Source organism: Sitophilus oryzae, unplaced genomic scaffold (genome assembly GCF_002938485.1).
Source record: "Sitophilus oryzae breed Bouriz unplaced genomic scaffold, Soryzae_2.0 scaffold_1903_pilon_pilon, whole genome shotgun sequence".
NCBI classification, from domain to species: Eukaryota; Metazoa; Arthropoda; class Insecta; order Coleoptera; family Curculionidae; genus Sitophilus; species Sitophilus oryzae.
Genome location: NW_022146617.1, coordinates 303,894 through 363,102, shown reverse-complemented (window position 1 = coordinate 363,102; position 59,209 = coordinate 303,894). Strand labels below are relative to the sequence as shown.

At 34.7% G+C, this 59,209-nt stretch overlaps 1 protein-coding gene across 1 annotated transcript; it reads right to left on the bottom strand.

Moving 5' to 3' along the window:
• Positions 1-38,630: 38,630 nt before the first annotated feature.
• Positions 38,631-44,577, bottom strand: LOC115883464. Its single transcript, XM_030901827.1, has 3 exons — positions 44,556-44,577; positions 39,134-39,497; positions 38,631-39,081 (listed from the first exon to the last, which is right to left on the bottom strand). The coding sequence occupies exons 1-3, from the start codon at positions 44,575-44,577 to the stop codon at positions 38,631-38,633; spliced, it is 837 nt and encodes a 278-aa protein (XP_030757687.1).
• Positions 44,578-59,209: the final 14,632 nt, after the last annotated feature.

The following is a 59,209-nucleotide window of genomic DNA, read 5'->3' as shown; positions in this document are numbered from 1 at the left end:
ACGATTTGTGCATTTATTAACAGGCTAGGACAAGACATGAGAAACATTAGATGATGATATCTTTTTTTTAGGGTTCCTTGATTAAAAAGTAGTGTTTTTAACACAGCCATAGCACTCTAGATTGAAATTTAAAATACGATTTTGTGTAAGCGAAAATGTCAAAAGTTGACATATGATATGTCATTCTATTCAGAGTGTCATTTTCTATCGAATAAAGTGAAAATATACCAAGCCATTTAAAAATCAAAAGTTGTACTCATTTCCGGTAAAACAGCAAGTGACCAAATACAATTGAATACGTCAATTAATCCTAATTTATGTCATATACTAACATACCAAATCTCACTATTTTTTCAAATAAAAAAACGATGCGGTTGCCATTTTGAAATGCGATTTCTTGTTCATCTCTAAATGGATTTATCATAGCGGCAAAAAACGTGGAAGGTCCAATAGACCCAGAAAAATGTGAATGATAACTGCCATAAATTTAACCTTCGAAAGATAACGTGCGGAGCATGACTCCGCGCGTTCAGAATTTTCCCGATATTTGACGAATTCTACCGACTTTGACGTACTGCGCCTGAGTAGCTGTTGCATTTGACGTTACGAAAATACTGTCAAATAGTGAGGTTAGAAGACTGCTTAGTTCTCGAATATTGGTCATTTGCGGAGTGACACATCGCAGGTTATCCTTATTGCAACATTTTTGAGGTGAGTATCTTCTTTTTTATTTGTGTTTGCTTAATTACTGAGCACAATTATGCATTTCTAGAGTGCGCTATGGACTGTGCAAGAGAACAGGAATATCTTCAAAGACTCTTTGACGAGGTAGATACCGATGTCGAGCCCGATGACGACGATGCAAGTTTGACCAGTGACAATGAAGAAATCCAAAATTACGACACCGATGATGACCTAACAATTGAGACCATTGATGATTTGAATATTCTGCTGATAAACGAACAAACGGGACAACATGGGGACAACAGCTTGCTGCGCTTTATACGGAGAAAGATGAAAAGACAAACTGGCGTAAGCAGCCTGGAAACATAGTAAGGACTCGTGCAGAAAACATTATCAAATGCCTTCCTGGTGTAAAAGGAAATGCAAGAGGAAAAAAAAAGTGCGATGGAGATTTAGAGCCTTTTTTTCTAAAAGTGGCATGAGCCACTTTGATCCCTCTAATCTATCAGCAAGGCGAACCGATATTATTGAATTGATTTATATTAAAAATATGATTTATAAACATGAAGCAATGATATAATTACTAAAAAAGCCGTAGTAATATTTTATTTTGCCAGTATTTTTGTCAAATTTCGAGAGAAAACAAATGTGGAGTCTTACTTCGCACGTTATCTTTTATGTCACATTTCGGCACGTTATCTCTCAAAGGTTTTAAAAATTATTAAATAACGCCAATGGAATATCAAATAAATGAAGTTATGCATCATATTATAACATTGTTAGAAGCTTTAATGATAGACATAGAAAATTTATAATTGGCCTTAATAAAAAAGATAGAAAAACTAAAGTATACAAATATTATTTCCTGCAGTTATTAAACAAAATTTTAATTTGGCTAAAAAAGAATATTAAACCGCATCCGTAACACTCGATCTATTACCGATAGCCGGCTACCTACCTCGCTAGCTCGCTCATTTCCATCTTCATTAGAAGAAGTCCTGGTGCACGTATTAAGTCGGCGGCGCGGTCCTTCGAGCCGACTTTGTCGGCATCCTCTTTGATCTCGCGCCGGCTAATTGTCACATCGTAAACATGAATTGGACTCTGCGCTCGGCGGCCGCCCGATCCGATGTCGGGTGGTTTTTATGGGCCGTAACGTCTCGCGGTCTCGGGCCCGTTTTAGTGGTGGATGGTCGGAGGGGGTGGTCCTGAGGGTCATCGTGCCCCGAGCAATAAAAATTCGGATACCTAATAGAAATCTAATTGGCAGTGTCCTGATAATTGGGATGCTCTGTTCTGGAATGTGGTTTGGTCGTATAGTTGTCGTGTTTAAGACAGAAAAAATGTGACTACTGAAAGGACGTTGAAATTATATAATACAAATTGTAATATTATTTTTGTCGTTGTATGTACAAAAAAGCTAAATCTTTTTTCGTTGCAGGTATTAGTTTGGAGATAGTTAGGCAAGGGCTAGGCCTAATGTTCGGATGAAATTTTTGCTTTTGTGGGCCAGACAAAGTCTTTGGCTGGCCAGCCCTTTAGTGGACTAAGCCTATCAGAGGCGAAGTTCGAACTTTGCCTGTGAGATTAGATTTGTTAAAGTCTTGCTTCAAATTCTCAGTCGAACTATTCTGAAGCAACCAAAAGAGGTATTAAAACATTATGTCCTATAGCAATCGCTATATGCAGTGACCAAGAATCTCCGAATTCTGAACTAAGTAATATTAAACCAGACTTGCTTCAGAATGGTTATTCTGCAAAATCCCTAGACAGTATTATATCCAATTGCAAGTCAATCTTGACTCAGAGGTGCACCAGCCTGCGGAGGGCGTTCTCTTTCCCTTGACGATTCCATATGAAAAAAGAAACATCGGAGAAGATCAGGCGAATAAGCACGTAAGCAGTGTAAAATTAAAACTGTTTTTATATCTCGAACTACTCTAAGAAGTGTCCTAACAAAAACAAAATCAGAATTATAAAACCAAGAAAAAGAGTGCATCTACCAGGTAATTTGCGAGTGCGGTGAGTCGTATATTGGAGAGTCAAACGTCCTCTATATGTACGACTTGACGAAGATAAAAAACATACACAAAGAGGTGAAGCAGTGAAGTCGGGCACTGCTGATCATGTGTGGTTCAAATTTAACGAGGTTATATTCATTTCTAACAATAATAAAATCTTCAGCAATCCAAATATGGAAATTTCAACAATATGACAACCACTCATAAAACGCTCCAATGCGGGTATTCTTAGTGAAGAACCTCATGCTCGACTGCACCCAACTAATTCACGAGTGAATGTAATATATAAGCTCTCAGTGAAGAAAAAAGATCTCTCAGTCGAAATGGATATGACTTTCACCCAAAAGATTGGCGCTATTCAATAGGGCCAAGAACAACGTTTCTTTGCCCAAAGCATTAACTATCTTTTCATAAGCTTTAAAAAATTACTTTATAGAAGAATAGAAGAATCTATTTGTTATAAGTATTTCCCTCTTGGCCCAAAATGAATACGCAAAGAAGTTCTTGCTACAAGAACAATAGTCTCTTTGATTCATGCAAAAATTCTTGATTGAAAAGGGACATTGCTTGATTAAATATACATTTTTCTTAAACCAATAGCGAATACAATTGACTAAACTAAAATTTATTTTGATCTAAGAGAAGTCTATACATCATATACAGGCATATTACGAGGTATATTATTTTCTGATAAATTTAGGTTTTCCTGGTCCCTAGGAGTAAAGTGATATTATTTTCCTCGATAGTAGTTATTTCTGCTTCTTCACTCCTTGGTATTTTTTGGGGTGGTTCATCACTCTACAAATTACAAAAAAATGTTACATCACGATTAATCAAAGTAAAGCAAATAAATCATTAAAATTATAAGCTTTGGTCACATTTTGAATTTATTAATACGACGACTTGAAATTCTAAAATGTTTGTAATTATTTGCATAAAAAAATTTATACCTATATTCTTATTCTATCTTTAGTCACGTATGCATTATCTAAGGTGATTAGGTAAATGTCTCTTACCTTCAGATATAGCAAATAAATGCTCTAATTTCCATTTTCTCAGAAACTCCTTTAAAGAATCCATATATCCTAAAATTTGTCCATAAAAAATGACAAATGCATGTTAATAACGATCACTAATTTGTTATACGATATGTGTTTAAAAAGCAAATTATGCAAAATTCTAAGTAGAAAATTCCAAGCAACAAAACCCGTGCGTACTATGATGTACGACTGATCGGACTGCCGACTAATTGTATATACCGTCCTTTGTCATCGTCTTTGCGTGTTGTTATCTATTTTTCATCAAAAGAGTATTTAGCATTTGGAAAAATAACCATGACAACCATTTCTTGAATCAAGTACTTCCTAGCGTATTTTTCTTATTATCTTAAAACAAAGTAACTTGCACTTGGTTGAATGAAAATAGATTCAAGAGAAGTTTTTGAATTTTTCAAGAGAACCAGTTTTCTTGAGTTAAGAGAGTTTTTCTTCAGGCAAAATATTTTCTTTTACGCTAAAATAAATTCTCTTGCCACTAAATTTTTTTTTTCAAGAACGATGACGACTTTAGTTCAAGTCTATCTTTTTTATCAGTGTGCTGCGGAAAAAGTAATTATACATTCATTGGCACGCGAAACGGGCACCTTAAAATGTTTATTTTATTTTAAAGTTATATATTCTGTTCTAATGTACCGATTTTGATTATTGCTTAAGCAATTTTTACCTAAATTATTTGGCTTTTTAGCATATCTTCCTAATGTAAAAATGAAAGTTACCATCTATCAATTATACAAGGGAAAACAAAATGTTGATTATATCATTTTGGTGAAAGTTTGAAACACCCTGCGGAGTATGTTAACAAGGCAACGAGTTTTTAACAAGCAAAAATGTTACCATCTAGGTACGTCTTTTCTAGATAGTTTGTTTTTTAATTCATCTCAATAGCTTACTTTTTTGGAGATATTCCTTTTATATAGCAGATATGGTTTTAAAGCCAAAAGTTGATGGCTCTACCACGGTTAATTAAAGTAGTGATAGCCGAAACTTCATAACTTAAAACCATCTCAACTAGAGTAAACGCCAATAAACAATAATAATATGACTTTTCAATGACAGTGGCATTACAAAAACAATAAACACTATTTTATAAGTGTCTTGATGAGGACCCAAAATCAATGCTAAAATTGCTGTAAATCGTTACTGTCTTATTCTAAAGCGAATATCTCCATAAAAATAAAGATTTGAAATGGATCAAAAAACAAACTATTAAGAAAAGACGTATATACCTAGATGTTAACATGATTTTCAAATTTTTTGCTATGTTAACATATTCCACAGGGTGTTTCAAACTTTCACCAAAATATCAACATTTTGTTTTTCCTCGTATAATTGAGAGATGGAAACTTTAATTTTTAATTTGGAAAAAAATACTAAAAAGTCAAATAATTTAGTTTTTTTTCCATAACAAGGGGCCGTCCTCTGCCGGAAACACTGCGACCTGTGAGGCCTATTGTGTTTGTCCCCCTTCTATATCTGCACCCATTCTCCTATCCCTGTGCCCTGCACTAGCTTATGCAGGTCCTTGATTGGATGGGAGCATAGTTCCTCCGGTTCTAACCTAGCTTTCCCAAATAAAAAGTGTCGCTTGCGATCCAGAGCCTCGCAATGACATATTATGTGCTCTGCTGTTTCAGGATCTTTATCGCAGAGTCTGCAGCAAAGACTTCCTTGATACATTTTGAGCTTGTTCAGATAACACTTGACAGTCATGTGTCCTGTCAAGAGGCCTGTTGTAATCCGCACTTTATTCCTGCTAAGCATTAGCAGTTCTTTTGTGGTTTTAGAGCTAGGTCCTTGGATAAAAGCCTTGCTGTGCCTGTGCCCCTGTCTGTTTCTCGAATGGACATTGTGCTTTTCCCTGATCCAGAGTTTTAGTGCACTATGGGCCATACATTTGGGTATTCCCAGTACTGGCTCTGGACCAAGATAGGATACCGATGATCCCTGCCTAGCTAGCTCATCGGCTTTTTCGTTGCCTTGGATGCCGCTGTGGCCCGGCACCCAGAATAATTTAATTCTGTTTCTTCGTGCCAGAGCTCCCACTTCACCCAGGCATTCCCAGACGAGTCTTGAACCTTTGGGTTCATAAGCGCCCCAAGTGCCGCCTAATTGTCTGAGCATATATTGATGAGTTTACCTGAATAAGCTCTTCTATTGTTTTCTCTTGCACATTGTAGAATGGCGAAGATTTCTGTCTGGAATACGGTTGAGTGTTTACCCATGGAAAAGGATAAGCTTGCCCTTGGTCTTTCCCCAAATACTCCAGCTCCTGTTCCTTCAGCGGTCTTTGACCCGTTTGTATACCAGGTTAGTCAATCCTGAAGGAATGTTATATCTGTCCACATTCCTCGATCCATTTTGTTCACCTCAAATGGTTTGTGGTAGTGATAAAGAGGGGTCATTTGGTCCGATCTCGTTTGGAGTAAAAATCCTCCGATAGAATCTCCCATCTCCAAGTGTCCTGTTTCTGTCCTATTTCCCGGAGACAAGACACTTTGTTGTCGATAGAGTCCCATTCTTGCCTCCGCCTGGATCACTATGTGAAGAGGCGGAAGGTCCAGCAGCGCCTCCATGCAGTGGGCGTTGATTTCATTGCCCCTGCTCAGACGTTGATTTCATTGCCCCTGCTCAGACAAGCAAGTCTTTGCACCTTAAGGCTGAGCATTTTTGTTTGTTGCATTACCGCCACCATACCAAGGATGCATATGTTACTGAAGGCCTCACCACTCCAGTGTACAACAAGTGCACCATCTGTGGTATGAGGCCCCAGATTTTTCCATGAAGTCGTCTGACTACCGCTAGTGTAGTCACCGCCCTCCTTGTGACATTTTCCAAATGTCGGTTCCAGGTCAGTTTGGTATCCAGCATGATTCCTAGATACTTGACCTCCCCCGAGAGAGGAATTAGAGGTTCAAAATTCTTCGTTTGGTGAAGGGGATTATTACGGTCTTTGTAGGACTAATATTTAGTCCTTCCCGTGTCACCCATGATTCCACAATCTTCAGGGCCCTTTGCATTCGCTCCCTTACTGTTGTGTTAAACTTACCTCTGACTAATGCGACCAAATCGTCTGCGTATCCCAGAGTGCTGAAACCAGCCCTGTTGAGACTATCAAGCAGTCTGTCCAGAACGAGATTCCACAGCAGCGGGGAGATTCCTCCACCCTGCGGGCATCCTCCCGCCACCCGGACTGCAACAGTCTCATTTAGTAGGGTGGTATATGCCACTCGACTTTTGAGCATGCAGTCTATCCACCTGCAGCAGCTCTCCTCTAATCCGAGGTTCCTTGTAGCTCTCGTCAGTTACTGAAATGAGGTGTTATCAAACGCCCCTTCTATGTCGAGGAATGCCCCTAAAAGCACTTCTCTTGTTTCGAACGTCGACTCCACTTTGCTTACTAGCTGATGGAGTGCCGATTCGATTGATCGTCCTGCTGTGTAGGCATGCTGGTTTTGGTGAAATGGTCTTTTTCCCATTACTTCATCCCTAACATACCTGTCCATTAGTTTCTCAAGAGCCTTTATACAAACGACATAAGACTGATGGGCCTAAAGGCCTTCGCCGTAGAAAAGTCCAGCCCATTCTTGCCCATTAATAAAAGCTACCCTGGTCAGCCTCCAAATTATCGGTATATATCCTAAGGCCAGACTAGCTCTTAGTAGTGTGCAAAGTTTGTTCGTCAGTAGGTCTGGTGCTTGCTGGAGCATTATTGGACAAATACCGTCCGGTCCCGGTGATTTGTATGGCTCAAATGAGCTTATAGCCCATTTTATCTTTGATTGGTCAATCACCCTTTTCGAAACCTACCAGTCTTCCCTTGAGGCTCTTCTCGTGAAGTTCTCAAGTCAAGTCAAATAATTTAGTTACAAATTGCTTAAAAAATCATCAAAATCAGCCCACTACAACAAAATATATTAAACTTTAAAATATACCATATTTTATAGCACCCGCCGCGCCGGCTTTCGTGTCGTTGAGTAGAGTTGTTGAAGAATTTAATAAAAAACAATGTAATTTTCCTGTTTCAAGAATCGCTAAAGGAATTGTTATTGAATTTTTTTTGGAGACTGGTGGGCAAAGGTGAATGAATTTAATATGATTTTGTTGCGTTTTATTTTATTAATTAAATTATTATTTATGCAATTTTTTGTTAAAAACATAGTTTGACAATAATTTTTTCTCGCTTATCTTTTCATAGACTTATCTTTTCTCATAACTCATAATTATAGTGTAACATATGTTTCAAATCATTGTCAGCACATTAAAGACTAAATTAAAGAAACAGATACCCAAAACGCCACCCACAAAAACATAATAAACTTGTATTAATAACAGCTTTATAGTTTCTACCACTTCCTCTCCCACCCGAATGCCCTTTTCCCTACTCATCTACCCCCTTCAATTTATATTCCATTATTAACCACATGCGGTTTTCATTTCCGCAACCAATCGGACCGCCAAAAGGAGCCGCTCCACACGCGTCATTTACACTTTCAAAACCCCCGTTTACATGTATATACATACACGAAAAAAGAGGCAGGACCGGCTCACATTTCAATATAAACAGATAGTGCGTTATATATACTGGTAATTTTATCATTAGAAAAATATAACAAACTCCAGTACCGCCACAATTCTGGTATTAGAAACTATCTAAACCATTAGCGCAGACGTTTCTTTGACATTTCTTCTTCTTTTAGTGCTATACTGTATACAGGGCGTACCGACCCTTCTTCTTCTTCTTCTTTACGTGCCTGCCGTCTCGTTCGTGGAGGTTGGCGATCATATTGGCAAAATCATAAAGATTCTCTGATGTTTCTCAACCAAGATAGTTTCTTCTTGCCGAGACCTCTTTTTCCTTCAATTTTATCCTAACTATTAATTGTAAGACGTGGTATTTTTCATTTCTCAATATGTTTTTCTTATTTTTATTATATTGAGCAATTTTCTTTCTCTGCCTTCAAATGTCCCTTCACATGTACTTTATCGCTTCGTTTTTTTGACGATTATACTTTTTGACATTTCTTCTTCTCGTGCCGTCTCCATTAATGAAGGTTGGCGACCACTTTCTTAGAGACTTATTGTGTCTCTAGCAGCATGAAACAGCATTTCCATGCCTGTCCATTCTTCTATTCCTTTTCTTCCATCTCCTATCGACATTTACATTTGTTTCATTTAAATTTTGGTTTATTAGTTATAGCACCATGAAATTGCGCGTTGAATCTTTTTGTTGATTTGGTTGTAAGTAATTTGATAATCTTAGATAGATAATACTTATATACAAAAAAATAAGGAAGATTTCGAAGTGGTTATTCTGGATTCCCTCATGTATTCTTTAAAAGGGGTAAATCAGAAACATATTAAATTTTAAATAATAAATTCAACTATTCTACAGCTGAGTGTAATACTGAACTGGACGCGCGTTTCGCTAATCATATTCGCTAATCATTACCATTGATTTGAATTGAGTCAATTGAATTATCACCAATCTTTAGATGATTAAAAACTAAACTAATATCTACAAATTGAGCGTTTATATAGGCGCTCAGTTGGCACCGATTAAGCGTGACAAAACTAGCCAAGCGAATCAAAACCACCCGAGCGTTATAATTGATTACAGAGACTAAAGTAATAGGAAGTGAAGACTATGATATACACAGTCTTTACTTGATTTCTGCATCACATCCTCCTCTCTAGAAGGAATGTAAGCTCGAAGTGAAGTCTTCTACCAAAAACGATAACAGAATCTAAAGGAAGCTTTCCCATATACGAATAAGGTCCAAAATAGCAAACCTATGTGCTGTTAAAAGATGTGGTTGTTAGACACGAGTACATACTGTGTGTCATTTACTTTCCAGCTTCAGAACTGAATCTGCATTAATACATATTACTTTTGGTCTTTTTAGTTCAATCATCATCATCGTTAAGAAAAGTGCTGTCTGCCAGTATCATCCATTCTCATCAAGTGTCAAATCTGTTGTGAGTAGTGCACTGAGTTTCTGATTTCGTCATTTCTCTGGATAAAGATCCAGTTTGGAATTTCTAAACTGTATATTTACTTGGTCCATTATGGAATTATTCCTCATATTTTATTGATATATTTTCTTCAGTCTTAATTTTCTTATCAAGTATACAGGTGTAATAAAGTTTATGGGCAGCCCCATTTCAATCAAATCCATTTTGCTGTATGTCATTACGAAGTAGAAAATATCCCTTTTGCATCGTTACAAATACACTGAAAAAATTACTTAAACACTTCTGGAGCTGCACTTTTATTTTTTCTATTTTGTTTTGTCCTGTGGATGAAAAGCAATCCAAATTGACAGCAGCATATAAGCCCCATTATATCCGTTGGATATTCTTTCCCAAATGGTATATATAATCTTATCCAGCAGTAAACCTAATTGAAAATAATGTTGGCAGTTGTAACTCAGAGTTGTCTACCGTAAATTGACCACAGTATATCAGCATTCACGAAGAATACATTCCATGATTGATCACAGACGTATGACAGACCTTATCATATCGCTTTCTTTCTTACATCTCCTGCAGAGCGGTGTCACTTAGCTTCATTTTGTAGTATTCATTGAGTTGCTAATGAATACACAAGTTAGAATTAATATTACATAAAAGGTCTTGAATATCGTCGAAAATTCTACAAAATAGCCTTAAGTTATTTATACTGCAACGCTGCTTCTACCATACTTCTTGAAGTTTTGTTCGGTGAGTATTTGGTTTTCTCAGTCATTGCTACCGACATAATTTAAACTAGCTGCCTCCTTAGTCAATTTATTAGCATTTTTGTTGCAACTGCATTGTGCGTGTTATCTAACATAGCATAAGGTAACCTAGGGAGGCCTTTATGAGTTCTCAGATCCGGTATTTATTTCACACCTTTGTATAGGGACTACCTGCTGTCTTTAAGTATTGGTATTTAATCCCTCATCTATATATTTCTCTGAGTGTATTTGCAATATCTGCCAATACTGTCTGAAGGAACTCCTCCTTCGTATGACTCTATAAGAGTATGGTGGCATTATGATATCGCATTTATTGTCGGTCTCCATATTGTTCTGTCTTGCGCAGTAGTACTGGCGCCGTGCAGACTATGACCTATCCTCATTTGGTCCACCCAACGGATTGGAGATCTCCCTCTAGGATGCTTCCCGTTCACTTTTCCTTCCACAATTAGTTTTTCTAGACCATTGGTGTTTTTGGATATGTGGCCAAAGTATCATTAATATTCAGTTGTTTGAGAATTGAAATGTTTGTACGGTGAGCTATGAACGGTATTCGCAACATCCGTCTATAACACCACATTTCAAAAGCATCGATTTTACGTCTCATTGCCAATTTCAGTGCCCAGGTCTATGAGGCAATGGGAGAAATTATGGTTCTTAGTAGTCTGAGTTTGTTGCTAATTGAAATGGCTGAATCTTACCATATTTTATTGAGTTTGGTCATGGAATTACGTGATATACACAATCTTCTCTTCATTTCTGCATCACATCCTTCTTTGTTTGATATCAAGGAGCAGATATCCAGGCAATATAGGCAGGCAATGGGAAACCACTTGATTACCTTCCCACGAGAACATTATGAACAGTCTGAAGGATACTGGCTTGTGTATCTGATGCCCATTTATTTTGATTTTTCAAGTTCTGTTAAAATTCCCTTCCATTTTCTGATTTCCCTCAATCTTGGAATATATTCATTAAATCTTAAATTGCAGTAAAATAAAACTCTAATTCACTACAGTATACCAAAACATTTTACTTTTGCACTGAAAGCGCGTTTCTCTAATCATGTCAATTTTAATCATCTGCTGATGTTGCTAACATTGTTAGCGAAGCTCACGTCCAGTGCAAGAGTAAAAGTGTTTTGGTGTATTGCAGCGGAGATGGCGCAGCATCTAAACTGATCCCATATGATGACATTGAATCTCTATGCGACCATCAGTAGATGGAAAATTAAAAAGATCGAAACGTTTGAAACGGAATAGGTACTATCCATAGAAAAGATCTTCACCCACTTCATAAAAATATCATTTTTTTAAAAGTTCACAGGCCGGCCCTTGCGCAAACGGCAATTCACACACACACGCACCAGGCATATACACAGTGCCTCGCATTTATCAATGGTATCTGCGGCCTCCGCCGAGCAGAAACTCTGCATTAATACATATTACTTTTGGTCTTTTTAGTTCAATCATCATCATCGTTAAGAAAAGTGCTGTCTGCCAGTATCATCCATTCTCATCAAGTGTCAAATCTGTTGTGAGTAGTGCACTGAGTTTCTGATTTCGTCATTTCTCTGGATAAAGATCCAGTTTGGAATTTCTAAACTGTGTATTTACTCGGTCCATTATCGAATTATTCCTCATATTTTATTGATATATTTTCTTCGGTCTTAATTTTCTTATCAAGTATACATGTGTAATAAAGTTTATGGGCAGCCCCATTTCAATCAAATCAATTTTGCTGTATGTCATTAGGAAGTAGGAAATATCCCTTTGGCATCGTTACAAATACACTGAAAAAAATACTTAAACACTTCTGGAGCTGCACTTTTGTTCTTTCTATTTTGTTTTGTCCTGTGGATGAAAAGCAATCCAAATTGACAGCAGCATATAAGCCCCATTATACCCGTTGGATATTCTTTCCCAAATGGTATATATAATCTTATCCAAGAGTAAACCTAATGTTGGCAGTTGTAACTCAGAGTTGTCCATAGTAAATTGACCACAGTACATCAGCATTCACGAAGAATACCTTCCTTGATTGATCACAGACGTATGACAGACCTTATCATATCGCTTTCTTTCTTACGTCTCCTGCAGAGCGGTGTCACCTACCTCATTTTGTAGTATTCATTGAGTTGCTAATGAATACACAAGTTAGAATTAATATTACATAAAAGGTCTTGAATATCGTCAAAAATTCTACAAAATATCCTTAAGCTATTTATACTGCAACGCTGCTTCTACCATACTTCTTGAAGTTTTGTTGGTGAGTATTTGGTTTTCTCAGTCATTGCTACCGACATAATTTAAACTAGCTGCCTCTTTAGTCAATTTATTAGCATTTTTGTTGCAACTGTATTGTGCGTGTTATCTAACATAGCATAAGGTAACCTAGGGAGGCCTTTATGAGTTCTCAGATCCGGTATTTATTTCACACCTTTGTAAGGGACTACCTGCTGTCTTTAAGTATTGGTATTTAATCCCTCATCTATATATTTCTCTGAGTGTATTTGCAATGTATATCAATACTGTTTGAAGGAACTCCTCCTTCCTATGACTCTATAAGAGTATGGTGGCATTATGATATCGCATTTATTGTGGGTCTCCATATTGTTCTGTCTTGCGCAGCAGTACTGGCCTCGTGCAGACTATGACCTATTATAGTCCTCATTTGGTCGACCCAACGGTTTGGAGATCTCCCTCTAGGATGTTTCCCGTTCACTTTTCCCTCCACAATTTGTTTTTCTAGGCCATTGGTGTTCTTGGATATGTGGCCAAAGTATCATTAATATGATTGAGTTATTGATATCGACAGTCTAGATTCGATATTCAGTTGTTCGAGAATTGAAATGTTTGTACGGTGAGCTATGTACGGTATTTGCAGCATCCGTCTATAACACCACATTTCAAAAGCATCGATTTTACGTCGCATTGCCAATTTCAGTGTCCAGGTCTATGAGGCAATGGGAAAAATTATGGTTCTTAGTAGTCTAAGTTTGTTGCTAATTGAAATGGCTGAATCTTACCATATTTTATTGAGTTTGGTCATGGAATTACGTGATATACACAATCTTCTCTTCATTTCTGCATCACATCCTTCTTTGTTTGATATCAAGGAGCAAATATCCAGGTAATATAGGCAGGCAATGGGAAACCACCTGATTACCTTCCCACGAGAACATTATGAACAGTCTGAAGGATACTGGCTTGTGTATCTGATGTCCATTTATTTTGATTTTTCAAGTTTTGTTAAATTTCCCTTCCATTTTCTGATTTCCCTCAATCTTGGAATATATTCATTAAATCTTAAATTGCAGCAAAATAAAACTCTAATTCACTACAGTATACCAAAACATTTTACTTTTGCACTGGAAGCGCGTGTCTCGAATTATGTCAATTTTAATCATCTGTTGATGTTGCTAACATTGTTAGCGAAACTCGCGTCCAGTGCAAGTGTAAAAGTGTTTTGGTGTATTGCAGCGGAGATGGCGCAGCATCTAAACTGATCTCATATGATGACATTGAATCTCTATGCGACCATCAGTAAAATGAAAATTACCATAAAGATCGACAACGTCTGAAACGGAATAGGTACTATCCATAGAAAAGATCTTCACCCACTTCATAAAAATATCATTTTTTAAAATGTTCACAGCCGGCCCTGCGCAAACGGCAATTCACACACACACGCACCAGGCATATACACAGTGCCTCGCATTTATCAATGGTATCTGCGGCCTCCGCCGAGCAGAAACAATCGACGGTCGATTTCAAAGACGCCGCCGACACGATCTGGGTGTTCCAATAAATGAAGGTATCGCCCACCGCGCGAAACCCTCTTACGGACCGGGCCGTGGTGGCGAGAGAGACGGAGCGACGCGGAGTCGGAACAGAGCGAGAGAACGTAATTATATAGGACGCTAACAAGTAGGGTTTTTTCGCCGTGTAATGGACACCATTATCGAAATAGAGGCCCTCGGAGGTGTTTCCGATGGTGGGTATTTGGTTTTAGAGGTGTGCGGGGTTTGGGTTTTTGAAGCGGTGCGAGTCTTACAAATTTTTGTTATTAAGAAATTTTAGTTGGAAATATCGCATGATGTAGATGTTGGTTGTATGGGATGGGGAAAGTTAATCACCGTGATTTGATAGAGCTATTGTGGCCCCCTTTCTTGAGTTATAACTGATCATACAGTCGCAAGGTTTTGACAAAAGGCAGTATATGATACGGATTTACAGAGGTTATTTCTCCATCTCCAATATCAGTCATATGAAACTTGATGGCACGAATGGTTGTTTTCTCGGCGCACGCATCAGTTGATGAGGTTTGGTTTTCACTTATTAAACAACTATAATTTTTGTTTTTGTTGTTGCATTCGCCGTTGTTTCTTAGTTTCAATCTACTGAGATATTCATTGAGGATACAGTGTCCTATTAAAAACCCCGTGAAAATCCGAAGATTGTTCTTACGTAAATCAAGAGAAATCTTTGACTTTTCTCGGTCATAAGTCATTAGAAATTACATTTCAGGTTACGGATGGTTCTTTAGTTCTGCTTTAAGTTGGTTTCCACTTGGGAAACAGAACGGTTCTGGCCCAGTTAGTGGAGTGTTTGCTCCTTTTCGAGCTAGATCGTCTGCTTTTTCATTGCCTTCTATTCCTTGATGGCCAGGTACGCAGAGTAGGAGGGCTTTATTTTCTTTACCTGGTTTGTTCCAATATAATATAATAATAATCTGAGGTCAAATTACGGCTTACTGAGTTAAATACTTGTTTCATCTGACACGACTGTCACTTCTAATTACTTTTTTAAGTAGTTTTACAGCTTTTGCTATACACTGAAAACATTAATTTGTGAATTTAATAACAATATTCATGGTTATTTCTTGCCACAAATTATTGTAGTAAATTTACCATCTGTTCTTTAGTTTTACAACTCGTTTGTAAAATCGCTGTATGACTAATTTGTGGCATATATGTAAATATGTTATAATATATCTTTATAAGTGTTTATAATTATAATATTTATTATAAAGGTGCTCGGTGGCGTAGAGGTACAGGCTCTCGTCTACCTATCTGAAGGTAGTGGGTTCGATTCCCCAACCCGGCATTTCATCAGCCGACTATTTTTATTCAAATAAAAATAGTGTGGGTACCTAGGTCGACTCAGCCTTAAATTAGTACTTGGGATTCACAATCCTGAGGTAATAATAGGCGGTTGCAGCGTAGTGCTAGCCATATTACCTTCCTTGTATACCGAACGGCTTTAGTATGGCAAGATGTACCTTGCTACTCCCAAGGCGTTAAACGCTATATACGGGAGCTATTATTATTATTATTATTATAAAGGTTAATAAAAAGTCACAAAACGGAACTTATGTATGTAAGATACACATTTTCATCTCTTTTTGTCTAGAAGAACCTTACTGGCATTCTGAGCCTAGCCAAAATAGGAACAAAGTTGCCATTAGATACAAAATAAAAAAAACAGACAAGAATAAAAAAATATATATCTAATCAAAACAGTAAACTTACCAACTTAGGGACTATGGATGTTATAGAGTCCTCTACTCCGGTCCTCTATTTAATTTGTCCTCCTATTAAGTCTGAAAGAATAAATAATACTTGAGATATGTTGATATAGAGAGACCATGGAACAATTATGTTTACATAAAAAATCGCTAAAATTAGAGTGCAAATAATTTTAATAAATGGAGATTGTGTTTTCTAAGAGGGCTGGCTTTATATTTACAGAAACTACATATAAACATAATTAATATAATATACTTACCCTTAAATTATAAAATACTAATCACCCACGCTCTGAGACTTTCTCCTGAAATGTTCTTCATCTTCCTAACTACGTTTTCAATCGATTATTTAATGCGCATGAGCTTTATAAGAAGTCACTATGTTATGGTAAATTTACACAAGTTTTGTGAATATGTCTAGACATATGCAATTTTACTACAAGTTTGTATTTCTGATTTAAAATTAATTTTTAAACTAACAAAACTCATTATGAAAATAATATCGTTTTGTAATAACCCTTTAATATTAAAAAACTGTTTTGCAAAATTACATTTTTTGTAAAACTATGCAAAAGTATCTTTTTCTACGACTAGCCTGGAAAATGCAGTTTGACACACGGAAAACTCGATCTGAAATTGGCGTTTTGCAAACTGTTGTGTGCAAAGGATTTAGTGCACAACATGTGCCAATTTTAACATTTTTAACCTCCAATGTTTAGCTGAAACGTCAAACGCAACGCAGCCGTCAGAAAAGTGTCATCATTACATCGCAAATTATTTCACAAAACTGGCAAAAACTGAGTGAGTCTGCTGCTAATTTGTAGTTGTAGAAAAAATAGCGTTAAAATCTCGTTCGAAAACTTCTTTGTACACTCGACTTGACTTGTGGCTCTTGCCTGCGGCTCATGTCAACAAACTGTCGAATTCGTGTGCAAAACGTCGTTTTCGAAACTCGTTGTTTAATATACTATAATTTTAAAAGTTTTTTATTAACAATACTCTAATATATCAATATTTTGTGTGTAAAATTACTTAAATTTTTTTCAGTGTAGATCGCAGATTCAATTGCTGCGAGTGGAATTATCAGCCAGCTTTATTAATATTATTAAAAATGTTCGTGTACCTAGGACTATTTAGTCTTCAACCTCCAATTACTTATTTGGTACTTAGAATACTAAATTCTGAATAAACAATAAGGGTACTCTGTAAAATTTCTTTCCAGCAGTACATAATCAGAACAGCCAAGCTAGTTTGAATGTAACAATCACACTTCTATGATGTAATTCTGATGAATCACACTATGATTAAAATGTTCGTATACCACAAAGAACTCGATATAGTTTTCATTAAAGAAAAATCCAACGCTTTACTTTGAAATATGAAGATCTTCATCTTTACCCTAAATCTAAATTTCTTTAATTCTTCAAGCACTCAAATATTTTGGTTTAGCTTATAATATGCCCTGATTGATACAGCCATTCAGCTTCAAAAGAAGGGAAACGGAAATCATGTTAAATTCCAAATAAAGGAGAACAGAAAATACACTTCTCAACATAGCTTAACTACTCAACAAGTGCACTCAGATTTCATAAAACATATGGTACAATTAAAACGTACCCACAACATCTTATTTGTGAGTAGAGATGTGAAACACAAGTTATATACAGAGTGAGTTATAAATAAGTGCAAACATTTTCAGAGATAGTAGATCTCGATTAAAAAAACATATTTTCTCTTTACCGGTTTTTAAATAAGCATAAAAAAAAAGTTATTTTACTTTGAAAATTTAAAAACAATATGATTTTTTGGTTAAATTTTGAGAACCACTGGATCTTTTCTGGGTTTTCTTTCTTGAAAAGTTAATCTTTGTTGACATATTATCAAGAAATTATGTTTTTTAACTAAAATCAAAAAAAACATTCAAAATTTCTTTTAAAAAAATTTCGCGAAAAAACCTCATAAACTTGTTTCTTGGGTCGAAATATACTAAAAAATTATTAGCACTTATTTAAGGCTCACCCTGTATAATACAAGCTGGAAAAGGACATTTTATGTGCAGAAATATGTTGGTACAAAGGTGGATTTTATATGAAGGGATACTAGAGTGGGAATTTATTGAAACAAACCATTAATTGGTTTTTCTCAAAAACCTTAGAAAATATAACAAAATTTTGAATCTTCAATTTTGAATATAGTACTAAACGCTCTATTTACAAAAAATTGTATTCTTTGTTCTTATTAAGCGAAGACAAAATCATTATATTTTTAGTAGGTAGTAGTTAACCAACAATAAATTTGCCTTTTTAACATGATGTATATGTATGCACCACAAAGCAATTACTAACTCTATATAGTTGACATTGGTCTCTCTAATTAGCTCGTAGGCGAATTGAAACAATACGTTACTCAACAAAAAAAGTAAAATAGACTTGGATAGGGATGTGAAACTATCGATATTTTTGTCTTAAAAAATTATATACAGAGAGAGACAGTCTCTTTCTCTCTATCTTGATGGTTCCATATTTGTTTTGATGTCTGGAACTTACCAGTACGGTGTATCGTATATTAGAGAGACAAGATGTCCTCTATAGTTAACGCTAATATTACATATTTTCGAGGGACATTACTTTAATATCATCCTTGCAAGTAGATATGCTCTTTTTCCATCAAAGCGTTGCTGACATTACAACGATTAGATATAGTTTAGCACAATATTTTACCTTGCAACAAATCAATTATCTAACTGTCATGTAAAATATAATGCAGGTTTGTACCGAAAGCAGCAGATTTTTTTCAATAATACGCTATCGTTGAAATACCTGATCTCCGTTCGCGCAACGCTTGTTCTACGACTATACTATACTAGTGGTGCTTTTTTGGATGGAGTGGTAGAATCACGAATCATGTTTGCCGGTATTGTGTAATGGCAGGATGTCCTTCAAAAATACATTTTACTATTCTTTTTGGTGGGTTTGTTGTGTTGTTTTGATGATTGAAATGGAAAATCACAATCTTTTGAACGGTAGAATCAATGAATGCTTCATTAGAATCGTGGGATATGTCATATCTAATCCGTTTTTAAAGGTAAGTAGAATTTTGCATAAAGTTTACAGAATATACCTATGCATAATAAGAGTATTTATTCCGTAAACTCTATACCTATACATATATTTAGTTATTTGTAATATTTATTAAATCAGTATCTCTTTTCTCGCATTGCAAATTGCTGTTTTGCCAAGACTTGCACCACCCAGCGGTCGAACAAGAGTGGGCAAAACACAAAAAAAAAACTTTGAACTAGGGATTGTAGTACTCGAAACTGTGATATTTTTTATGGTTATTAAGTACCTAGGTGACCTTAGGCAAAGTTTAGTTTAATAAGAAGGAAGAAGAAAATATAAAGTCAATTATTATTATATCAAATATAACACTATATTTAAAGAATAATAAAAATGTATGAAATGAAATATAGCGATATATTAAATTAAATGTGAAAGTAAAATCTCGCCAAGAACAATAAAAAACTTAATTTCAAGACATAGTTAAATTGCTTCAAACAAGGTTAAGTTCATTCAATATCATAATAATATGTGCAACAAAAATACACTCCCATTGAACTCAAATTAGTGTTATCGTCAAATGATGTATTGGAAACCAACTAATTCCTATAGTTGCAGACAGTGAGAGTGTATATTCCCTAAGCAATAACATGATACACGTTGATTCAAAAATAGCAAAATAAAACACTCAATCACCACAATACACCAAAACACTTTTACTTTTATACTGGACGCGCGTTTCGTTAACCATGTTAGCATCATCAGCAGATAATTATAAACTCAATCGACTAAATTCAAAAATAGTTATGGTCGAGGAATGGGGAAAGTAGTCTATCTTTAGCGTAATGATATTATCTTTGTAGATACTATAGATATCTTTTTCATAATCAATCATTAAGTATATATTTTTTATTGATCTCGCCATTTCTGTAATACAATTATAAGGGTGCATGAAGCATCTCTGGTACCCATTCTTTTCCAAAAACTAATTTCTCCTTTTTAAGAAATCTAATAACTAGGAGACTAAACCCTCATATAAATATTTGCAAATGGCGTTTCGTCGTTACTTCATCAAATTAACAAAATCTTCGTCCGTCAGTCCCGTCAGCTTTAATCATGTCCTCCGCCAGCGTCATCCTGCCTTCTTGTAAAATATTGTTATTACCTATTGAATTTTTTTATACTTTAACATGTGTATTTCTTCCGACATTTACTCCTTAAAATACGTAAATCAATTATCGATATAATTTGGGAAACATCCCTACCTACACATAATTAGTAGGTTGTCGCTGTGTGCCAATAGCATACGAGCACCGGCGTGGGCAGATAGCAATTTAAATTAGAATAATTTTATTGCCGGGGCCGTACCCGTGTAGCCGCTAGAAAGGTAGGATACGGGCGAAATCACGAGTGCCTAGTACCACCACCATATTTGAAATCTTAATTAAGCATGGTTAGTTGTACGAAGGTTTAATGGCTTCTAAATAACAGATATTACATATAGCCTACACTGATCGGCGCTGTCCTACTTCGCGTTATTGTCGTAACTGTTTATTAAGCCTCTTCACGACGTGTTAAGTTATTGTAAGGAGAACAGAACACGAAGATTATATTAATGCATATATTTCACTCTTCTTTCAACGCTATTAAACTAATATTATAATAATATCCTATCCTTAGCCATTCTTGTAGGGTGAATATACCAGTGATCGGACAGTTAAGCTGAGTTTAAATTGATTCTTCATTGGTGGCACAAAAATTAAATTTTTTGAAATAGATAGTGTGGTTATTGGACTTCACGTTAAATATAACAGTTTTTTCCATCTACCAATGATTTTAATTATTTTCTTCAGAGATAACAGCGCTGTTTAGCCTACTAAACCTCAGTAGTCTTAGTGTTTAATGAGAAAAAAAAACGAAATTTATGGAGTGGCCAGATAGGGATTTTGAGAAGGGAAGATGTCTACAGATAGATTCTGAGAGAGGGAAACGATACAAGTTTGAGAAAGTCGATACATTCACATATCTAGGAGCCGTATTTCTAAGGAAACCCAATGTAACTCAAGAAATTGCGGCAAGAATAATGACAGGAAAAGATATGTTAGCGCACTACAGAAAATTATTAAGAGTAAGAACATTTCTAGAAGTTGCAAAATCAGAATGTACCAAACAATGATACGATCAATAGTGTTGTATGCATGTGAAACGTGGGCGTTCAATGGAACGGAAAGTTCGACGCTAGAGATTTGGGAAAGAAAAATACTGAGGAAGATTTTTGGAGGAAAGAAGATATACAACATATGGACTAGAAGAACAAATGAAGAATTAAGGCAACTATATCGAGCACCGAGTATAACGGAAGTAGCAAGAGCACAAAGACTGAGATGGCTGGGACATATTATATATTTTTTATATAAATGGGACAAATTAAACGGTCCAGCATCAGGGCCTGAAGGCATCGCTTGAACATTTTTCGTCCGATATACCCCGGGTCTGACGGCCTATCTTCAACGTACCGGGTCTGACTCCGTCGATTTAATAAATATATATATATAATTAATTTTAAAGCCAATTTAATCTTGAACATTATATACCGTTTGTCGTTGTATGTTATCTATATGAAAAAAATGATCTTTAAACCATACCAACGCGGTTCATAACACCATGCTTCCATTAGTAAACAGCGTTTTCAAATTTTCTTCTTCTAGATACAATTTTTTCAACTTTATTAAGTAACATCTGTTTTTTATTGGAAATCCGCAAACGGCTAAGTTTTCAATCCAGGTAACAATTTTTTTTTCAATTTCTCTGGCTAAAACAAGTGCTGGTTCCATTTGTTTGCAAACGTCACTTATTTGTCTTTAATACGGTCATGTACTGTTGATTTGGAATCCTGCACTGACTGCATGTTTTACGCGATTTTCTCTCTTTTTGGACAGTTTTGACTGTTTTTTTCCTTATTGTATTGACGAAAACTCCCTTTTACTTTAGGCTTCATGCTTGAAAATAACGAAAATCTCATGAAAAATCAGTCTGAACTCTGCAATATGACGTCGAAAAGGGGCTACAGTCCGACCTCCCAAATATATTAACTTTAGCGTTGACCGGTGATCGAAAAACTTTTATTTCCTTTGATTTGCGTTTGTGTTGAGTTTTTGCTCTCCGACCACTAAACACTTCCAACAACTCATGTTTCATTTTATTTCAAACGAAAAAGACAGTAGATATTTCACATCAATTATCAATAAAAAGACTAAAACAAAATAGTTATTTTTCCAGTAGTCGGACACTCGTTCGACACTGGACTTAAAACAAAATTATATGCGAGTTTATCGGACACCTAAATTTAACATTAAAATATTAAAAAGTATCCTTTTTTGTTATTTGAAATAAAAGTTTAGGTTATATACATATAATACTAAATATAATAATAATATAATATACACGTGACTTTCTGTAAAGCTGATGCGCATTAAATAATCGATTGAAAACTTAGGTAGGAGGAAAGACAAAGAACATTTCCGGAGAAAGTATCAGAGCGTGGGTGATTAGTGTTTTTATAAGTTAAGGGTAAGTATATTATATTAATTATGTTTAATTGTAGTTTCTGTAAATATAAAGCCAGCCCTCTTAGAAAACACAATCTCCATTTATTATAATTATTTGCATTTTAATTTTAGCGATTTTTTTTTATGTAAACATAATTGTTCCATGATCTCTCTATATCAACATATCTCAAGTATTATTTATTCTTTCAGACTGTATTTCGGAGGACAAATTTAATAGAGGACCGGAGTAGAGGACCCTCTGCAACCTAACATCCATAGTCTCTAAGTTGGTAAGTTGACTGTTTTGATTAGATACCTTTTTGCATGCTTTTTTATTTTGTATCTAATGGTAATTTTGTTCCTATTTTAGTTAGGCTCAGAATTCCAGTAAGGTTCTTCTAGACAAGAAGAGATGACAATGAGTATCTTACATTACAAGTTCTGTTTTGTGACTTTTTATTAACCTAATTATAATTATAAACACGTGTTTTATTAAATTTATTAATATTTACTAACGCTTTGTGAATTTACAAAAGTAATTGTAAATTCACTATAATAAAATGTTTTAATTTGTTGTTACTCTATAGTAATAGTACAAGAAGTGATTTTAAAAGATAAATTTACAATGAAAAGTAAATTTATTATGAGATACATTTTTTACATAAATTCACAAAGAATATTGGTGGTTGTAATAGTATATTATTCAACGAGCATATAATACTTGGATGATTTATGATAATATATAAACATATATGATAATACATAAACTTCATCCGCGTGAATGACAGCCATTATATGCGAGTAGAATACTATACTTTATCCAGAACTATCAAAAAAATTTAGATAATATTAATATAGGTTTTTATTTTTAATGTCAAAAAATGTAAATGTAATATTGAACGAGTATAACAAGTAAGTAAAATGGAAACAAAACATTGAAATTTTCTTAGGTAGCTAACTAATTTATATATAAATAAATTCAGGGTCAGAACATCCTACGACGTTGTCCGATGCCCAACTTCCACCCTGTGCGATTCTCCCATTGATCTTCGGTCAGATTTTTCTCGCTCATCGACCTTCTTATTCCTTCCATCCATGTTTTCTTGGGACGTCCTCTCTTTCGTTTACCAGGTGGTATCCAATGAATGACTTGTTTTGGAATTCTTTCATTGTGCATTCTCTGAACGTGGCCGTACCATATAATTGTTTTTGTTCTATATCTCTATTCCCATCTGTTGTCCAATGTCTTCATTTCTGATCTTATCCCTCCGTGTAATTCTCATTGCTCTTCTAATCGCGTCCATTTCTGTTGTCTCTAATTTCCTTTTATTCCTTTCAGTGAGTCGCCATGTTTCACATCCATAGAGTAATATGCTTTTAACTAGTGTCTCGTATATATTATATTTCCTGTTTTTTGTAATTTCAGTACTCCATAGAATGCCATTTATGCATCTGATAACTCTTCGTGCCTCTATTACTCTGTTGTTTATTTCTCTATCGTCCGTTCCATCTCCTGTAAATATCGATCCCAGGTACCTGTAATCTTCACATGCCCTAATTTCCGTATTATTGTCCAAAATAAGATTTTCTGTATTGGATCCAATTGGAAGGTGTTTTGTTTTTTCTGTATTTACTGTGAGACCCCATTTAGCGTATTCTTCAATTATTTTCTGCACCATATATTCCATGTCATCTTTGTCGTTTGCAATTATGGCCTGGTCGTCTGCAAATTGCAAGGTGTATAGGCATATGTCATTTAGTTCTATACCCATTCCGTTACATTTTCTTTTCCATAGATATAAGGCCTTGGTAATATAAATTTTAAATAGTGTTGGGGATATACAGCAACACTGTCGGAGCCCTTTAGTGATAGAAATTTCCTCTGAGAGACCGTTGACCGTTTTTATTTGTGATTTTCCTCCATGGTAAAGATTTTGTACAGCTTTTATCAGAGCTGCGTTAATTCTTGGTTCGTGCAATACTTCCCATAATTTTATTATTGGTACTGTATCATATGCTTTTTGTAGATCGATGAATGTTATATGAACTTCCTGGTTCATTGCAGATTTCTTCTCGATGATCTGTTTCAATGCAAAGATATTATCTGTACATGATCTTCCGCTTCTGAAACCATTCTGCTCTTCTTCTTCGTAGCTGGAGTATTCCTCTTCAATTACGTTCCTCAGTATCCTTCCATAGAGGCGACTCATAGTGCTGGTGACCGAAATTCCCCTGTAGTTATTGGGATCCTTCCTTGAGCCCTTTTTATATACAGAGGAAATATATGCTTTTTTCCACTGTTCAGGTACTGGATGACCATTTAAGCACTGGTTAACTATGTTTGTTAAGATTATAAACAGTTTTTTGCTTCCAGATTTTAAGAGTTCCGCATATACTCCCTCTGGGCCACATGCTCTTCCATTCTTTAAAGACATTATAGCGGCCTTATTTTGTTGGTATCCTATATATATATTTGTTGGTATAGCGGTCTTTATTTTATTGGGTTAGCTAACTAATTTAGCTTTAACTAATTAAAAGAAAAAAATATTTATTTACATTAATGGTAATATTTGACTGCTCTTGTTTGAAGTTTGGATCGAGATATCCATGGAAGCGATGAATAATGAAACCATTATTCGCTAGTGAATAATGATTATTATTATTATTATTATTATTATTTCATAAATTCATGTATAATAATCAAATTATAGACGAGTCGTGGATAAAGATATATTAGGGTAGAACACCCGGTTGTAGCCACTTCTGCATAAAATGCCAAATATTAGGTTTTTTGGTCAATTTGGCAAATGTGCAACCACGTAGATCATAACATACGATTATTAGCAATCTCTAGGTTGAAAAATGAGACTATGGGTGCATCATGTGTCTGTGTGTAACGGCTTTCAAAGTGCAGTGTCTGTAAATTGCTCAATTCTAAGCGAATTTGTTAAGGATCACAGTGTAAGTAAACAGGCTATATTTTGCATTTTTTAAACTTTATTGCTTCAACTTTTGAATAGGTTAAATGAAGGTGTTTAAACCTTTTAAATTCTGTATTAGGTTAGGTTTCTTCTTCTTATAATTAAAAAAAAAATAATAAATGGCCACAACTGGAATAGGATTTTATGTCAGTTTGCTAGTTGTGGCCATTTTATTTATGGCCAGAACCGGTAAAGTTAAAATATATTTGTGGCCACACACTATAAACCGTGTAAAAACCGCACCTTTTCAATGTTGTCTTTTCTAGTTAGAGTAATTTCGGGGGAAATGGCTATACGGGAGAGAAGGCCAGTCGATTTCTTTTAAATAAACAACCTATTTGTAGTTTTAAAAAATAAGATTTATTTGAAATATGAGAATTATAGCTATTTAGGTATGATATAAAAATTATTTGACTAACCATCTCTCCCGTATGGCCATCTCCCCCGGAATTACCCAATGGTAATTTAAAAATTTTCAGATGGCAGAAAAAAGGGTTCTTTTCAACTAATCCCAAGAAGATATGGAAGCAGCGTTAAATGCCATCCGTGAACAAAATATTGCTATGTCAACGGCGTGCAAACAGTTTAAAGTGCCCCGGACTGCGGTGCGAAATAGATTGTCAGATAAAACTTCAGACAGCTGTAGAACAGTTGGCCCAACTGCAGTACTTGGGTTAGAAGTTGAAGAAAAATTGGTGAACTGGATTCTTCATCAGGCGGCAAAAGGGTTTCCGATTAATCGAGAAGGTCTTCTATATTCGGTACAAAAACTAATAGAAGAATTTAAAATACCGACTCCCTTCAAGTCTTTCCCAGTTAGAAACCCGGAAGTATCTAGGAAACATTCGGAATACATAAACCAAGCAAGAGTGACTGTTACGGAGACAAAAATCAGGCAATGGTTTGAGGAGGTGCGGCAGCAATTAGGTCCTGACATCGAAATTCTGAACCACCCAAATAGAATTTTTAACCTGGACGAAACAGCGATTTTTAACATTGAAAATGTTTCTGTTATCCTATATAAGGGAGCCCAAATCGAATTAAAATGCTACATTTGCCACACCATGACGTCATATATACAAGGGTATAGGAAATCTCGGCGCAGCGGCGGCAGTCAGCCAGCGCGCGCAAAAACCATTACATCGCTAATTGTTTATTGATATATCTTTATTAGTTTAAAAGCCAAAAATATGGGGTTTGCTTTGATACCTTGTCAAAACATAAGCGAAACTTTTAAATTATTTCTTTTTTTCATTTAGGCCTTCGTTTTTCGTTAAATGAAAGTTATATTAAAAAAAGTCTATTTTTAAACCAAATTTTCGCATGATTGAAATGAGTTATTCATATTTAAAGTTTTTTTTGGTCATAAGCGCTAACGGAAATGTTTTTTTGTAAATAATTATAAAAAATTACTCCCTACGAAGACTTTATTGTGTACTGGATGAAAAAATAAGTATTTGTTTTCTCTATACGGTTGTATTAATATATCGATTTTTGATGATAGTGCCCTTTTACCAGGTCTAATTTTGTACTACTTTCGGAATTAGGATCCCCATATCATGTACTGTACTTCCATCCCTGAAAAATTCAGCTTGTGACACCGAAGTGAGAGGTAACGTCAAAATAAGCTTTAATCTACCTACATCATAGGTAGGTGTAGGTACTCTAGGTATATTCTACCTAGACAGTAGCTGACAGTAGTAATTAATTTGTTATCCGATAAGTAGTTGTCATTATATAAGTTTAATCAAAGAGTTTAATCATCTTATACCTCCTATAACGGTAGATTTTGGATTTCTTCCTGATTGGTTTGTTATACAAAAATATACTGGGCATATAAATATCTAACACAATACATGTATTGAATGTACTTATTTTAACCAATGCATTGTTTTGTTTTTTTTAATCTCACAGATAAGAAATGTTTTATAGTTTTTATTATAAAAAACAGTGATTATACAATTTATTTGCACCTCTTACACTGTTTTCTGTAAGGGGTGTAACCAGGAGTATATTTCGTAACCTCTTACGATATAAGAGGGCACAAAGTGTTTATTACTTAATGCTTAGATTAAGATTTAATAATATATTTGTACATAAAATAAAATAGACTAGAAAGTCAATTAATTAATATTGACGTAATTACTAAATAATTACAAGATTTTTTTTCTAATTATTTTAGTGTATTTTTAGTCACCTAATTATAAAGGAGAGATATCCAACCGTTGCATTATTTTGCTCACAAATAAATGTTTTATGGTTTTTATTATAAAACAAGGATTAATTTATTATACACCCTTTAACCCAAACACTCCCAGGAGGATATTTTGTGACCCCTTATTTAAAGTGGACAAGCTTTATTAGTCAATGTTTTAATTACCCAGCGTCTTTAATAAAAATCTAATGTAATTTTTCATAGAAATGATCTGACATAAAAAGCAAATTTTATCTAAAAACTTTTTGATTATCTACAAGGAGTAAACTGCTGACAAATGTGTGTATACTAATGCCAAAGTAATGCCAAAAATACAAATTAAATACCAAAATTTCTCATATAATGCCCCACTAATGCCAAGCTGATTCCAATATAATACCACTAATACCACGAATAATATGTAACACATTTGTTTAACGAATTAACCTGTAGCAATAGTGGTAGGTACGTGTACAGATTTTTTCCTAGGTAACTTAAAAGTCGTTAAAAATCTAATTATATTTAAAGAAGATATAATTCCAACTAATTGCATTATAAGGCCAATAATGCACAAGTAATACCATTAAAATTTTAGCGTTTTTAATTTGTGTAACATATTTCTTTAAAAAATTAACCTGTAACAATAGTGGTAGGTACGCGCACAGATTTTTTCGCTAGGTAACTTATTAAGTCGTTAAACAGGCCTATAAAAGCTATAACAACATAGGTAAGTAATATTTATAATTTTATTCGAGTTTTAATCTCAAATAATACCTAAATGTTTTTACTGGTGTATTTCTGAAGTGTTCATTATTAAAAGTAGATATTCTTCAAGTTATGTGAAGTAATAAGTAATGTTTCCGGTGAGATCGCGTATATGTCACCGTATTCTGGTTAGTATAAAGACTTTTTCTATAGAGTTTTTTCTATATTTTCCTTTCAAAATAAGACTAATTTCTTCTTATTCTTTTAAATATTACAGTGTTTCTTTTTCTTAAAATGTTATACTTAATTTTCGCTTAAAATTAAAAATCACAAATGGAGGAAAATATACGTTATTGAATAAAGTTTATACAAATCACTTTACCATAACAAAAAAGTAAAAACATGTCATGGCGGAAGATATTCAGGTGGCATTTCACATATTTATTTATTAAAATCGAGATTAAAATAATAAACTTGCGTAACATGTTATACATGAGATAGAAAGATTCAGAATCGATTAATACGCAATACGCTACGCAGTCAACTTGTTCCTATGCGCGGATGAGCGTCTTCAAGACTCTTCCATCGGCCAGGGTCACGACGCCGCGCGCCGCCGAAAAGGAATCGGCCTACGTTTGGCTAAACAGGCTGGACACGGTGGACTACGATATTGGCGAGTCTGAATATTTATAAAAATTTGCAAAGTAAAATATGTTGGAAAAATCTTCTTTCCCATAGATCCATACATAATATATAAAAGCTCAAAGGATTTTTTTGTTCCATCCATCCCGCCGAAACCGCTTCACCAATCTTGATGATTATTTTTTTAAATGTGTAGATTTGTTATGAAGTATTTTTATAGTGCTTAATGGCTATTTCTTTGTGTAAAACGACTAAATACTAAAACATACCTGAAAAACACCTACACACAATACCTCCAGAAATAAATTATTTGTTATTGTCAGTGGTGTGTCAGTTAGATTATATATTAAGTTTTTAGATATTTTAGGAGTGAGTTCATACCGCCAGCTTTAGATACATAAATATTAGCACAAAGGTTCGTTTAAACGACATTAGCGAATTAGCTACACAAAGAGATTTTAGGAAATTCATCCTCTTAGAGAGTAAAATTATGTCGGAACAGTTTGTTGTATGAAAATTCCTTACTATTTGGTCTAGAAGAATGAAATCCTACAAAAAGAATTAGAAGAAATTTTTGAAATTCATCAACCAAATGGGTAAAGTTAGTAAAAATTTATATAAAACTTGGTGACCTGGATTATACACATAAAAATTGGCACAAAGATAAAGCGAATTTATGGAATTTATATACTTAGGGAGTAGAATAGGGAATGAACGTTTGCTGTACGAAAATGCAATACTATAACATTATAAACCAGACAGTATAACATTTTATACAACAATACATAATATTTATTATTTAGTGACATCATAACGAAATATATCTTTCTCAATTATCCTTCAAAGAATAAAAAATAACCTATAAAGAGAGTATTAGTGCTCTTAATAAATAAAAAAAAGATGAAAAATAAAAAAAACATCTGTGCTCACTAGCTCTCTAGAAAGAAGTAAAAAATCATTTAAATCAATGCATGAACGATTCGAGGTGTAACGCGAACGTAGTCGCGGGAAAAAGCTAGTAATTTATTAAATTATTTTATTTAACTGATTAATTTTCATTGAAAAGAAATTTTTGTAATTCGACTATATTAGTTAAAAACTAAGAAACTCATATCAATTTTAAGTTTTTGATTTTGACTTATACTTTTACAAAAATCTGAACACATTTTTAAAAAAAAAAGCTTTTGATAATATTTGTGTAGATTGACTAAGTTGTATAACATAAATTTCTACGACCGGTCTACCTAGTGGTATCGCCTTGTGGTGCAAACGTGGGCCTGTTAATCTGTGACCTGACGCACAACAGCCAAGAAAAACAGAAGCGTGGCTAAGAATTTAGTAATTTAAAATAAGTCTTTTAGATACAGTAGTAGGTATTAAAAAGTTTTTTGTTTAAATGGGGTTTGCCTTTAACAGTTAAAAAATTATATCGTAAAGTGTAACTTTCCGTAAGAATTCTTTATCTGTCATCGATCATGATCTGTCATCATGTTAACCTGATGTTTTGTATGTTATTTTGTTTTTTTGCTTGTTTGTTTTACGGATAGGTGGCGATCGCATAATTATTATTGATAATGTTTTATTTAATGTTAACATTACTACTTTTTCAGTGAATCTTTAAATCTGTTGTTTTTTGTTAAGTTCGTTATTTAAACATATGTATGTAATACACTCATATTAACACTAATCATATTTTTACGTTTTTATTCATTATTTTCAATGCCCCCCCGGTTGCATCTTTGTAAAGGACTGTGAATTTTTTTATCACCTAAAGGCAATTTAGTCCTAGGGGCAAGAGGGAAAGGTGTCAAGTGGTCAATTTGGTCTTCCCTTAACATTACCTAGAGAATATTTTTGCAAGAATGTGGCCACAAATGGTAGTAAATGTGGCCACAAATGGGAAAAATCGTATGTTTTCATAAAATGCTTATTTTCTGTTTATTAAGAATACAAATCTTTACAATAAAAGCAGCTTTTGAAAGAAAAATGTTTGGAGAAGCACCAAAAATTTTGCTTTATCTCCAAAATTAACTACAAATATTTTGTCTGATAAGTCAAATTCTAAAAATCTCTTAACCTGGCCACAACCGGTGCTTCTACCCTATAACATATTTACATACATGCCACAAATTAGCCATACAGCGATTTTACAAACGAGTTGTAAAACTAAAGAACGGATGGTAAATTTACTACAATATTCTGTGGCAGGAAATAACCATAAATATTGTTATTAAATTCACAAATTATATTTTTTTAGTATATGCAGGTTGTGTATTTTTTAAATTAAGAAATAATCAGAAAAATTAGTACTGGTTATAATTGTAAAGTGACACTCCTTATATATAATGATAAACCCGTTAACCATACAAATAAAACGACAAATAACATATGGAAACCAAGTGGCAAGATTAGTTACGATATCATAAAACGAGTAAATTGAGTAATAAAAACTAAAATAACACTTTAGTATGTGGTGCATTAATTTTGAGATAGGAATCATTCATGATATACGGTTCTAAATTTACAGTTTTTCAGTTCATCATAATATAACTTCACAGCTTTATTGGAAAGTGTAGTTGTCACGTTAAAGAAATTTATATTTTTTTATGGGCGAGTCTTTATCCACGGTCATATATACTGCATTAGTGATTTACTGCACATTTCTCCAATTTAGTCAAAGTGACGAGTAGATTTTTTACCGTTTCGAACAGCGCGGAGGTCCTTCATTTATTATTCATTAATCAGCGGTCTCCACATTTTCTGGAATTTTTATTATTACCTACACATATACAGGGTGCTACAAATTCGAAGTACGAGCATTGGTTACTCGGTAACCGTAATAGATACGAACATGGTTAAATTGAGGCAACATTGCGCTTTTGGATGTTCACCAAGACGCCATCAAAAAAGTTTTAAAAATTTCAAGGATTGCTGAGTTTTTTGAAAAAACGGATTTTTTTGAAAATCAATTTTATTTTTTCCTGTCGTTACTTTTTAGAAAATAAGAAAACTAATTGCACATTCTCATTGTCACTTTATTAGGGCTATCTGATAGTTTTTTTCTTTTTAGTTTTTAGATTTTCAAATTAGCTGATAATTTGTGATACAGAGGCCAACTTAATTTTTTTAAATACGGACCTGCATTTTTTATTTGAGGTTTTGAAAGAACTCGGTCTCCTGAGTACAATGGTATGCCACACATAATATATTTGTCTTGTTTAGGACATTTAAACACAATTTATTTAAACTAATTTCTCGCATCGTTACAATATTGATAAGCTTTCAAACTTAACAATGACGTGGGGTAAAACATTGAATACGGAAAATCAAATGCAATAAAATAACATAAAATAAATAATATAAATATAATATAATTTAAGCAAACAAATAATTTCCCCGGAAGACGGATTAGAAATGGTAGAGCAGTGCAATGGCCAGTAAGGTTCTTGAATCTGTCGCCAAGGGGGGGGGGGGGCATTACTTGACGTCATTATTTGTAAAAATGAAATCAATGTATCGCAATGTTTACAATAAAATGCACAAAATACTTCCGAAGGTATAAGAATAAAGTTCAAAGAGCTACAAATAAAATAGAACAAAAAATAAATTTGTGCAATAGGTAGGGTGGTAACCGTTTCGAACATGTAGAGCATTAGAAACCAGTTTGTAGAAGTTGATTTATTTATAATAACTACGATTAATATTATGCCTATATTAGATCGCACACTCAGATTTCAAATTCAGAAAAATTCTACTTGGTCCACAGTTAATTATTAAAAAAGTAACCTTAACTTTTGAACTAACGGATAAGTTAATAAACGAGATTATTTCTATTTTAAATTTCATAAAAAAACTTAAAACATTACTTGATAAGTTCGTGCTAATAGCCTCCTATTGAATCTACAAGATTATAAATATGTATATGGAGCACACTCTTCAAGAAACCAGTACCTACTACAATCAGGTTTGAAATCTTAATTAAGGATAGTTAGTTCCATATAGTTAATGGGTCTAAATAACAGGCATTACCTACACAGCTTGCCTTTCCAACTATTTTCCATTTTCTGTAATATTTATTTATTAAGTTTTCTAATATTACATCTTAGCTAAATATTGAGTGATTAAACTCATAACTGTAATTATATTTTATTTGACGGGAGGAGTCAAGGAGTCGAACAAAATAACTGTATTTTTGTTCTTCAAATAATTTTTTTTTAGATTGTTGGAGCAAAGAATTAAAAATTATGGAGATGAAATAATAAAAATTTATTACTTTATGAATAAAATAAAATTTAATGAGCAGGATTCTAACAGTTTCATGTTCAACCTAACTTGTATAGTAAAATAATGTGAAAATTACCTATTTATTTTATAATTAAACAATAAAAACAATTTAAATAATGAGTATACCTTTGTGGCGGGTATATTTCTTGAAAAGACTTCTTGGGTGGGACATGAAGAATACTGTCGCTTGCCGTTTAGTTTCTACGACCAAGGAGGGTATTCTTCATTGCTACCGATCACTATTTAGTTACAGAGTACTACCCCTGGTTTTTTTTTAACTAGAAGAAAAGCAATTTGTCAGCGGTGTTTTACTAATCAAAATAAATAAAAAATAAAAGAGGCTTTTTTTAATAAAATCGAATATAAATAAATGTATTGCTCAGGAATCTGTAGAGGCTAGTAAATGGATGGCTATCCCTTCATTGATTTTAATCGTCGTCGTATCCTTTTTCGGTTTAGGTTTAAAAACCTGTTCCGCTTCACCATCTCTGTATTGGTCGTCCAATACTTCTCCTTCATGGAGGTTGATATCGTAGTATTTTTTGTGGAATTCTATCATCTGACATTCATTAATGTTCCTTCCATTTGTTTTTATATATACTCACTTTTTCTTCTAATGGTTGTATTTTTAGTTCATTTCTTATTGTGTCATTTCTTATTCGATATTCTCTACTTATTCCTTTTATTTTTCGTAAGAACGTCATCAGTCTTTGTTCTTTAACTTTTGTGGTAGTCCAGGCTTTACTTCCGTATGTATAATACTATCGGTAGTGCTAATGTATTATACAGCGTGAGTCTAAAATAAATGAAAGCGAATATTTTCAGAGGTGGTATATTTCGACTCCGGGAACACGTCTATGAGGTTTTTTTCACAAAAAAAAGATCTTGAAAATAGTGCATTTTCTTTTAAATTTCCCTGTATATTTTTCGAAAACTTTTTAGTACTGCCTATTCACCGCAAATTTTCTCACGGTATAATTTCTTAATCTCTGATATTACCATAGTCACAGCTTTTCTCTATGGTTAAAAATCCGGTGGCTCTCAAAATTTTTCCAAAAAAATCATTTTTTTCTTAAATAATCAATTTTCAAACTTAAATAACTCGGTTATTTTGGACTTACTTGAAAAATGGGAAGAGAAAATATATTTCTTTTATCGAAATCTACCAGCCCTGAAAATATTTGCACTTATTTAAGACTCACCCTGTATAGTCTTACTTGCGTTTCTAACCGTGCTTTGGTTTAAAAAAGTTTTTGCGATCGTTCCACACACTGACTGGAATTTATTTATTTTTTTCATGTTGTCATTAGGCATCTTTATCATAGTTTATGCGGCATCCCAAGAAGCTGAAATGCGATAGTTATTTGCTGTAGTGATTTATTTCTTAAAACTATTTTGGTGCAGATTCCGTCCTTGCCCCAGTGTGCCATCACTTTTGTTTTTTCGGTAGATATTTTTCAATCATATTTTGTTATTATCTTGTCTAGGAGATGAACCTACCTTTTATCCTTTCTCGGTATCGTCGTCTGGTGCTATCGACTATCACTTGGTCGTCTGCAAACAGTAGTATATTCAGAAAATAATAAACTGGTCCACATATATATATTAAAAAGTGGGGGAAAGAGGACATCCTTGACTTGTGCCTCTATTAACTTCTATTGTATTATCACTTTTCACCATCTTAATATAAGTTCTGTGATAACAGCTCTTTAATACATAAATTAAGTGCATGGGGAATCCTTTCTTTATCATTATTTTCCAAAACTCCCTATTTACATAGTCGAAGGCTTTTTCTAGGTCTATAAAAGCTGAGTGGGTTTGTTGGTTGAATTCTCGTCTTTTTTCTATTAGTTGCTGTAATGAGAAAACGTTATCTATCAATCGTAGAGCGACCTTTTCGAAATTCACTTTATTCTTCGAGGAATATATTTTCTGATATTATTTGTACTCGATTACAGATCATCTTTGATCTATAATTACTGCAAATTTGTCTGTTTCCTTTTTTAAAGATGGATTGAACAATACTAAATTGCCATTTAGACATTAAGTGTAGTAAACGGAGTTTAAGGATAAGCCCACCATTCTTGTAAAGTTCAATATTGAGACCATCTGAGCCTGTTGCTTTTCTATTTTTGCATCTCTCCAAAACATCGTTCAATTCTTCCAAGGTGAGAGGATCTACATATCCTCTGTAATTTTCATCGATATCATTTTCTTCTGTTATATTTTTGTCTGTCCATATTGACATCCATTAATTTACATTTGTTCCATTGACTTTAATAAACATAACATATATAAACATTAAAAAACTTAAGTAAAAATTAAAAACCATCTAAAAATAATCACATTTATCCAGGAAGTTTGAAGCTTTTATGTTTTTCCTCATGTAGGAATAATTATTGTTATCTGGTACTAATATTTCCTTTGAAGTTTATCATTTTAACGAAACGTCAAGGATTTATAATAGATGTACCTGTTTAAAAACTAAAGTGTTCTTGAATAGTTGTATTTCGTCATCATCATTTTCCGCTTATTCAAACATTTCCAATTTTATTAGTGTAGCCTCCCTCACCTATTTAGATACTATCTTTGTAGTTGGGCCCATTGATGTCTATCGTTGGCTTTTTTTATAGATGGGAAACGCCTTTAGGGCTGGAGTTTGGGGATCTCCCTCATGCAAGAGGGCCTAACCACTAAAAACCCATCTGTGCTCTAAGCTCGCCAATCTCGGTACCGCCGAAGGCATTTCATCAAGATTAGAGACTTATCATACTTCTATGTTGGTCTTGTCTGTACTCAGATCTTGTCTTTTTCGTCCTTCGCCTTTTTCTTCATAATGTTCCTTAACATGCCGCAAATTGCTTCGGTATTTTCATTCGTTGATGTTAGAAGGTTTCCGACGTTTACTCTAGAAATCTTCGTACCACACACTGTTTCTGCGTTTTCCCGTAAATCTTCGTGCGCGTGACACTCAAATAGTGTGTGGTTAGCCGAGTCTGACACCTCGCAATACCAGCATTTAGGAGCCTTGCGGGTCCTGTGCAGATACTCGCCAAATACTCCATGGCCAGTCATGGCTTTCGTGATGTAGTAGTTCGTGTTTGCTCGGTCGCATTTTATCCAATCTTTAATATTGGGTATGAAAGTCTTTGTCCATCCGCTATATGCGGATCCCATCGTGTCTGCCATTGCTCTAGTAATATGTTTCTGGCCTCTTTCCGGAAGGAAGTTCCATTTTTATATATTTGATTTCCTTCCTGGATCAATGGACTGACTGAAGGTATCTTAGCAAGACACAGTACCGCTACTGTTGGCCATGTGCAGTATGCCGATGCAACCCTGAGTGCTAACTTCCTGTTTATCCTTTCTAGCATGTTTTCGTAATGCTTGAAGCGCATGGATCTGTCTCAGATCGGCGATGCGTAGAGTATGGTCGAATGAACTACCGAAGCGAGAAGTCTTCTTTTTTCCGCGCGAGGTCCGATATTGGGAGTTATACTCGTCAGATGCTGGATGATGCCAGTCGTTTTATCCCTGATTTCTGTGACGTTTGAAGTCATTTGCATGCCCGAGTCGAACCAAACCCCCATGTATTTAACCTTCTTTTGAGGTTTTATAACTAAATTATTCAGCTTCATGCTTAGATCTTTTGCCTTGCGTTGTCCAACGAGAATGACCAGCTCAGTTTTTTCGGGGGCCAGTTTGACACCCATGCTTTCCAACTTATTTTTAATCGGTAGCGCAGCCGTCTGAATCTTTTCTTCGAGGATCGTGTAGGTGGATGCAGTTATTAAGAGGGCTAGATCGTCCGCATAGGCTAAGATCGTGTTGCGCAGGCCTGTATCGGTTCTAAGTATCTGATCGTAAAATATATTCCAGAGGGTGGGTCCGAGGATCGAACCTTGAGGGACTCCACACGTCATTCTGTGTTTCCCGCCGTACTCTGTGATGACATATATATGTGACAGGACTGTACCATGCGTACAAGGTATGGACTAATTCTCTTATGCTCTAATTGAGTTGCAATGCCCAGCCATGGAGTCGAATTGAAAGCGTTCCTTATATCAAGGGTGAGTAATGCCAAAAATCCTCTATGTCGGTAACTCTTGGTTTTAATTCGATCTACTTCATTGACCACCATGTTTAATGCGTCAATGGTGGACTTCCCATTCCTAAAGCCGAATTGATTAGGGTGAAGTTTGTTGCCTTCGTCTAGTTCTGATTCCAGTCTATCTCTTAATAGTAACTAGTAACTTTCCGCCGGAGTTGAGTAAACAGATTGGTCTATATATTTTGGTATGGTCGTTCTCCCTTTTCGGTTTTTCGATAAGGACCAGCTTTGCAACTTTCCAAGGTTTTGGGAATTGGCCAAACATAAGGCATTTATTCATGACTTCAGCTACGGTAGGCGCATGGTAGCGATTTTAATAATTTCTATCGGGATGGTGTCCGGCCCAGGTGCTTCGATTTTTAAGCTTGCAGGCAGCTGTAAGTACTTCTTCCTGGGAGAACAAAGGCTTTACGTCTGTTGGCGGATTAACTGACCATTTAATCCGGGATACTCGGGACAAAGCGTCGCAATCTGTTCTGTTGTGATCCTTATAGCAAGAGGTGCTTGATAGTTTTTGCAGAACCATCGTTAGTTGGTATGCTTTGCCCCACACGTCGGTATCTAGCTCATCACATAGCTTTCGCCATTTTTGCTTCTAAGAATTTCTAATTTTAGGGCTTTCTTAGCTAGCCTATACTCTTCTCTGGCACTTTCCACCTTAGCTGGGTCGTGTACTTTAAGTCTTGTCAGAGTACGTCTACGTCTAATACAGTCGTTCCTTTTGGTGATAATTGCGTGGTTCCACCAGTATACCTGTTTTCTGCCTGGTTGCCTTTTATTTAGCAGAAATGTGTTTCCTAATTTTCTGAAACATTTATCCAGTCCTTCCGGCGAGAGACACTTCATCTTGAGGCCGTGTTCCAGGCAGTAATGTTGTATATTTAGTAGTCCGTTGGTGGTTATTCGCCAAACGTGCTTAGAGGTGTTGGTTTTAGTTCCCTGTGTATTTAGGACTACATCGAATCTAATGTATCGATGGAGAGAAATGTTCTCGATGTCTTCGACTACACGCTAGTTTGTGATTACTAATGTTATTAGTAGCGATGGTAATATCTATAAGGGACTCTTCGTTTGCGTTCATAAATGTGGGGTATGGCCTCGATTAATGACCACGAGGTCATTACTGGCTAACCATTCTTCCATTATTCTTCCTTTTTCATTTTCAACCCGAGAGCCAAAAATCAGAGACTTGGCGTTAAAATCGCCCGCAATGATGGCTTCTTTGTTCTTTGTTCGGACGATTGTTTCTATCTCGGTCAGTAGCTCTTTTATAAGTTCACTAGGCTTATTGGGCGAAAAGTAACATGAGAACATTAACATGTTAGTAAATTCAATACATACATACCCAGGACCAGGGATATAGTCCAAGACGGAACACTTATTATCTAGGTTTGCCCGTAGAAAGATATCACCGTTTTTGTAACAGATGTTGTTCTTTTTTGCAGTCACATTGGGTTCTTGTCCCACTATCAGATTAATGTTTTCGGAGGGTGCGTATTGGAGCAGCAGGTCGTATGCAGCTCCATGCCTGTCGATGTTTATTTGTAAGACCGAGAGAATATGCTGGCTTCTTCACCGACTTTGATGGTTGCGGCTTCAGAGGCGAGGCATTTGTTACAGATCTTGGCATTGTAGCCTCCAGAATGACAAGGTCGGCAGCAGGAGACTTCGGTGTACTATCTTCAGCGCTTTGTTCTTTACCTGTGGAGCTCTTATCTGGTTCCTGTCCCAGTGTGCTACCGTTCGATGTATCACTTGTAGAGGGTGTATGTACTTGCTTTTGTCGTGGAGTCTCCTCTGAAACTTCGTCCTTGTATGTTAGGCTTTGTGTTTTCCTTGCCTTCGTAAGCGCTTTTCTGAAGGCTTTACATTTGCCGCTGTTGGCCGTGTGGCCTGATGTATTACAGACTTGTCTATCGTTGGCTATGCGAGCCGAAGGTATCCCTGCTAATTTCCTAATATCTTAGGTTCAGTCTTCTTCTAGGTCTCTTAATCCCTAGTGGGTACCATGTTGTAATTTTTGTGGTCCATTTTTTGTCCGTCCTTCTTGCCAGGTGTCCTGCCCATTGCCACTTGAGGGATTTGATTCTGTAGATGACATCTATTACCTGGGTCTTTTGTCTTACCACTCTATTCTTTTACAGTCTTTCTTGGTTATTCCGATATTTCTTTCCATTGAGCGTTGTACGACCTGCGGTTTTCTTATGATTTTTAAGTGTTAAGTGTTCAGGTTTCACATGCATAGGTCATAGGTCATGACTTGTAGTACACATTGGTCGAATGTTTTTTCCTTTAGATAAAGTGGCATTCTAGATGAATAGTTTATATTCGTTAGAAATTTTTTGTTCCACTTGAAAATTTGTAATAAAAAAAGTAAAATACCACTGACAAATTGATTTTCTTGTAGTGACGAAAAAGCCTGAAGTCTTATCAGGAAAATTAACTAGTATTCACGACTTTGGTAGGTAGCTATTTGATATAAAAAATAAAAAATGAAGTGAAATAAAAATATAAGAAAAATATAATGCAGAAAAAAAAATCAAAACAGCTAACAGCAAGGTTCTAACAAGGACAAAATTAGTAATGCAAAAAAGGTAAAAGATATCAGTAATAATTCAAAACTATAAATGTAAATGCTTTCAAGAGATATTAATACGTTATTTCACAAAAGTAGATCCTTAGACAGCTATAACTTACTTTTTATGTAATATATAGGCCTATATCGTATAATTTACTATAGTTATTAGTGGATTTAAGATGTGCTAATTAAATTAATTATAAAATATTAGATCAAATTAACAGAAATAGGTATACGCAGCGTATTGCTGAAAGATTTTAATCTAAATAGATAACCACATTAATTCTAATCCTGTTTTATATTGTGTAGTATGAAAGATGACATAATTTAATAAGAGATAATACTGATAAACGTCTCAATGAATTAATATGCTTATACATCTACAATTGTTAAATAATAATATTAAAGGTTAATTACTTATTTCATTAAATTCAAAAAATGTCACATATTGAGCGTATGATGTCCATTTTTATTCATTATTTTAAACGAAAAAAAAATCCATAGAAAAGTCGGACTGGCCATATAGTGGAGGTGGCATTTGCTAGTCGGGCTCCAGCCTTCGCATTTTTTAGTAAAATAATTTCCTTCCAAATTATTATCCCATCAACAAATTTAAAAAACATTTTAATCTAATGCATATACACTTCTTCTGATATTTATGCATTAGGTTCAGGCCTTGTGATTACACATCTTTTAAAGGTCACTTTGGCAATCTACTCCCTTCAGGTCATTTTGAGATGCTGTTCATTATTAAATATGACGTAATAAAAAAGGTTATTAATCAATCATCAACACTATTTTTAAACTAGCTGACCTGGCAAACGTTGTTTTGCCATATAAATTATTCCTAGGATTATTCCTAAGAGTATTCCTAGAATTATTCCTAAGATTATTCCTAGGATTATTCCTAGGATTATTCCTAAGATTATTCCTAGGATTATTTTTTAAAATTGTCCAAAAAATAAAATAAAAATTTGGACTGGACCACCCTTATCACTTAAGGGTATAAAAAATAGATAACAAACTATTATCAGACCTTCTGAATATACATACAGGGTCCGGCAATAGTGCGTCGGGCATCTGTAGCTCCTCAAATAAAAAACTTGAGAATTTTGTTTAAGTGCAAATCTAAAGTATGTACTAGGATGTTTTTCAGGAAAATATTTTAACTTCTATAGGGTGGCTCAAAAAAGTGTGAGTGGATCAGGATGATTTTTTTTAAATGGAACACCCTGTATATTATTGTATTTCTGGCTTCCTCTCGGATCACTTTACATAATCCTGAGAAATGAGTAAATATATTGCGATAGTTTCAGAGATATTAATAAATAAATGAAAAATATATATTTTTCAGCCTGTCTTTAAAAAAAATATTAAAAATACAAGAACTGTCCTGAAACTAAAACTATATCAGGTATTTACTTTAGAGGGTCTGTAGTTACTTTGCTCTAATTATGGTAGTGGTAAATCATACAGGGTGTTTAAAATTTTACGCCAAACTTTCTGAAATATAGAATAATTTTCCTTTCTTTTTTTAAATGGAACACCCTGTATATTATTTTTTATTTGATGGAGAGTTAAAAAATGAACATTTTTTGTATTTAAAGTATTTAAAAATTATTAATGGTTTCACAAATACACGCAGTATTATTTCATATGGCGCTTTCAACGGCAAATTACGAGAGAAAATTCATTAGGTGGATTTGATAAAAATTTACTGTAGAAAATGCCATATGAGGATATAAAACCGCAATTATCTACGAAACCGTTAACAATTTTGAAATACTCTAAATACAAAATATGTTCATTTTTTAATTCCCCTTCTAATAAAAAAAATAATATACAGAGTGTTCCATTTAAAAGAACGAAGAAAAATTATTGTATATTTTGGAATGTTTGGCGTAGAATTTTGAACATCCTGTATGATCTACGATTACCATATTTATAGCAAAGTTAGTACAGACCACCTAAAGTAAATACCTAATATAGTTTTGATTTCAGGAGAGTTCTTGTATTTTTAATATTTTTTTAAGAAACGCTGAAAAATATATATTTTTTGTTTATTGATTAATATCTCTGAAACTATTGAAATATGTTTACTCACATCTTAGGATTATGTAAAGTGATCTGAAGGGAAGCCAAAAATGCAATAATATCCATTTAAAAAAAGTCATCCCGATACTCTCAAACTTTTTTGAGCCACCCTATAGAAGTTAAAATATTTTCCTGAAATTCATCCTAGTACATATTTTAGGTCTGCACTTAAACAAAATTCCCAAGTTTTTTATTCTAGGAGCTACAGATGCCCGACGCACTGTTGCCGGACCCTGTATAAAATTTCATCAAAATCGGTCAAGCCGGTTCCGAGGAGTATGGTAACAAAAACTATGACACGAGAATTTTATATATTAGATTAACCAGATACGGAATTAATATTCTTTCATATTAAGAGAGAAAAAAAAACTCTAAATGAGATTTTCATTGTGTTTGAGCTTTTTGTGAAGAAAAGAGATTTGAGTGCAGCTGATGTTATAAAATAGCGAAACTGCTTGACTGGTTAGAAGTCATATACCAAATTCAAAAAGTAACAAGAAAACCCAATATACAATGTAAAGAACAACTTGTCTGGTAAGTGACTAAACGCCATTTTATTGTTTTGCGTAATGTCCTGTCATAAAACTGATAATTTATGGGATATTTACAACGTATTGTCATTGGACCTCAGCCCAACGCATATACTGTTATCTGATGGCCTTTTTACTGTACACGTTCAAGTTAAATTTACAACTTAAGTGCAATTTTAAATTAGCACTATAAGAACTAATGGTAAACTGTATGTAACATAATTCGTACATGCGTTGCCACATTAAGGATTCTGTTACTACTTATTCGTCTGTAGTGATAATAATTCAATCAATTTTCATTCATTTTCTTGCCGTTTATGAAGTATTATGTATTTAGTATTGAAGTGTAAAATTTAATACTAAAATTACGAATATTTATAAATAAAACACGTCACCTATTATTTTAGAAACTTAAATAGTTAAGAAGAATTTTATTACTATCAGGGAATATAATATGGACACATATAGAGGTTGTTAATTTGTTTATTGCTCGCGGCAAGAGCTTTATGGTTGAAATCTGGCAACTTCGGGACTCGACGGGACGAGTCGGCAGCTTAGCTTAGTACTCATTTGGAATTGGATGGGTGAGAAGCAGTGTTGTCACTCGGTTCCCCAATAAGTAACCGTCCCGTTAACAATCTGTATACCCTGCTGGTGTAAGGGGGTGTAAGGGGCGAGGCCAAGGAAAAGGTCAGCCCAAATGTCAACCTTACCTGCTCGCGTGATAATCTCGGTTATCCGCTGCACCCTGCTAGATAACCAACGAGGCTCTAACGACCGAACGGCTGCCGGAATAAGCAGCCCCCACTTTTTGGCCAACAGCTTCGAGTGAAAGAGCCAGAAAATGCAAGGGCACTCTTTTGTCCTTGGGCTGAGAAATCAACTCAAAAGGCGGATGAACTGCAGCAAGTAGTGAACGGCATAAGGATGACCCAAGACCAGAAATGCCAGCCCTAGTAGAGGGTGTTCCTTAATGACATGCTAATATTTAAAGAACCGATTCTTGGACCTATTCTAAGAAAAAAACTTCATATAATATGTCCTAAACATGTTAACTTTTCAGATGTAGGGTGGTGAAATTTTGTATTTTTTTTCAAAATATCCCCCCTAATGGTATATTTGATACACATCTTCCATGCATCAAAATGCATATTTTGATATTGAAAAAATTGTTTTATTTCTTTCCGCCGATGCAGAAATAATTTCCACGCAACAGTTACCGCATCATATTTTCAGCGAATTGACCCTGAAATAAAAATTGATGACTTGAATTTTTTTAAGCAAAAACTATGCGTCGAACTAAAAAAATCAAAAAAATTAAAAATGTTTAGAAATTCTTAGGGAGTCAGGGGTGTACACTTTTTCTCTCCAAAATTATTGAATGTAAAACTCGTATGGATGGCACTGGTTGAAATAAATAAAATACAAAGAGTACACCAGAAAAGGTATTGTAATGCATAGAAGACGTGTATCAAGTTTCATAAAGGTATCTGTAATAAAATCAGAGTTGTTATAAAAAAGTTTTTTTTAGAAAAATTTACCACACTGTATCTTAGAAATTAAGATGTTTAGGACATACATTCATATGAAGTTTTTTCATTAGAATAGGTGCAAGAATCATCTCCTTAAATATTAGCATGTCATTAAGGAACACCCTGTACAAATGTATTAGCGATGCTTTAGGAATTATTTCTTTGAATGTGGTAGAAAATGATTCAGTATTAAAACTAAAAGAATTTGGGACCTGTCAATTGTCAACGACAACCATTGTCCATATTTATTTGGCTTGCACAACGTTACAGTCAGAAGCATCACTGACCATTATCAAGTGTGAACTAAACTAAATTCTAAAACTACAGAGCTTATACAGGGTTGTTCACCACATACGACACGGAGTATTGAAGCTAAATGATTAGATTTTTAAAAATTGTAAGTTTTGGGTTCGTTGAAGGACTACTACAGCTACAATTTAAAAATATTTTTACAAGATACAGAGTGTCCCAAATAAATAAAAAATAGCAAAGTTGTATTTTTTTAAATGGAACACCCTGTATATTATTACATTTTTAGTTTCTACGATTAAAATAAAGGTAAACTTGATTAAGGCTTATTACACTTAAACATTACCGTTTTTGAAATATTTTCAATTTTGTGAAATTGCAGTAAAAATTTTAAGGCTTCTTCTCCAAGGGTATCAAAGTTTTTAATACTAAATATTTACTGAAGTCTATTTATTGATCAGTTATTGTGTTGCAATAATAAAAATACTACCTCATACAGAGTGTCTAAAATTTTATTTTAAATAATTACTAGATTTAAACGGCAATAACTTGTTTAATTTAAATGGAACGCCCTGTATATTTTAGGAGAATCAGGTGCACAGTTTAATTGTCTATCAAATTGTATTATACCACTCTTTACCTATCCCTTCAAGTTTTCGTAGAAAATGCATTTTCTTATAATTTAGACCTCATTTAACAATATACCCATGGAATATTGACATTTTAGATTATTTTTAAAGTAACAAATGTACAAAATGTATAGGTTAGTTATATTATCGTTTTTTCCAAAATGATAATATTACTAGCCCTTATGTATGCAAAAAGAGAACTATTTAAGTCTTTATAAAAGAGTATACCATTAATTAAATATACCACCATTATTTCCGCCCAAATACTAATTAATTGCATACTTAATTATGTTCGTTAATAAATTATTCTAAATAAATGTGGATTTGAATCAGAAATCAATATAATAATAAATTATGAAAATGAATGTCTCTGTTGTATATAGAAAGTATAGTTTTATAAATAAGCATTTGACAAAAAATGAAATATAATTTTTAAGGTGTTATTGTTTACCACACTGTCTAATACACATAGAAAATTCAGTTTTTTAGTATTTGGAGAATTATTAATCAACGTAAACAGTAAATTAATGTAGTTTGAATACTGGAATCATATTAATTGGTCCTCTTTAACAAATATTTAAACAGTTTTTTTTTTATTTCTTAATGAAATAAACAAACTATATCGACAATATTAGTATCTGTACTCTTTAAAAATTTGGTACATCTTTAAAAATAATCTAAAATGTTAGTATTCCATGGGTATATTGATAAATGAGTTTTAAATTACAAGAAAATGCTTTTTTTACGGAAACTTGAAGAGATAGGTAAAAAATTGTATAATACAGTGTGATAGACAATTAAATTGTGCATCTGATTCTCATAAAATATATATGTTCCATTTAAATTAAACAAGTTATTGCCGTTTAAAGCTTGAAATAATTTAAAATAAATTTTTAGACACTCTGTATGAGGTAGTATTATTTGTATTATTGCAACACAATAACTGATCAATAAATAGAATTCAGTAAATATTTAGTATTAAAAACTTTGATACCCTTGGAGAAGAAGCCTTAAAATTTTTACTGCAATTTCACACATTTTAGGTGTGAAATTGCAGGTTTAAGTGTAATAAACCTTAATCAAGTTTACCTTTATTTTAATCGTAGAAACTAAAAATGTAATAATATACAGGGTGTTCCATTTAAAAAAATACAACTTTCATATTTTTTATTTATTTGTTTGTATCTTGTAAAAATATTTTTAAATTGTAGGTCTAGTAGTCCTTCAACGAACCCAAAACTTACAATTTCTAAAAATCTAATCATTTAGCTACAATACTCCGTGTCGTATGTGGTGAACAACCCTGTATACTAGACTCGAGCATTCACTCGTGAATAAGTTGGGTGCAGTCAAGCATAAAGTTCTCCACTAAGAATACCTACATTGGAGCGTTTTATGAATCGTTGCCGTATTGTTGAAATTTCCATACTTGGATTGCTAAAGATTTTATTATTGTTAGAAATGAATACGGGCTCTTTAAATTTGCGCTTGTTCCAATGGGGTTCTTTATGGACAGCCCGGGCTTCCGACCATTTTATGTTGTGGTGCACAATTGATGCATGGACCACACATGATCTGCAATGCTCGACTTCATTGTTTTACCTCTTTGCGTATGTTTTTTATGTTCGTCAAGTCGTACATGTAGAGGACGTTTTGTCTCCCTAATATTATGTATATCCACTCATCGCACTCTCAAGGTAACCGAACCTTCAAAAAGAGGGGTCCTATATGGTAGGGAATTGTAAGACTGTCCTTTGCTTTAATATTAACACTGTTCGCGTTCTTTCTAAGTCGTTTTTTTTTTCAAATAGTAAGTCGGTTAGTAATAATACCATGATATAGACTCAGCAGTGTGCCCAAACGATGTCTATTCTTCACATTGAGCGACTCCAATTCTCGAAGTTTATGCGAAACATGGTCAAATTTTTTTAGATTAAAAATATACCTTAAACATGCATTCTGCACTTTTCGTATTCGAAACACTTCACGAGTGTATAAAGCTTGCAAATACAATGGAGCAAGTTAGCCTTGAGCTTATTGCTCAGGTAATAACAGTGAAGATACAGTGGTCTCAAACCAGCATATGATTTTTGAATGCAGGAAGATACATGCCTGCTATAGGTAATGGATCTGTCTATTATAACTCCCAGATTTTTCACCTGTTTGACTACATCCAGAATGGCACCATTAATTGATAACTTAACCTCGCCGAGGAGATCCTGGTAATAATTTCTGCCTGCGAACAACATCACTTTTATTTTTTGAAGGTTTAATACTAAGTCGTATTTAATAAATTGAAGATATATATTATTTCATTAAGAGCAAGGCCAAAATCTGTCCTAGCAAAAGACGTATATATCTGCGTATTATTAGAATAAGCGGGCGATGTGTATGGCAATACCGGGCTTTATTTATTATTTGCGAAGTATAAATACAAAACAGAAGAGGCCCCAATATTGAACCCTTACGCACTCCCCATCCTAACTCATTATTGAATCTACATTGCTTAAGCAATCCGGTATATCGTTGTTTGCAGCCAATTTACCAATATTAAAATCCCTCATTTTTTTCCAGACTCCTGGTATTACTATAACTGATGTATAAATTTCGAAAATAAGCCCTCTTTTCCTGCTTCACCGAAGCTGTAATAAGATTCCTCCAAACTCCCAAATACTAATAGATTTTTTTAAATTTATATTTTAATTTGTCTCTGGTTTTCAAGGAGGTTCTTTTGAACAAGATGATTCGGACAGAAGATTTCGACGACATCTAAGATGTGATACAAAATAATATTGGAATTACATTAACGGACACAGCTATCACTGTCAAGGACCTTCTCGTTGGAAAAGTATAACTAGTTAATATTTCTTTGTAGAATCCAGTTAAATGAATTATTTTGCCTTACCTGCTTTCCTATGGCTTGTAAAAATTCCCGATTTTCGCCACCAGAAACCTCCCTAATTATCTCCCGAAACGAGGACCAGATCGTCGTCGGCATCGCAGACGGCCATGCCTATGACGGGACCAAAAGAGACAGTCGTTTGTCACGGCAAATCGGCCGTAGCGCGCGCGGCTATCTTGTCTGCTCAGCTGTTTAGCGATGCTCGTATGTCACTCATTTCCGATGCGGAGCCTTCTGTGATGTTTCTGCCGGGCGGCTTGTTATTGTTATTCCGCGTGCAGCAAACGGCGCAGCGCACGCTACGTTACAGACGTGGCAATTTGTGTATTTAGCGGTCTGTTTGATTATAGGGCGCCGATGGTGATGCGTCTCGCGATATGAATCTGATTCTCGATGGTGTTGCCGAATAAATGCCGTGCTATAAGTGGTATATTTAGCTTTGCAGTTGTTCTTATTTACATTACATATGTGAACAAAAAGAAGACATTCCGTTTACATATATAAGGTGACAGAGAAAGGTCATGTCTGTTATGAGGGGAGATCATTTACTCCTTGGTGGTCTGTATCTACTACTTTCACAATACTTTCAGGACTTAGTTTCTATGAGCTAGATAAAAGGCGCCGCCCTCTAAATAAATTAATTACCATTGCTTACCGACTACCATCGCCCAACAACAATTTTTTACACCAAAAATATTTGTTGAGATTTTAATACTCTATTTGACAATGGGATAGAAACATTATTTCATTAACTCTTTAATATTTTATTAACTTAAAGAATTATATTAACTCCTCGGCGTTAGAGAATGTTAGGTTAGGAACCTTCACTCGGAGGCATTGGGCCCATTGCGATACACCTGTATTGTTGTACCAAACCTTCCTCTCATTCTTTCTTTGCGTTAAGGCACTTCCCGATGTCACTGATGTTGGCTTCTGCTGCTTCCTCTAGTCAATCCAAAAGACCTTGCACTAAAGTTTTAAAGCATCGGTATTCCAGTGCCGGACAGTGGCACAACAGGTGCTCTATGGTTTCTTCTTCCACTCCACATTCTCTGCAGTAGTCGTCGTTGGAAATCTTTCAACTCACGAGCTTTGCCCCCGTGAGACAGTTTAGAGTGATGACACCTAAAATTATGCGTACTAGGTTCTTTTTATGCTCTAGTACTTGTTTTGTCTTTTTGCTATATACCGCTGGCCATAGTCGTCGAGCTGTAGCGCAGTCCTCACGGTATTACCACGTCTCTTGCTGCTTGGCCTTGATGGTTCCTATAGCTTCCTTCAGTATGTTGATGATCACAAGTGGTGGGTCATCTGCCACGGCCTCTCCCCTGGTCCCCTCTTTGGCGAGTCTGTCTGCTTCTTGTTTGCCCACCACATTGCTGTGACCTGGCACCCAGCACAGAGTAGCCCCGACTTGACGCAGCCAGGACAGTGTTTCTCGGCAGTCCATCACAGTTTTCGATCTCACTGATTGCATGGTAATGCTTCTTAAAGCGCCGAAGCTGTCAGAGTATATCACGATATCCCCTATTGGTCTATCAGTAATTTTCTCTCGTATACAACTAGCCGCTTCCTTTATGGCGTAAACCTCTTCTTGTAGAACATTCATCCAATAGCCTAAAAGATCGTCGGATGTCTAGTTCCTCTGAGAAGATACCTATCACATTGTGGCTCCTGATGTTACAGAAGCATCTGTTGAGACTGCTATCTCTTGAGTGTTTATTACTCGATTGCTTTCACATTCTTCTTTTGTCGGGATGCGAATCCTTATCTTTTCTCCAAAATTATGTTTGATGAGCATATAGTCCGTTTTCTGTGAACTCGTGTTCGCTATGATTTGAATAGCGCTATGATTCGCTATGATCACTGGCAATATCCTCGAGTGACCATAGTTGGTCTGGCTCCACAGATTGGATTCTCTTAATCTTAGAGAATGTCCTAGAGAATGTTAATATGTTAGAGAATGTCCCGTGAAATAATTCGAAAAGTTATAGATAGATCTAGTAATATAGAATAATAATAGATTGATAGACTAAAATTTAAAGATGTGATTTATCGATTAAACCAAAAAGATGTCAACAAGTACCACACAAACTTAGCAAAGCAGCTCAATATGAATAATAAAACGTAAAAAACGTAAAAAGTATACGTATAAGTAAACAGAATGTGGCTTAACCAGAGAACTCAAAGTCTTATCTGGTATCAGACAGGAAGATAGCCTTAGCTAGATAGCCTTAGCCTCTTTAACATAATAATAGACCAAATAATTGAAAGTGTAAACGAGGTTAATGCAGGATTTAAGATGAACAACCGTTGCCTGACTCTATTACGCAGATGACTCCATCCTGATTGCTGAAAATCAAGACGACACAGCGCCTCCTCTATAAATTTAACTTAGAGATACAGTGTCTTAACTTAACATGCAAATTTCATGCGAAAAACACACTCTATGGTAATATCCAAAGATCCAATACGGCGATAACTAGTAGTAAATGATTATAGTAAGTTAATACATTATAAATCAAGTAAAGAGTTTGAATTATTTAGGGATAGAAACATCGAGCAGGAGAAGTATAACGACTGAAGGGGGCAATCAGATTGAAAAAGCCTCAAGAATATCAGGGTATTTAAGTGTAAGGGTATTTGAGAGTAAGACCCGAATTTATAAGACCTGTATAAGTCCCATACCGACGCTGCTGAAACAAGAGCAAGTAACATCAGAAACAAAAAGGAAAATGTGAACAACAGAGATGAAAATATTACGAACAATAAAACGGACTGCACTTGTCGACAGAATACGCAATACAAACAAGCTAAGAGAGTTGGGACTACAGGACGTTGTCAAATGGGTAAGAGCAAGGCGCTGGCGCCCTCCAGATCGAATTGCCAAGTGGGCCAAAACACAAAAGCCAGAGACAAGACGCCCAGTAGGCTCCCAAAGCGTTGGTAGACAGCTGGACATCAACATCACAACATCAACATTACTCGCTGACGAGTATCTGACACGCATCAGAAGATGGTCACACAAGGCGTTTTCTTTCATGAGCTTTTTTGTGACTGAAAAGCCCAATACGTGGTGTTATCTGTCTACCGCACTCCGGATATTTAAAAATCTCATTGCTTTGTTGCCTCTTTACTCTTTGGTTGTCGCTGTTAACTGAGTTTACAACTCTTCTCCATTCCGTTCTATTGTGAGCTGCTTTTTCCCACTCATTCTGCAAGTTAATGTTTATTAATAATCCCCTTCAAGTTTTCGTTAGCTTGGAACAAGAGGACAATAATTGACAGAAAAAGGAGATAGATACCACAAACTGGTGACGAGATGTTAAATCAATTTCAAACAACCGAACCCGATGGAGAGCATTTACAACCCTATGCTCCACGTAGGAGTAAAGGACAAAATAAATGAATGAATGATTGTTATTTAAAGTAAGTAAAGAGAGAAAAATGACAATTCTGATTCTAAAGGTGCTGAATTTCTACTAAAACTAGTTTTTCTGTGTAGGAGTTACAACTGTGTATCTCGTGCTTGTTACGAAAAATATGAAAATAGATCTGCGCCCCCGTTGTTTCTGGTTCCGAAAATGGCCTTTCTGATGAGAAATGGCACAATCTACCTCCGCGCATCAACTAACGACAAAACAGAGTAGATGTTGTCACGGTTAAAGTCCCTTTCTAACGAAGCCCCCGCCAACGAGATATATTTATCTTAGCACCTCGCTATCCAGACTCTCACCGTGTCCGTCGCAGACACTAATTACGTAGCAGTACCGCCCGTAATTTATGGTCGTTGGTGCCGATAAAGTGGCCCGATACTAATGAAAACTAATTAGATATTTAAAAATACATTTTTTGTTTTTGTTACAGGGATGAAGCAATGCTATTTAGGTATCGATAATAATTGTACCGAAAGAAAATATCGACACGTTGTAGCATTTTATTTAAAATTCACACAATTTAAATAAATGTACAGAATTATTTTATTTAAACAATTCAAGTTTGAGTCCTCGCACCGAGATGGCATTCTAAGTATTGTTATTATCTTTTATTTTTTTACAAGTTTATTTCTGGATAGTTATTTCAGTCCGGTGGAATTTTTATTTTTTTCAAATAAAAAAACGAGATTTGGTTTGGTTTGGTTTGGTTGATTGACTCGTTCAATTGTTTTCACCGTCACTTCCTGTTTCACCGGAAATAACTACAACTTTTGATTTTTAAATAACATCCTCGGTATTTTATTACTTTATTCGATAGAAAGTGACTCTCAATAGAATGGCATACCTTATGTCAACATTTGACATTTTCGCATATGGTTTATTTGAAATTGTAATATGCGGTTCACAACGATAATTTGACTCGAAATACCAAGTGTGTGGTACGAAATTATTCGTAAAAAAAATGCTTTTTCCAAATATGCTAAATAGCCACCCTTGTTTCATTTGAAAAATTTGGGATACGGTTAAAAATATGATTTGGGCATCTTTTAACTGGCCAGGACAAGACACGAAAAACATCAGATGATCAAATCTATTTTTCTCCTAAGGCTCCTTGATTAAAAATTAGTGTTTTTAACACAGCCATGGCACTCTAGATTGAAATTTGAAATACAATTTTTTAAACGAAAATATCAAAAGTTCACGTATGATATGTCATTCTATTCAGAGTGTCATTTTCTATCGCATAAAGTAGAAATATACTGAGGGTACCATTTAAAAATCAAAAGTTGTAGTCATTTTCTGTGGAACAGGAAGTGACCAAAAACAATTGAATACGTCAATTAATCCTAATTTATGTCATATACTAACATACCAGATCTAGTTTTGTCTGAAAAAATAAAAAAGTTATAGGGGTGCAGGCACGGTTTTAGGGGAGGGGTAAGGGTAATGGTAGTAGGACAAGGGCCCCCCTTGTCCTAACCTCATTGCAGGTCTTAACCCCTGAAGGGGTGAGGTTAAGATCTGCAATCCGAGCTTTATTTGCCAAGTCAAGTAGTTTTGCTGCCATATCCGCATGACTATGAGAAATTAGACAGACAGAAATTGAGAATTACGATACCTAAATTACATTTTCAGACGTATTTAATGATAAAAATATAAATAATGTCTTGAAAATAAGCCTGGGTACCTAGCCAGTGAAAAAAAACACCTTTTATATAGAAAAGTCATCTTATATACATTAGACCATTCAAGAACACGTGACTTTTAGAGATCCACCCCTTTCGCTGGGAGGCATACAAACCGTATATAAACCGTATATCGTTTGCATTAATTTCTTTGTGTTTTTAGACTTTTATAGCGTTCTAGACATATTTTCTTTAGTACTCAATTTTAATTGAATCAATACCAGGAGACTTTGTCTTCGAGAAGAACAAAGTCTCCTGGTAATGATCTAGTTGAAATAGCATTCGATCACTGGTAGAAAAATAATATTAAACAATTTTATGTGAAGTGGTTAGGCTTTTCATCCAGGTTTAACTCATGGATTGATATTTCAGATAATATTATTTAAAATTTGTAATATTTAAACTTTATAAATCAAGATTTATATACTATTAAAAATAAACACATCTTTTTTTAAATATTATTATGGTTCAATAAACCTACGTTTATTACTATGTATTTTATCTGAAGACAGCTCTGTTATCGTTAAACTTATTGGGCTGGTCTTACAGAAGTGCAATCCTCGTCAGGTATTTGGGCTTATCGTCTTCTATCTAAGATGATTTAAATTGAATAAAATTGACTAATGATTGGAGGATTATGAAAATTCACTACTTGGTTTTTATCTTTTATAGCAACATCTTCAGCCTAAAAATAAAAATACTTTACCGCTTAAATATATCTTAGTATAACTAACAAACTTCTGATTCATTTCTAACTGTTTGTCTTAATCTCTAAAATCTAGAAGATAAAAACTTGCAGGGTTGGAGACAGGAAGTATAACCCAAATTTTTGGCTGGGTATCCAGTCTGGATTAGTCTTATCTGGATTAGTCTTATCTTCTGACGTAGATCGTCTTAAAAAAACAAAATGTATATTGCGCTAATTTGTATGTTACCATAAAGGAAAGACATTCCTAAATTATCTAACTAAATTATTGAATGTTTTAATTCTATATAATGATCTAGTAATTATGATCATCATTTCTAAATCAAATTTACGCCGATTTATTCCGATCATCTTAGAGATATGGTAATAGAGGCAAATTTTATGTCAATTTTATTTTAAATAAATGTTAGTGTCTAAATATTACCAACTGTACATTTAAATAAACAAAGAAATAAATTACCGTATATTCGGCAACTATAATCAGTTATAGTGGCTTTATTTCGTTTATTTCTATATTTCCTAATTCCAAACAAGACATCTCCAAAACTAAATGGATCATTCTCAAAACGACAAACTATATTCACCGAATTCCAGATATTAATTCCTTTAATAAGTTTTTTATTAGGTCTAACTCGAACTGATTTCGAGAACACAGATGTTAGACATATCAAATATTAAATTAATGAGGTATATCGCTAGACATTTGTCGGCTTGTCAAATCATCTAAGTGGTTATAGAAGAAATTGGGACCGCCATAAATTAATTTACTATAAACGCCGACCGACTTACAGTGTATCAGATATTACTAACACAGATGTTTAAATAAATGATGTCTGATTAGTGGAGCATAACGTTTATTATATTGCTTCTAGTTTTGTTATTAGTTATTTTGCCAGTATAAACTTAGTCATGTAGAGATATACTCGTCAAATACCACCATTTTTTATATCACATTAAATTTATTCCATACCGCTTTCGGGACAACTCACTTTATTACTGTCGTTTGGTAAAAAGATCTGTAATATGTGGAGAAAAATATATCAAAAATTTAGATTGAAGTATTTTTTTTGGTTATTTCTGCTTAAAAAATGGCGCTTTTTATGAAGTCATAGCCAACTATGGTTTCCATTTAAAAAAACATATGTTTGTGTCATATGTCAAAAATGACAAGCTTTAGAAAATATCGGAGAACACAATCTCATTAGGGATGTGATTATCTACAACTTTTATCTAAAAACTTTTTGTCTAAAATATATTATAATGGAATTAGGGACAATTTTTAAAATAGCCAAAATTTGTTTGTTTCGAAATATCTAGTAAGCCATGAACTTTTTCGAAAACCTGAAAAGCGCATATTTATGACCCCACAAAACTGCAATTCTTTGCCCATTTAACTGACTCTCTATCTCCAGTAGTTTCCGAGATACCCATAGAAAACATCGTAGGAAACTCACCCTGTATATACAACTCAAGAAGGGGGGACCCAATAGATCTGTAAGTTCGCGGTGATTAACCTCCTCTCCCCCCATACATTCGATATTCTATAGTTACTGAAGATATCAAAAAATTTACCTTTTTATTTTTTTAATAATTTCCACAAATTACACTTACTAATACTTTTCAAATAATATTATATCAAATTTTTCCTGTATTAGCTATTTAAGCACGTGTATTTGTATAACTCTTAATCTATAATAATCTATAAAGGTTCTTATTTGTCATCTTATCCGATAGTCAAGCAGCACTAAACATGATCAACTCAGTAACCATCAATTCGAAGCTGGTCAAAGAAATTAGTCAAAGAAAATAAAGTCCTCCTACTCTGGGTGCCTGGTCACCAAGTGATAGAAGGCAATGAAAAAGCAAATAATTTATCTAGAAAAGGAGCGAACACTCCGCTAACTGGACCAGAACCGTTCTGTTTTCTAAGCGGGAACCAACTGAAAACGGAACTGAAGAAACTGGAAGACTCCATCAGTAACCTCCAACGGTCTAAGACACTCGAAAAAGTTTCGCAGAACTTACGACTGAGAAAAATCAAAGGTTTTCCTTGATTTAAGTAAAAACAATCTTCGGATTGTAAAGAGGTTTCTAAGAGGACACTATCTCCTCAATTAAGTGAACCTCAAAAAGCTCATGACAGGAAACGCCTTGCGTAACCATCTTCTGATGCGTGTCAAATACTCGTCAGCGAGTAATGGCAGTAAGTAAGTAATCTCCTCAACGAACACCTCAGTAAGCTGAAGCTGGGCAACAACGGCGAATACAGATTCTGTGGGGAAAATGGGAAACACCAGAACACCTTATCACTGAGTGCGCCGAGACGACGACCGTTCGTGCCATGAATTTTGGTACAACTGATACCGAGGATGGAGACCTGGCCTCGGTGGATCCGTCTCAGATACTGGCTTTTGTTAAAGTCATGAGACTGTAGGATGAGTTATAACTCGTTATAACTCAAGGGGAACACACAATAGATCTGTAAGTTCGCGGTTATTAACTCCCCTCCTAAACATAAAGGTTCTTTGCGGGATTCTTCGATGATGGCAGCACAAGCGGAGAATGTACCAAGCTTTATTAAATTATTATTATTTATTATTTTTTATTCATATCAAAGAAACATTTGATTTTATTCAGATAGATATTCTGAATAATATCAAATTATTAATTAAATGTAACACGTTAAGCGTGTTTTCCTTAGCCTGTAACCATCACGAACCACCAAATGAAAGTCGCCGCGCCGCAATAAAAGACCGGAAGTTCCTGCTGTCCATCTCCGCGATCTGGCAGGCTGTTTATGCATTCTCCCAGTTTAGCCGAGATAAACTAATCGTATTAATGTTTTATAGTCCTTCGTACGCCGAAAGATGCCGAAATATTAACGTGATGATGGTTTTACTGCCAGTTTAAAGACCCCAATGCTATTTCGTCGACTGTTTAGATTGTCGACCGTCCTAGAGCGTAGTTGCATTTCATCGCGTAGATGACATCGTTTATTTAATAGTCCTTTTTTCGTGCTGATTACTTTTTAAAGTCACTTTTTTCTACAGAAATAGATTGGAACATGCCAGTACTAAAGTATAGTAGCATGTTAGTTGATAGTATCAATTTAATAAAAAAATATTTATATAATTAATTTTTAACGTTTGGAATATACAGAATATACAGTCAAAGATAATTCTACTTTATGTTAACTATAATATTCTTTGACACAGTTTACCTCACATATACATACATACTGCCATTACTCGCTGACGAGTATTCGACACGCATCAAGAGATGGTCACGTAAGACGTTTTCTTTCATGAGCTTTCCTGTGACTGAAAAGCCCGATACATGATGTTATTTGCCTACCCCACTCCGGACATTCAAAAATCTCATTGCTTTGTTGACTCTTTACTTTTTGATTGTCGCTGTTAACTGAGTTTACAATTCTTCTCCATTGAGTTCTATTGTGAACTTATCTATTGTGAACTCTATCGCTTCTTCCTAATGATTCTGCATGTTAATCCCCTTAAGTTTTCGTGGAAAATGTTTTTGTACCTTTTGAGCTGTCCACCCGGCCTCCTCTTACCGTCTACAAGCTCACCGTAAAGCAGATATTTTGGTATGCGGTTTTCTTGCATTCTGCATACGTGACCAGCCCATCTTAAGCGGGATTTTGTAACCATGACCCCAATACTCTCGCAGTTAGCTTTTTCAAGGACCGATACGTTTGAGACATGATGGAACCACCGGATTCTTAAGAGTTGTCTAAGGTGTTTCTGTTGCAACTTGTTTAAAGCGTTCATGTGTCGGCGGTACGGCACCCAGGTTTCGCTCCCATATGACACGGTCGGGATTATAATTGCTCGGTACACTGCAAGTTTCGTTTTTGTACTTAAGTCATGATTGTAGAAAGCCCTGTCTTTTAATTTCCAGAATGCTCTTGAGGCGCTGCTAATCCTGTACTGAATTTCAGAGTATATACTGGCCTTTTCCGAAATCAAACTGCCGATGCTGTTCAGCTCACACATCGTTCTCTCTAACGAGAAGTTACGCGACAGTGTCAGTAATATGGTGTCATTTTAATTCACAGTTGAGGGGTGTCTTACTATTGAAATTACATGTACATTTTCTTGGCAGTCGCTGGAAGTCGCTGGCAGTCATTGGCAGTCTTACGGCAGTCGCCTATAATAATTACATGGCAGTCATAGTAACAAATGTCATATACATGTACATTTTTTACCAAACTGAGACATCCCTCGTTCACAGGTAAATTGAACTTATTGAAATTTTTTGAGATATCGAATTATAATGTAGGCGTCATAATATACTATACTGAACGACGTCATTTCCTGAAGCGTCTAATAGTTTCACGTTCAATTCAGTGCCGGCAAACGGCGTGACTCTTTAATTGGTTTATTATTGGACGTCAAATCTCAGTCATTCCCTGTAAGGACAGAATTATTTCATTGAAACGCCCTAATTAATTGAATGTCCTATAGTCAATGAATGTGTTTATTGTTTAAAACATTTAAACGTAATTTACAAGAAACTAGGTGAATAAATTAATACAAATTATTGGTGTTTTAAACACGTAAAACCCAGTTGTTTTTAAACAAAATATTTAAATCATAACAACCCTCATTCAGAGTGAGGTTTGGCTTACTGCGACCGATATGCATGAGGCACCACTGCTGTCATATTACCACCATCTTTTCTAAATTATGTTGACTGGTGGTTTAGACAATGGTGGTTTAGTCTCCAGTACTCTAGGGAGATAATATAAGATAGTGCATGTTGGGAATAATCAGATGATTTCGATCGATCGATATCAGAATAATGCTCGGTGTATTTTAAAATACTTACTATTTGTTTTTGGTTTGGTTTGGTTTGGTTTGGTTTGGTGACACGGTGTTTCCATGTACCTTAACGACCTTAATTATATTGTAATATAAATAAATAATTATTTTATAAACAGGGTTTTAAATAATTTTTAATTTTTTCGTGTATATGAGTATAATTTGATGTGAGAAGTAAGATTTTGAAAAATGTGCTTATTTTATTTCTTTAACTCTGATTGTGAGATTTATTTAGCAACCTTACAGGCCAAATCATAAAACAAGTATGTAATACGGGAAATTACTTGTTTATATTACAAACGATTTTAACATATATCATAAATACCCTTGTATTCTAGATTCTCGTGAGTACGGTACGCCACACATGGTATTAGTTGCGTGCCGAGTAATCCTCGAGGCTCGACAAAAATCCTCGAGGCACACCGAGGATTTGAATATTCTAAAGATCTGTAACAGTCAAATTACCTCGC

Excerpts from the sequence above, each read along its gene's own strand:
- LOC115883464 (XM_030901827.1), bottom strand. The coding sequence starts at position 44,577 with ATGGTCAGTGATGCTTCTGACT. Across the intron at positions 39,498-44,555 it reads GGTCAGTGATGCTTCTGACT|GGATACCTTCGGCTCGCATA; the intron begins GTAACGTTGTGC and ends GGAAATTAGCAG. Across the intron at positions 39,082-39,133 it reads CTGAAGCCGCAACCATCAAA|GCATGGAGCTGCATACGACC; the intron begins GTCGGTGAAGAA and ends AAACATCGACAG.